Below are 70,559 nucleotides of genomic sequence, written 5' to 3' on the forward strand. Positions count from 1 at the left end.
TCATAAGAGAGCATTGAAAGGGGCCACATGGGTGGCAATGGCAACTAACTGCATACTTTGTGTGTCTCTCAGTTTAGTTTCAACCAAAGGGGTCAGCTTCACAGATCCTCAGTCTAGCCCATGATTTGAGCCAAACTGGTAAGAAGAGCCAGGGACAGATCTGTTTCAGTAGCCCACTTATGAGCTGGGAGTGAAATGCTGAAGCACCAATCCTTGACTAGCTTTGTAGAGAATTATAGAAGCAGTCAGAGCATCTCCCCTTTGAAATTACTTCCTAAATGGAGGGAGAAACAACAGAAAGCTAGATGGATGAGTGGCAGCCTTCTTTTAGCTTTTTCCCACCAATGTCCATCTCTCAACACAATAAGAAAATATAAGTGATCCTTCATCTTTCCCTTGATCATAGACATGAAAAAAAAGATCAAGACCACAGAATACCTGAGGGGGATGGTGAAAAAATGCAGAAATTATGTCCACCACGTTGCAAGGCAGAAATACTGTTTCTCTACCACATTTTGGGGCAGAATGCAGCAAGAACTCCTCCTCTCCAGCAGCCATGGCTAGGAAGCATGTGCTCCAGCTACATGACCAAACACTGTGAACAATTTTCCTGGTTTTTTATTCCATGTTAAGATAGAAAACACCTGGGATGCTCACCTTGCCAGAGCTAAAGCAGCAGAGAGGGCCTACTCCATTTTTTTAGCAAGTCTTCCCTTTCCTGATAAGCCCTTAGACAACTCATAAAGAGACATCTTATTCTGCTTAAAAATGCAACATGGATCTAAAAGCAGATGGATTCTCTGTATTAGTAGGAGAGAAGATATGGGCAATTATTGCTTATTTCATAAGCATTTTAGGTTTTAAGAAATCAATTAATGCAAAGCTAATGCATGTCTTCCCTGATGTTTTTAAAGGTCACCCACCCTTTTCTTTCAAAGATCAAAAGCATGAACTAATACCATAGTAAATGTTCAAGCCTGCAAAGTGTCCCTCCTCCATGACATGACTTAGGTGTTTGTTCCTTTCTGTGCTTTGATCTTTTCCCAGTAGCATGCAGGCACTGTAACCTTTAAGTCTGAATTGAACTTGCAAACTCCTAATGACTGAGCAGGTTCAAAACTGAACAGAAGTTGTCTTTTCCATTCATTGCTAGTAGGAATAGAGGAGTCTTTCAGACTTTACATTGTCAGCATGAAAGAAGTTGCCTATGAGTATTTACCTTCAAATTAAAGAGAATTTTCTACAGCTTCTGCTAAAGCTAAATTTTACCCAGTTTCATGATGAAGCTGCTCTCACAGAAAGCACAGTTTTAGTCAGTATCTGTCAGGAAAGAGAAATATTAGATGAATCCCTCAATGGCAATAGGAATTTACCCCCTTTTTCTGCCTAGCATGGCAGTAAATATGCTCATGAAGCATCTTTTAAAAAAAGACCAGTGTTCCCCAAAACCATAAGCTAAGAATTTAAGGAAGAAATTAAAAGACATTTCTGGAGGCTAGGAGCTGATGCAATTTGGCCATTACTACCTCTGCTGGATTTTGGAGCATTATAATCTCTAGTGAGGCTCTTGTGTCAAAAAGTCTGCTGCAATAGCAACAATCTCTGAATGCACAGCTGGTCTCCTCCTATAGCAATTGACTCACACTGACCAATTGCTCACTACATTTCCAAATCAAAACTTGTATTAGATGGAAAAAACCAAAACATTAATATTAGATGGTTTTTGTAAACAGCTGTATTTTCCTGCAGGGGTGGACTAAGATGTTTTACTCTTGCTTGGGATGAAAACTTACTGAACGATGACAACTTGAATGTCAGTCTGCTCAAGTCATAGTTTTAGTACGTGCTAAAGCCTGTTACAAACAGACCAGCATTTTCTCCTTGAATTGAGAAGTATGACTTATGGTTCTGTGCAAAGACAGTGACTCAATCCCTAGGGGTTTCTTTTATTATGTAGGTAGAAGACTAGGTACTAAATATCCCCCTTTATTATAACATTACAGATTTAGTTATTTAAGAACAAAATAGTGAGCCACTAAAAAACAGATTTCTCAGAGACTGGAATGAGCAGTAAATCACTGTTAAATTTAGCTTTCTTTTTCACAATTCTACCCATTATTAAAATCTCTTTTAAGTCTGTGAATTGATTTGAAGCAGAACTCTGAGGATATCCGATATACTCTCTCCAGGGGAATTTAGAGATTGCAGCACGTTCTGAAAGAGCAATGAACTTACTGGTCTTTTCCATGATGTCAAAAGAAATTCCTGTCCTAGACAGAAAGCAGCCATATCTCAGTAAGAGAAGAGATTGAGAATTGCTGTTTTGTTCTGGGATGGTTAATTTGGGTTTCTTATTCAATCTCCTTTTTAATGGAGATGAACTGTGCTTCTAGCCAAATTTTACAGACAAAAATTGGAAAAAAAGCTTTTTATTTACTGCATGTATATTTCTGTACTTGAAATCCACTTCCCATTAAATTTGTATATGTAATGTCAGACAAAAAGGACACTTAGACTGCAAGAAATGTTTTTTTCTTGACACATGATCACATGAGTATGCAAGAAGTGCTTCTAGCATACTTCTTGCTTTGTTTCAATCTATTATTTTTTTGCATTTGTACTAGTCATTTACCTCCAATTTTAGAAATAGTAATTTTTTTAAATAGTACTTTGCAGAGGGCACCAACATATGCAGAATTTGACCAGAAACAATCTTACCAAAAGTGGCTGATAACCACAAATTGTTTTTCTGACTCTGAAGTATTATGGAAAAAATAACAGTCCTCTTGTTACTCAGGCAGCCAGCATGCTGCACTAAAGCTAAAATATTACTTGAGGTTTGGTTATCAGAAAGGAGAAAACTTTGATTCTAAAAGTCAGGAGTAGATGAGTGCACATCATAACAATGTTATGACCATTTAATCGTTTTTCCATAAGAAAAGATTAAAATGCCTTAGTTATGCTAGATTAAATGCTCATTCAATAATTGCAATGGACAGTATGGTTTCAGAGTAGGAGAATTAAATTAAAAGAAAGACAACTACAGAAAATGTACTAGTGGTAGAATTAGACAATGTTTCATCAGTCCCTGATGTCTCTACAGTAATGAACCTGTCAAAAGATAATAATATTTTAGTGAAAGGTGTGATTGGATGAGTCACATTATTTATTAACTGTTACCCTAAAATATCACTTTTGTCTTATTATTAAAGAATGGTTAGAGGGCAGCAGGGATGCCTGACATAAAGCATTAAAACATGGATTATGGCTATAACAGGCCATGAAGTGTATATGCTGTGCTGTAAACTCTGTAGCACAAGTGGCTAATACCTGATGCCTCAGAGCATTCCAGGAACCATAAACCAGCAGACTTTGTGCAAGGGCTTTGGATTGGTCTGCTAATTCAGCAGTGTATTTAGCTATCTTTCTGGAGCTACCTTTCTCAAAACATCTTAACTGTCCAGTGGACACGACCTTGGATTCTAGATTTGATTTTCAAGGTATTGCAATGAAACACTTTCTTCTTTTTTGTTTGGTTTGGGTTTTTTTAATTATGGTGGTAATGGTAGGAGGCAGGAGGGTGTTATGGAAAAAGGAACTGCACAGCAGTATCAAACTCAGCAGAAGGTCACTGGGCAGAGATCACAATAAGCTCTCTGGTACTCCCATACCACGTGCATTTTATTACAAATCCAGCCTAGTTCATCTACTTGTATGGTAAAGAGGACATCTCTATAACTCTGCTATACAAGATAATTGAGAGGGAAAAATTCCACAATGGTATTATGGATGAGAGCAAAAGAGCTATTATGAGATGGGAATGATGTGGCTCCCATAATGAGGAGGCCATATCTAAACCACAGATAGTATTTACACTCAAAATTCTCCTTTTTTTGATTTTGTTAAAGCAACAGGAGTGAAAAATCAGGAGTCCAGACTTCTGCAGCAATGCCTGACATTTTTACCAAAAAAAAAAAAAAAAGGTAAAAATAATTTTGCATTTTTTAAATCCATATTTCCTTGGTTCAGCTCAGGATCAGCAATTACAAGTAAGATTCTGCCAAATCATATTGCCCTGTAGCAGTTGCTGGTTGCTCAGAACAATCTTTCCTGTGGCTGTTAGACCACATCACACAGATAAAATGCAAGATGTGGCATTGTATATAAAAGCATCTTTTAAACACCAAATGTACAACCTTTCACTAAGCATATGAGCTTGCCTAAAACTGGGCCTCAACTTCATTCTCAAAGAAAATGTATCTTGCACTTCCAGAAACTGTTCTGAAAGAAGACAAAAAGTTACCAATTATATACCAAGAAAAAGCTAGCCTTGTGGAAAGAGGAAAAGCTATTTAAAATTAACCCATTCATTGATAAAAATGCAATTACTCCTGTTAGATACAACTTGATCCAAAGTTCTAAGTGTGGGGTTAAATCCCTCATGTTCATTGAAATACAAATAATAAACCAGGGGCAATAAACCAGGGGCAGCAACAAGGTTTTGATTTTTCCCATCACTGCCATAAGAACTTCAGTTAAATACATTAATTCAGGGCATAATAATGCAATAATAATGGACAACATCAAACTGGCAAAGTCCTGCAAGTACATCTCAATTTTTATGTTTTGTTAGAAAGGTCACTCATTAACAAACTAATGGCACACTGGGGCAGATACCAGGAGTGTGCACATCACCTGAGCTTCATCAGCATCATTGAACCTCAGCACACCCTCCTGCCAGCCTGCAGATGGGGCCTTCAGGGCTCCTAGAGACACACAACACATGTGTATGCACATACACACCCATGTGGAGAGATAAAATCCCATAGAGTGTGTATTTACACACATAATCATAATGCTTTAATATTGAGCAAATTCCACCAGCTCTTTTGAAATGAATGTCATTAAGACCAAAGCAGATGCTGAGCTGCCGAGAAAACCCAAACACAGGAGCTAAAGCTACATCCTTTTTTGGTTAAATACACAAACCTTGTCCTGGTTTCCTTTCTGTGAAAAACTGAAATCCTGAAAGGCTTCCTGAGTTGGTTCACGCTTTTGAAATTGTAGCTGAATCAGTACCCTGGTACCAGGTTCCTGCCATACTCAGAATGATCATGAAGATCTTTCCCATGACAAACCAAGGCTCATTGCTGCTGGAGAAATGATGTCAAATATTTTTTTACTGTTTGACACTTTCAAGGATGATTACTGCCAACCTAATATGCAAATGGGAGTATCAGAAATATGCAGATTATACATATTTAAACTCTAATACAGGATTATATGAGAGCACTTACTGTTGCAGTGTTTGCCATTGACACAAATTCATTGAGATAACTTGGCTGTAGCAACCAAGGACAACACACAAACCATAATGCCCAGTTTCACAGGAGGGGAGGAGAATGGACACAAGCAAAGCAAATTTGTGATTTAATGCAAAGTTGAATGAACCATTGTCCAGAACACACACCACAAAACACAAAGACAGTCAACATACCCTGAGACCTCCCCACATAAACTGCAAATCACTCATGGCAGGAATTGGAGGTGTCTGAGGTGGTTTGTGCAAGGGCTGTTAAACACCTTATTTGCACCTTTATGGTTACCAATTAGATATTGTAAATATCTATTTAATACTGCCACACATACCTCTACACAATTACAAGAATGCTCTTGTCCCAAGGAAGACATGGACCACACAATATCCTTTGGAAACAGATGCTTCAATGGAACAGAAGATAGCCCGCTGTTCAGGTTTCTAGAAAAGCAGTTAAAAAAATAAGGCAGAGGAAAGATTTGTTTTCAGCTCACAATAGATGGACTATTTGTAAAATGGCAAAGCAAGAGTTAATCTAATTCCCTAAAGCTCCTTATAAAATGACAGCTCTTAAAAGGGTTGTACCTACACTTATAGCTAACCATGCAAGTTGCAAGGAAGTGAAGAATCAGGCCCACTTGACTCTAATCCTACTGAGTAAAATATATATTTGTACATTAATCAGAGTGTGCACAGAAATACCTATATAACAATGCATAAGGAAATGAACGGATTAAAGCACAGAAAACTCCAGATGCTGGAAAAGATTTTGCATCCTTATTTTTAGCAGTCAGCATCAGCAAGATTGTCTTTCAAAGGAAAGAGAGAAACTGACTTCACAAAGACACTTGCATTTCAGGTCAGCGGTACTTAGGCAGTATTTCTGTTCCCAGATGGCTTCCTGAGTATATTTATAAGATGCAGAAAAAAAGGACCTGCAAATATTTCCACACTCACTGCATTTTAATCTGGACAAGGGATTAAAGGGAACTGCTTCCCATTGCTTGCATAACAGTCACTAACACACTTCACATGCCCATGCCTGTCTGAACAATTTCCATTCCAAAAGGACCGAAGATACTTGGCCCTTGAAGCCCTGCTACAGGAACCACAGAAAACCTAAGGATGCACATCAGTACTGAGGATCAGACACAAGTTATTGCCACTCTCTGTTATTTACTCCTGAAATTCTTTGCACAAGCAACAACAATGTACAATGATCTGATAAACAGTACTGCTTTTTTTTTCTTTCAAGGTCAGTTCCAAGAAACCCTTGCTAGAATCAGCTAATTAATTTCTGGCCTCTTTAACTACAGGGTATTTGAAGCCACATGTTATGAATCATTTTCAGTTGAGATATTAAAATCAGATTACAACAGAAAAGCCTTGTAAATATTTGCCTTCAAATGAGGCTAAGAATAAATATATATTCAGTAATTCATCCATATTTAGCAGATATTAAAGAGACAAAGCATAGCTTTAAATTCACTTATCATTTTATACAAAGAGGGGAAATATGAAACTTGGCTTGATTAGCTTGTTTCTTCCTATGCTTTGTAATACCTTATTAAAATTTGAACTTTGAAATTGATATTATCAGTCAAATAATGTCAGCAGAAATATTTAATCTGTGGTTAGAGCTTTATTAATAGAACTTTTATTTGAAGTGTTTTATAGCCAAAGAGGAAAAAAATAATAAAAAGAAAGCCTGAAATGGACTTGGATGGTTGATTTCACTTCACAGATCTCATTTTGAAACCCTACATAACGTCCTGCTAAAGAAAAATCTCTAAATCTAGCTTCCCACATACACACACTTTAGACTTCCAAGACTACAAAGCCCTCACTGAGTGACCTGTTCCTTTTTGACTGGCAGGTATTCAGGTCTTCATGCAACACAGGGTACAACTGGTCTTCCACACCAGGCAAAAAAAAGACAGTTGAGCTCACTGGAAAGGACTCATAAGAGACATTTTCTCTCTTCCTCCCTCCTGATAATATTTTAACCATTAAAGAATGTCCATACAGTATAGAAGGGAAATAGGGAAATGATTGCTTCCTGTCTGGTTTTGACAAATGAGTAGTATTAACTTATAAAATAAATTTTTAGACCTCTGATAGACCAAACCCCAAAATTAAATATAATTATTCTGACAAAAATGAGAATGACATTGCAGAGCCTCCAAGGGTGACATTAGAAATAAAAATCACTTCAGAATTTTGCTTATAGAGGAGCCACATTTATGGAAATCTGAGTGACTGTCATTCATAGTATTTCATTTTGTGCTGTAGCAATGACATTGGAAATATATTTCAGTTTCCCTGTAAAGTATCTTTTTATCTCCACTGACACATGCACCAAATACTGCAGAACGCAACCTATAAAGAAATATATATGAGAAATAGAATCATTGAGTCTTGCTCTGTGTTCTTGTTTTTCCAGCAAATATTCTAGTTGTCAGCCCTGTCAGTTATAAATTTGCAAGGATGGGATTTATCTTGAAAATAGAGGAAAGAGAAAGGGACAGAGAGGAAAGGAAGAGAGAGGGAAGAAGGGAAGAGGAAGGAAAGATGAAGGTGATAGAGAAGGAGAAGAAGGGGAAAGGTAAAAGGGGAAAAGAAAAGAAAGGAAGGAAGGAAGTGGCGGAAGGAAGGAAGTGGCGGAAGGAAGTGGTGGAAGGAAGTGGCGGAAGTGGCGGAAGTGGCGGAAGTGGCGGAAGGAAGGAAGGGGCGGAAGGAAGGAAGGAAGGGGCGGAAGGAAGGGGCGGAAGGAAGGGGCAGAAGGAAGGAAGGGGCGGAAGGGGCGGAAGGGGCGGAAGGAAGGAAGGAAGGAAGGAAGGAAGGAAGGAAGGAAGGAAGGAAGGAAGGAAGGAAGGAAGGAAGGAAGGAAGGAAGGAAGGAAGGAAGGAAGGAAGGAAGTGGCGGAAGGAAGGAAGGAAGGAAGTGGCGGAAGGAAGGAAGGAAGTGGCGGAAGGAAGGAAGGAAGGAAGGAAGGAAGGAAGGAAGGAAGGAAGGAAGGAAGGAAGGAAGGAAGGAAGGAAGGAAGGAAGGAAGGAAGGAAGGAAGGAAGTGGCGGAAGGAAGGAAGGAAGGCAAATGGAAAAAAATAAGAGGACAGAAAAAGAAATCTGTCTAACTAATCAAATTTTAATATGACTCCCAGTATTTTGATGAATATGGCAAGGAATAAATGTTGATTTCACAGGGAATCAGATTTCAAAGGTGTTCAATAATCTTAAATTTATAATTTTAAAAATGTAATGCCTCTCTTCATTACTTTGTTATGACCAAAGTCTTCCTTATTTAAGCACAAAATAGAAGAATTCTGCATGTAGTCAAAAAGATCCCCACTTATGTATCAGACTTCCTTTTTGTCACACATACATAGGTCCAGACATTTGATTCATACAAGAACAACAGGTCATAGCTCTTAGGAACAAAGAGGGAAAAGATAATGCTCACCACTTCATCATGGTTTTATCAAATTGAGTAAAAAGTCTAAAACCTAGAGGTACTTGCAAATAGCTGATCATCCTTTGTCAAAAGTAAAAACAAAACAAAAAGCCTTTCAGGTCTCTACCTCCCTGTTGATTTGTGAATGTCTGCCTTTGATAATGCTCCATTATACCAGCAGAAGTTATGGCATTATCCACTGTGAGCAGTTCATGAAGACAGACACTAAAAAGAGGACTTTGAATTCTCTACTTGATGTTTTCTTTCATAATGAAATTTATGAAATGTGTTAGAAATCACCCTACGGTAGCAGGGTGAAACAGATTGTTTCACTCCTGAAAACTTGACTAAAATCACAGAGCCACAATTGAATTTCTGTACATAGAAAGGGCACTAAATAAATTGCTTTCCCGAGACTATGAAAGTCATGGTGAAAACGGGGAGGAAGGGTGCTTATTACAAGCATGAGATATTAAAATAAGTTATATAAACACCAGAGTTTGTAACAGGGACTCTGCTGCTGGTGCTGTTTTGCAACCTGTTTGCAGAAAATCTCCATGTCCAATGCTCTTCCTGGCACTGCTCCTTTCACCCCCCACCCTCATCCACAGGTCCTGGGTGCCATCCAAGGCAGGAGGATCACATGCCATCTGTGGCAACCCTCAGGAGGCCTCAGAAGAAATTTGTAGAAATTTGTAGAAATTCACTTGGATTTTTATTTCAAGCAGCATTAACCCTTAGTCCCTTTCCTAAATTTCTCACTTAGTGAAAAAAAAGTCTTTTTTTATACTTTATTCAAGTATAGACAAAAAAGAAAAAAATCAGAAACAATAATACAGTTCCTGCCAACCAAACACTGGTCAGAGGCAGAAGTTTTGGATCCTACTGTACCTCAATTTACAGAGAGAACTTTTCATGCCAAACAAGAAAAATAATAGAAAATCCAGGAATGAAGGTTTCTGCTTTGTGCCCCTTCAGCCCCAGTCTGTTTTCTTTTTGGTTTGGAGATTTTTTTTCCTTTTTGTAGCAATATTTTTTGGAGCATAACAGATGCTATAGCTTTTATCCTGAAGAGTTTTTTTTCCTTTGTCAAGACAAAGTTAGCGCTCACACTTTCTTAGTAGACCTTAGCCATGTGACATTACTGGTATACGAATGCAAGCTTTGATATTTTAGTAGTTTTATAACTGAAAAAAATGCCATCAGATTTGAGATTAGTCACAAAAAAAAAGGGCTGATAGCTGTTACATGGGATCAGCTTTCTTTTAAAAGCATACATTACTAATAAATATAGCAGAAATATTTAGATATTATTTGGTTTATATTAATATTATCTTAACATTCACAACTTACATTTTATTGTAGGAGAATTTGAAAACAACAGTGGCATTAAATGTGAGATTTTGAGAGGGATCCATAGAATTTGTGTCACTGGTCTGCAGAAGAAGTTGTTCTCCAAAAAGTAACAGGAATTTTTCAGAGTCCTGCATCAAATTGGCAGTAATATTAAATGGCAAGGGTTGCATGATTATATCAGCACTTCTTGTATTTTCTCTCCAGCACCCCAGTATACTGAATTAATTCAATATTTCCCTTGGGTTGGAGGCAGAAAATAGCATGAAAAAATGCAAAATAACATGCCACCAATTTTGGAAGGGGATTTATTTGCGATGTTTTCTTTCGGACTGCAATCTCCTGAAGAGCCAAAGGGCACGGTTAGTTTAACAGGGTTTGTACGAGACGATGGCTCCAGTCTGCATCCTTTGGGCAAGTCCACAGGACATAGCAACCAGCTGGGATGATCAAGCTGAAATGTGCATAGACATCACCCCTGAAAAGTAGCTGTGGTCAGAAAAGCCCACTTTCTCAGGCACACAGGGCTGGCTGGGAATCATTTACCTCTGGCAGAGAAGCTGTAGCCTCATCATGGACCTGACCTGAGATTTACCTCCCTTCTCCTTTGCTGAGCCCATGGCAGGAGCCGAAGCAGACACACTGAGAGCATGGTGGGAGCTGGAGATTTGGAAATGTGTAAGAAACGGCAGGGAAAAACGAATTCTGAAGGAGACATGAGGCTGCTCAGGAAGGGAGGGAGGGAGGCAACAGCTCACCAGGCTGAGCCTTCCGTGCTGCAGGAGAGGAGCAGAGGAGGCTGCGTGTGTGCTCTTCCAGGAGGTATGCCAAGCATATGATTGCTGCTGATGGGGAAAGAGTTTCAGCAAACAAGCACATTCTTTGTAATGCAAAGGAGATGTTTCATTACGCACCGGCTGAGGAGTGTTACTCCGGCTCTGCGGGTGCGTGAAACGAGAGGCGGCATCCTGACCCAGATGGCGTGACCCAGCTGTCGAGGCACCACGGCTGCATGGGCCAGGAAGCTGGTTTTCTGGGCAAAATATTGCACAGAGACAGTGTCTAAGTTTTTATATTTAAACCCTTGAATTTAAGTGTGTGGCCACTCCCAGAAGGAATATATCATACAGCTGCTCAGCGTGCAAGAACAGCTACGACCTCAGCATTTAAAACAATATCTGAAACACATTTTAGGCAAGAAAGTAGCAAAATCACTCACTTCAATACATGGCTAAGACAAAAACACAGACTAGTGGTGTCTTTTTGTCTTATAATACCACCTACATGACCACATGCAAAACTTGCCCTGTTGAAACCCTGCAATGCAGGGTTGGAAATGTTGCTGAAAAATCTTTAAGTCCCCTGAGGGGACTTTTGGTTTTAACCAGTTTAAAATATTTCTATCCAGCATTTCTATCCAGTTCTGCAGTTTCCCCCTCTAATGATTGAAATCAATGTGCGGGGCCCAACTTTTTTTGCTGCTCTCCTACCATATGAAAATGATGCTGGTGTGTGCTTTGTGCTGGCTTTCCCCATCACCCAGTGGGTGAATTTTGTATCCTGCCTTGTTAGTGGCACAGCAGGCCGCCAAAAGGAAACCGAGTTGTTTGTACGAGATGAGATGTTGGGCTGCCAACTGTTATAAATCTTGTGCTACTTACAGCTTCGGCTTTTCTTCAAGTCTACTCCACCCCCTGCTGTGGTTTCGACTGTTGGAGCAACATTAGGAGGCACAACTGAAAGCAGTAATATTGGCATTTGTGGGGAAAATAAGAGAAAAAGCAAGGCACAAATGTTTCATTGCAAGAACTATATGCATAAGACCTGTAGCCGCAGACATTCAGGCTCTGTGACAGTGGAAAGGGGATTTGCCCCCTGCAATATTTACCTGTAGCTGTATTCATTGGCACCAGCTTGTTTTGTAAGTGTAAATGCTTGTAACCTTGCACGTGCTTCCCCACTGTCATATCATATTAAATGAGCTATAATTGTAGTCTATTAGAGTGCAATAACCTAAAAGTGATAGTGCATGACAGCACCTGTCAACACGTCATGGAGGATTGTACAGAATGCTGAATTATACCCATTTTATACCACATTAATGAGGCAGCTCATTCTTATCCGGTCATAAATAAACAGGTTTCAATTTCTTTATACACCATGAGAAGCTGGTTGATTTTTTTTTTCCCCTTTTGCACAGAGAGCCAAAGAAGTCACGATAGGGTGATCTATTGCCTTAAAAGGAACATTGGAGTGTGGTCATTAATGACAATGAGGACACTATTTTTATCATTATTAATTGTTTTATGAATCCATCTTGGTGTGACTGCTTCTTTCTATTTTTTCTGGGAAAAAATATAGAAACACATAACAAAAAGCAAGGGTTGTTGCTAACAAACTTTTAATATGAAATAAATTTATTCAGCATCACCCAAAGGACAGAGCAATACGGGCAGAAACCCGATCCCCTTAAGATCAATGGCTGTTCTGGGGTCTAGTTCTCCCTCATAAACTCTTTAAGTCAGGTTTGAACTGGGAATGGGAAGAGAAAAAAGGAAAATGACAGTAGGGAGAAGACAGACAGAGAATGAGAGGCTTTCAGACAAATCAAAAGAAAAGCAAATGGATCAAAGCACATGTATAGTGCCCATTATTTTCTGTAACCTAACTAGATCACGGTGTCTTCATTTTGGAGAGCTGCTTAGGCTTCAGAGCCATAAATAACTGCCTGTGCTCTCCTGTGAGCCCATGTGAGGAGAGGTTGGTACAGTCCCTGTGAGCAAAGCTCTCACCCCCTGACCCAGACAGGGGCCCTGGGCACCAAATATATACACACCAGGTCAGTGATTCTGAGAGGTGGATGCGAGAAGGGTGGTCATGTTAGACAGCTTCCTTCCTTTTCTTGCTCAAAGTGACTCAGCTAATGTAAGAATAAGTGATTCATTCAGCAGCTATTAAGTGTATACATAAAGTATATTGTGCAGAAATAAAACACGCTTAAGAGAGACAGCCAGTAAAGAGTAGATGGTACTTATAAGAGGGAAAATATTTTCAATGTAATGAATATTAAAGGACTGAAAGAAATTGGCTACCAAACAAAATGATCACTAAATTCTGATCCTTTGCCAGGCATCTCCCACAGGGTCTGTGTGATGGGTGTCTTTTGGCTCCTGGGAAACAGCTTCTGCTCCTTCTTTGATCTTTGAACTGTTGCAGGAAGAAGAGCAAGCTTGAAAGCACAGCCCACAGGAGGCATGCCAGCTTTTCCTTAGGAAGTGAGAAAGAGAGATCCAGCCTTGGGAGCTGACACCTGGGCAGTCAGCGTGACCAGACAATGATCTCACCCACCCTCAGCTCTACACAGCACCCCCAAACCACCCTCTGCACCTTGGGTAACCCCCAGCTTGCCACAGGAATGATGACTTTGGAACTACAGGGAAAACCTGTGATGCTTATCTGAATACTCTGACACCACAGGCTATTTTATTCTTTTTTTTCCTCAGGACTGGTGATGGGCAATTTTGCCAGTAGTGAGTGTTATGGAATGCTTAAGTAAAAATTTCTTCATTTGTCAAGCCTTATTTAAATTTTTCATTTATTACTTAAAAATAAAAAACTAAATTATTTCTTCACTTGAATATTTTCTTTCTAATCTTAGCTTCATAATAGAGAAACAGATTAAGAATTATGTTGTTCATGTACAGAAAAAGTAAGTTTAAAATCCTCTCTTGAAAATCAAGCAATCATTTCCCTCAGAATTTGTTTACAACCTATCTTCCAACAAATGCACTGTCCTGTGAAAGAAGGGTTGAATGACAGAGGAAGCAATGTTGTTAGGTACTAGGCAAATAAGTCAGGTCAAAATTGTTCCTGAAATTGGCTTGATTTGGATAATAATTTTGATTGAAAAGGACTGTGATTAAAAAAAAAAATTATTTTCATATTTTTGTAATATTTTTCACATATTTTCAAAAAAAAATTTTTTGTCCAAAAGTTATTTCTAAACTTCTCTAAATTTAAGATGCAGTTAATGAGCATTTCAATCCCTCCAAATAAATGAATCGTTAACTTTGACTTCAGCCCCAAATAATTTTTCCTAACCATTTTTTTTTTAATTTTTCCGAGAAAGCCAATAAAATTTTATGCTTCAGGTCAATCCAAAATGAATGGTTTTTTTCTTCAGTTTGACCAGTGAACTGAAAAATCAATTATTCACACAACTCCTCTTTAAAATGGCTTGGAACCGTCTAATTGTGCATGTAGGCAGCTACTTACTGTGTGATCTTATTACTGCTCTCCTAATTCTTGCTCTTTTCCCGCCTGGCTTTGTTGTGTTTTGTTCTGTGTCAGACCATAGACTGTTGCAGTCAGACATTTTGCCTTCCTGACATCTGAGATCTGTGTGCAGGGAAATTATTGCTATGCCAGTAGTACATAAGCAGCACAGGGTATGTCCTTCACTTGTCCATCAGTTCCCACTGGCATCTGGGTGCCTTCCTTGTTGTTGCAAGTGACATCCCCAGCACACAGGATTCATGGTCCTCTATTTCCTCCTGAAAGTAGTAATTCTGTTCTACAAATTAACCATTTAACCTTTCCTATCTTGCCTGTCCACTGCCATTTGAACTGGAAGCCAACTCAAGGAAGGGAACACAACAGAAGCCTTTCAATTGTCCATAGCAGAGGGAGAGCTAAGTGTTTGATTTCCAAACTGGAAAGTAGGTGAGAAGCAGCATATGATGGAGAAGGTTGGAAAAGTTTGGTTTCTACCTGTACAAAATGTCAGTAAAGCAAGAATAGATTAATGAATGAGTGGTTCTTGGTGTAGATATAACTACCAGATCATTCAAGTATCTTCATCTTTCACTGTCTTTCCCTTTTTTTTTTTTTTTTTTTTTTTGTTGTTGTTGTTGTTGTTTGTTTTATTAGTTGATTTTTTTTATTTTCTTAAAGAAACATGTTGTCATGCTTTCTGGTCTCTGCTTAGTCTGAGTGTATTTCAGTGGACTTACACCTTGTTTACAGTGTGGCAGTAAAGGTTTCTTTGTAACCTAAGAACAAAATTTTAAGTGAGATGCACTGTAAAAATCCTTGAGTCCTCCTCAAAACAAAATGGATATTTCACCTTGACCCAGAAAAATGGTAGATATTGTCAAACACTTACTGTAGCAAGCAGAGAGAGAGGAGAAAGCAAAGTTTGCTCATACACTGGCCTCAGATGACTATCAATCATTCATAAATTACTCCTATGTTGTTTTGATTTTGTTTTTTCTTTAAAGATTTTTAGTGTCCTTATAAAGCACCAGTGCATCTCTCATCACCCCAAACTAAAAATGCAGTTCTAAAGAATCTTCCTCTAAATATGATGCACAGTCTGGAAAACATGTTTCTCTCTGAAAGGGGACTCACTGGAAGCTTATAAAACAAGAACCTTTCTATTTTTAAACTGTTTCCCATATATTCTCTGGACATATAAATCATAGCTCTCTGCCTCTGTGAAAGACTGAAGCCAAGCAAGAATCTCTGCATTAGGCTGCTCTGTGTTTCAGTGCACTGAAAAAACACTGGTGAGGATGACAGTGAGTGATCAGCAGGAGGCTTTCACAGAAATCCTGATGCTAGCCTGTTTTCCAGCAGCAGAGAACTACCATTTAGACCTTTGGGATCCTAGCTGAGAAGGCAAAAGATGTCAAAGACGGCCAAAGGAAAATCCAATCAAAGTCCAGCCTCCTCAAGAGTTTAGTTCAAAAGAAGACTTTACATTTTTGGTGTTGCTCATGGTCTCCTGAAGCCTGGGTGCAGGCCACAGTCTGGCACAGAGCAGAGAGAAGGAATGAGCACCTGACACCAGGAGCCCAAGGGACAACTCTGGGAGCAGCAACTTACATCGCTAGCAGAAAACCACACACCATTTCACATGTAGGGAGCATACCATGGAATAAATTGTACCTACTCAATTAACTGTGCTTTGCAGCTCTATATTATTAGCTGCTGAGGGCAACTGGTGCCTTGGCAGTGCAGTCAGTGAGGATTGCACATGCAGCCTGAACCTGCTAATTGAGCACTGTGAGTGAGTGCACGCAGCAGCTCGGCTGGCTGATGGCCCAGGCTGCAGCACACAGCAAGCAGTGTCCTGGGGTCTGCTGCTGGACAACCAGCACAATTAGCTGTGCTAAAGCAGCACCACCTCTGTAACCTACACACCAGCAACAACTTGCCAAGCACTGGCTCGCTACACGAGAGCAAATTTGCCACCTGATTTGCAGGGGCTGGGCTGGGTACAGAAGGAGGCTTCCTTCTCCTCGGCTGCATTTCTAAATGAATCTTTATCTGACAACCAAGTACCACCCACATTTGCCAGCTGACGCCCTGCGTCAGGCTCTGCTCCGGGTTTTGTAAATTCCATGAAGAACAGGGGACAGCCAAAGTGCAAGAGCACACAGATCTGGGGTCCTTGTTTTGGAGTTTGGTGGTGGTGATTTTTGCTACTCTTCAATGCCAGTGGAATTTTAAAAGATTAGTACAAATGATACAGACTTGTGTAATGCTTGACATTAGATTCTTCAACTTCTGAGCTCTCTACGAAAGAAGTTTGCAGTTTAATTAGAATGGCTTACATCCAGCAACTGCATTCAGATTAAACAAAAATTAGAACATAGGGATATTTTCTTTCCTGAAAGTATCTCAAATAGGGAGAGGGGAGAATTTATTTACATTCGTGCACTGTGAGTTTGTTTTAGAAGCATACTGCCAGGGCAGATACTTGTGGCTGGAGGCCAAGGGCAGACCCTGCAGGCTAAGTTAGAATGGGTCCTTGTTGTCCAATGTGCTAGTGCAAAAAGGAGAGAATGATATTAGGCCTCTGCCCAGAAACCTTTTTTTGTTATGTCCCAACAGGAAAAGAAATGTGAAGTCTGATTATCTTCATAGATGATTTCCTATCTTTTGAACTCCTTGTTGAAGCTATCATGGGTAAATCCCATTAGCTTTGATCTGAGCCTTTCCCAACACCCCGTAAAACACAGCTTTGCACACCAGGGCATGAACAACAGCAATAAAAGGGGTTCACTTAAGTGTAGGATTTTACAGATCCATCTGCCAAGCATTTCTTCACCAGAGGAGAAACAAATTATGAGTCGAAGCAGATGCCAGGTCTCACCAAACTGTTCATTGACAGCAAAACATCAAGCCATACCCATAATTGCCTGACCTGGTTGCTACACATTGGAGATGAATCTGAAAAAAGTCACTGATGCACTGACTCTGAGGGAGCACTTCAGGGAATGGAGATGTGAGGAGATGATGCTGAGGACACTCAAGTCCTTTCTCTGTTTATCCTTGACAAAACATGCTCCTCACCAGCAGAAGTATCTCAGTTTCTCTGAGGATGCAGAAGAGGGAAAGATGTACACAATATTTATAATCACTTGAGATGTCACATTCACATTCCTGTTCACATTCCTGATCTCTGAGAATGGCAGAGCAGAAGAATAGGCAGTTCTCCTGCATAAAACTGGTAAATGGTATGCAGGAAAAATAAGGGCACTGTTCAATGATATGGATAAGTAAGTATGACCCCACATTAATAGAATTACAGAGTTATTTTAGCTGGAAGGGACATGTGGAGGTCATCTGCTCTGATTACCTTCTCAAGACTGGTCTTGCTTTGATGTTGGTAAGCCAGACCTACCATAGTGAGGGGGTTCAACTGGTCATAAAGAACAACATGGATTTTAGAGCCCTGGCAGCATTTTCTGACACCCTTAGTACCCCTGAACACCCAGAAGTTGTCTGAGTCCCTAACGAGGAGCCAGGGAGGGACAAAGGGCCCATGCAGTGTTTGAGCTGCTGCATAGCACCTACTGAGCCTTCCCACTGGGATAAAACTCTTAAGAACTGGGTCTACCTCACTTTTCCCAGCAAGTGAGGCAATCCAAGCCATGCCCAATGTTTACATCACGAGTGTGTTCAGAGCTTGCCTGAGAGGAACTTTCTGTGGGATGGTGAATTCCCCTCTGCCTCTTCACATAGTCTGTGTTTGCTGTCACAGAAGACAATACTGTACAAAGGTTCTCTGGTTCTCTGGGGTCAGGACACGTGTGAAATATCTCCAGATGACTGTCCTTCCCACTATCTCCCATTCATTTTTTTCCTCTCCTTCTCTCTTCCCCCATCAGCTTTTGCTGATGTACAGACTCCCAGTATTGCTTAGGAGAGCTGACCATTTGACTTCTACCTTCCCAGGCCTCCAAACACCTTCCCAGCTGCAAACACAAGGGCAGAGCATGGGCAAGCACTTGCCAGAAGGGGCCATGCCCTTAGAGAGAGACATTTTATTTGCACAGACTAAAGCCCCCCCTGCACACCTAGGTGCTAGAAAAACCTGACCACCCAAATGTTTGTGCAAAGGGAATAAAAGGAGCAGGAACGTGATCAGATGGAATCACTAGCTAGCTTTAGCAAACACGGGCTCTAATTAATTTTTTCCTCCCATTGTTTACCCAGCTTTGTATGTAACTGAAAGCTGAACTGGGCTTATCAGTAATTACCAACAGTTCTGAAAACTTTACACATTATTGTGCAGCGTTACTACACAGGCTAGTGATCCATGAAGATGGGTGTCTCTGCATTCATTGCTAAGCAATGCCTTAAAAAAATCAAAATCTCCCCCAACCCACTATTATGGCTGCTGCGACGAAGGGGAAAAAACGGAGGGGAGGCAGAGGGTGGCAGCGCGTCTGCTTCAGAGCTAATTATGAAAGTTTCCGGGACACGGTGGCGTGCTACCTCGGCAGCAGTGTCAGAGGAGGCTCCACCTGTTGCCAGACTCCTTTCCCAGCCCTGGAATTGCATTTTCCCATTCCATAGTGACACCTGCTGGGAGCAACTGAGCGGAGACTCCCCTGCTGCTCTGCTTGGCAAGGGGCTGAGCAGTGAAAATGAGGGGTCTACGGCAATCAGGCAGATTGATTCCCCTCCTTTCCTTACAGATTGAGCCAGGCTCTTATCAGAGGGAAAAGGGATGTCTGCAGCATGATTAATGCTCAGAAACACCCCACTTGAGCAGCCCCTGAGACAAGACACTGGAGCCTCATCTGTAGGCCTGCAGGAGAAAGGAGTGAAGAACACCAGAGTGCTGTTTGCATGCAGAGGGCCAAATTTAGCTCATGTAGCAAGGAGGTGAAAGCAGGGTTGAATTTTTCTTCTTTGCAGGAGCTGAAAGGTCTTATGAAAGGAAAGGTCATGTTCCACTTGCTGTTTGCTGACAGTCTTTCTGTAAATATTGGGCAGTGTAGGAAGAAAAGATCTTGAGCCAGTACCTTTGGTCTGATTTGATATGGTCATTGCAATGGCAGCCCAAACTGTGGCTTCTCTGTGCTTTCTATTCTCCTTTCCTCCTGAGGATTTCACTGTTCCTGCCCAGCATTTAGATTCCATCATGCCTGGCATGTGGCCTGCAATGCATGCATGCAATAACCAGGGAAATGGAAAAATCTTGCCCTAACCCTGCACTTTCCTTTCCCCCTCTTGAAGCTGAAGGGAAAAGACAACTCAGGAGGAAAAGTGCCAAAATGTTTTAGAAATAAACGACAGACACCAGAGTCATCACACATTTTCCTAGGCAGGATAGTAATTTCTGTAATGTATTTTTAACCGTGAGGAGTGATGGGAGGGAAGCCACTTAAATCTAATGCAAATGAAGGATTTGTCAGTTACGCAGTTCGTATAATGTCATACGTAGAAAATGTTATAAAAGTGGAGGGATTATGGTGAGGAGAGACATTTCTAAAATTGGAGGCCTCCTTTTAGGGCTTTAGCCCCCTCACTCTTTCAGATCACTGGGAACGTTTTCCTCCAAGGAAGGGCAGGAGTCTCTCTCAAAAACTGTGACAGCTCTCTAAGCTACATGTTACTTAAGAAACTTCAGTCTCCTCTTCCAGTTTTTGCCAACTGCTGCTTCTCCTTACTTCAGTTCTTCAGTGATCCCCAACCACTTCAAGCACAGCAGGGCAGTTTTTCCAAATTCTTCCAGGCTATTTCCTTCCTCCCTTCAAGGCAATGGCAGCTTCTGTGACCAAAAACCTTATCTAATATGGAGGCTTTCCGCTGTTTTGGTTTTGATTCCAGATTGGATTAAAGGTGCTAGAAACAGGACCATTTGTCCGGCTGATGCCAAGTGACAGGATCAGTTTATGGGCACATCTGGAATTTCTTCGCAGCAGTGGCTCAATAGGGTTAATTGCACTGACCTCATTTATAAAGCACTTTGAGATCTTATGAATGAATATAAGTGTTGTAAAAAAAATAAAGTATTATAGTTGTTAATATGTATTACTCTCAGGGATAATTCTTTAAGCAAAAAATTATTGAATCACCCATTTACCACAAAAAGTAGAGCAGCACCGCAGCCACAGGAGCCTGGCAGGCTGGAAAGAGCATTTAGCCCAGCATTTGGGGCCGTCCTGACCCACTAATGGCCTTGGTTGTTATTAAGGCTCTATCGAAGGGTAAAACGTGCTTAAGCGTATTAGCCGCTACTCGGTGAAGGTTGACAGACGTGAGACCCTCAAAATAAACAGGGAGGCCAAGATACCTTTAAATGGCTAACCCGTGAGCTAGCAGCGAACGCTGAGCCGCGGGAGCAGAGCAGCCGGGCTCTCATTAGCGCTAACAAGCCGCTTTCCCGGGAAGCGGCTCCCGGCAGAGCTCCTTTCGAGGGGAGATGAAGCCCCCCGGTGGCCGCCGGACGCCTTGCAGCCCCCGCTCCGCACCGCTCCCGCACCGCTCCCGCACCGCTCCCGGGACCCCGCACCGCTCCCGGGACCCCGCTCCGCTCCCGCACCGCTGCCGGGACCCCGCTCCGCTCCCGCACCGCTGCCGGGACCCCGCGGCTCCGCTGGCCACCCAGGGCTCGCCCCGGCCCGGCCGGCCCCACGGCGCTCACAGCAGCACGGCCCCGGCCCACACATCCATCGGCTCCGGCCCACACATCCATCCCCCCCGCCAAAAATCCGGCCGCCGAATTTCCCCGGCCCGCAGTTATGAGCTGCCAAGGGAGAGGAAGCACCTCCCAGCCGAGGGGGTTTGTGTCCTGTCTGCAGCAGGTTGCACAGGGGGGACGTGAATGTCACCCATGTTCCCTCTTAGGTAAATAACAAAAAGAAATCTCAACAAACACGATGCAGATTCTCCCTTTCACAGAGGAGGAAATTGGCTGGCGTCCCAGTCTCACGAGGGAGACGCCTCATGAGATGTTGGCAAATGGTTTTGCCAACCATTTGTCTTAATACTGGGGTAGTTCAGACGCTGACACAGTACAAGTGTTCTTCCCAAACTTAAAAGCCACACCTTTGGCATTCTTCACCGGCAGGATCCAAGTGCTCTGAAAAGCTGGTGTGGGCCAAATGCTTTATGTGAAATTGCTCTCTTGAAGCCCTATCTTTTTCTGTTATTGAGAAGTTTTAAGACAGCTCTTGCATCTACTGGTATTCCTGCATGTAGGCATTCAGGCAACAACTGAGCAGGCAGTTTGTTTGTGCTGGAATAAGGATCTGACCAAATAACTCAAGAAAATAGCTGATCAAGGAGTTTCAGATACCAAAATGTAGGGCCTTAGCTTCTAAGTGGGGCTTCTACTTTGGACTGTCTAGTTCATGAATTTTTTCTTACTCTGACTGCAGAAGCTCTCAGTTTAAAGAGCCCATAGCTGATTCATGCAGAGTCTTCAATGGATGTGCTTGTTTCACCGGAGTAGCAGAGATATGGACACAGATTACCAAGTGATCTGAAGAGTATTTCAATGCCATTCAAATATGCATAGAATTTGTTTGGGTTCCTTTCTGCAGAGCAAAACTGTCAGACATGCTTTTTTACAGTAATTCATAATTGGAATAAAATTACTTAATATTCCCATACGTCTGAATTACAAGTAACTCTTCTTATTGCAGAAAGGTTATCGAAATATTCACTGTGTGAATCACAGGTTAGACTTATAAGAGGGTCTTACACAATAGAACCAACTGTCACCATCCTGTCTTTAAGTGGGTATGTCACTGCCTTGTGACAGATTTATTCAGGATCATTTGTACAATAAGGTACCCCTAGGTTTTCATTAGAGCTAGAAAAACTAAGGTGATAGGAGTTTGGTTTTTTAAACCAGGCTGGAACTTTTCTTTTCTGATAGTAGAAGCAAGTGCCTCCCATGGATTGCATTCTCTGTAGATACAGAGAGTAGCCAGAAAAATCCTCTGAGGAAATATGAAACTATGCACAGCTTTTCTATATTAGTGTATCAATCCAGCTAAAGAGCTACAACTTACACATACCCTGTTCTGTTCTGAATCCCACCAGTCTCATTTCCCCAGGCACGACTAACACTGGGGAAACACACAAACTAATGGTGCATTGTGCAACTTCAAAACCACAACAGGCATTTGGAGCTACAGAGACAGGACCACAGCACTGGTACACTGGGCCTTGTTTCTGTGGGGAAGGCAGAGAGCATAATCCAGGTTATTGTTCCTCCTGTCTCTTTGGCCCTCTCTTTGTCTTGTGCACCACAAGCACAGCCACCATCAGAGTACTTAAGCTAACTTTTCTAAGCTAGCTGTCCACATGCACTGCTACACAGACATGTACACGGACATGTAGTCTCAGAGACTGCATTCTTAGCTGTCCCACGTGTGGGCCCTGCAGGAGCTCACAAAGCTCTTCAGGCTCCTCTCAGTGCCAGGCACAAGCAGGACTGTTCTGTGCATGGTGCAGCACACCAGTGCCTCAAAGGCTGAGGTGCTTCAAGGGAAGCTTAACACTTCCCTCCCTAAAGCCTATTTCTCAGGGAAAGCTGAAAGGGTGCTCTTGTTCTGGATTATGTGCTGTACATGACAAAGAACCAAGATACTTAACACAAGTCCCAGAACGTACAGGAATATGCTGTACATATTGCTTTGACTAGCAACTTGCTATTTAAAGTTCAGGGCAAAGATTTAAACCCCAAAAAGATTTTTTTCATAATTGCAGGGTTCAGGAGAGGGGGAGGATGATGATGTACAAATGGGCAGGACGTCAGAAAATAGGAGTAAAAAAAAAGGATTACATAAAAAACTTCAGTTTCCTAATCAAGACTCACTGGAGCTTCTTTGAAAGCACTATCCCATATTTCCTGAGAGAGGTTAAATGCAAGCTGATCACTCCAGCTCCTGAATTTAATACATCTATCAGAGTTCACAATGAGCTGGGCATGAGATCAGTCACTTTGTTTTCCATGGAAAATTCTCCTGTTTTACATTAATAGAATAACTAAATTCCCTACTAAATACTGTGTATTTATCGGTTAATTCTTCTTGGGACTAGCTTTTCTTAACTTTGTTCAATGTTTTGTAAAATTCAAGATTAGTCTTATGATATTAAGAGCAGGTTTCAAATCTAGTTCAGATCTCATAAAGATATCCTCTCTGCTACAAAATCTCACTCTGGACTGAACATAAAAAGACAAAATTAGTCCTTTTCAAGACAGAATCATCAAAGATCAGTGCCCATCAAAGAGCTTTACTTGGAGGAATAAAGAAAGAGGCCAAATTTCAAGATAATGCAGACAGTCAGTGAGACTGGAGTGCTTGAAGCTGCTGGAATTTTTTTAAGTCATTCACAAATACTATATCTACCCTTGACAGGTCATTTCATTCTATTTAGCACTTTTTATTCTCTGTGGTTTATAAGCTCTTAAGCAAATGTAAGAGGGAGGAAAAGCTAACGTGTCTGATAATACACTATATCAGGCTGACAACCTAACTGAATTTCCCCTGTGGTGCTAGCAAAATGCTGTTCCAAAAAGTAATAATGCATACAACCAAAAAAAAAAAAAGAGAGAGAAAAAGGGGTAAAAGGGATCATAGAGATCATGCCGTCACATTTAATTTCAGAGAACAAAACCTGAAGCTGATTTCTCTTTAGATCAGTTGTATACCAGTTGGAACATGGGTGCCTAGCACTGCGACAGAGTAATATGATCTGAGCTTTAAATAGCTGCCAAATAACCATGTGGTGGCTGGCAGCATTAAACGTGTTGCAATGAGAATGATCTGTTTCAAAGTAAAGCCACATAACAGAGGATTAGTCAATCTGATGTGGTATAGAAGAGGAGGGGGGAACGTTTTTCATTATCCTTCTGGGTTTCTTTCTGGTTTAAACGTCTTCCAACTCAAAGATGCATTAATTTAAGCTCTTTCTCTTAATGGTTTAAAACCTGAACCATGTCCAGGTCATTTCAGATAACATCTCCTAAGGTACCCGGGTACAAGGTGGGGAGTAAGTGTGACAAATGTGAAGTAACACCACTGAGACTGTTCCCTTGATTTAACCTAGTACAGAGTGGCTGCCTCTCAGTGTGAAAGGCACCTTCCCTGCACAGAGCTGCTCTCCACCATCCAACCCCCCCACTCCACCACCATCCCCCCACTTCCCTAGTTTGTACCAAATGCATTCTTGCCAGATTTTAGGAACAGATAAGGAACAGATCCACAGCAAGTAACATGGGGTGATTTGTACTCCAAGCCCTTTCCTTATCCTCACAGCAAAATGTTGAGCCTTGCAGCACTCCATGGGGCCCTTCTGGGCTCTTTGGGATGCAGGAGAAAATCAGGTGCAGTTTAGAGATGACTAATCAGGAGTTGCTGCCATCCCTCCATTCCTTCTTACCTTCAAGTCAAATGGCTCTCCTGACCACTATTGTAAATATGTCTCCTGAGTAGATAAGGCATGTAAGGACTGGAAAGACAGACCAGTTTTGGTCTTAAACTGGTAATGTGAGTGAGAGACACAGAGGGAAAAGTGGTGCTGTAAGAACTTGCGATTCTTCATCCCTTCTGTCACTTTTGATTATAGATGACTGACTTCTGTTTTCAATTTCAGTGTCTCCCCCAACTTCAGCTGCATCAGTTCAGACTTATTGTAAGTTAACAGCAGAATTTCATGTGAACATACTTTATCTAGCCTTCACTGCCTGGGAATCACACTGCCAAAAGGACAAATAAGAACAGAAGAGCCAGAGGAGAGCCAGCTGCTGCATCAGAAGGTAAATAGCTCATTTAAGATGTTCAATATGACTTTGTAAAAGATAATAAGCACAACATACTTTGCAACAAGGATTTTGCAGGAATGAAGACAGCTATAGACATTACCTACAACTGTTTTACTAGCAGTTTACTAGCACACTGCAGAGTACAGTCTCAGCAGCAGCAGGTAGGCACCTTGAGGAGAAAAAAAGCAGGCCTTTTTTTGCATTTCCTCAGAGAAGAACACTGTTTTATCTCATTAATGTAAATGCCAATAAACAGCCACAAATTTCATGAAGGTCAGCTCCAGTGAAACCTACAGCAGCTATCGAAATGAGTTAAAAGAATAAATGGGGAAAATCCTTTTCTGACTGGTCTTGTCTGCAGCTGCCTTTGCCACATTGTGTTGATGCATCCCCCAGGGATCAACAACAGCTGTACAGAGGTCTGGCAGATGGCACCGACAGAGGGACACTCACCTGTCTTTTTCTCCCTCCTTTCTCACCTCCTTCTCCTTATTTTCACACTGCCTCCTTTGCGGGCAGTCATAGTCCTTCCCATGCTTGCACTGGGCAAATGGATGATTTACAGATTGAAAGTAATCAGAAAATGCTTCTTATTTACTCTTCTTCCTCACTCTTCCAAACACATTTCTTAAAAAATAAATCTCTTTTCTTCCAATATGATCACAGGCTATTAAGCCAGCTAGGAAATTATTAAGGAAAAAAAAAAACAACCAAACTCCCAAACTCCTATGGATTTGCGAGGAGCACAGTTCTTTGACCAATTTCACAGAATATTTTGATTAGCGTATTTAATCCTCTTTACAATATTTTATTCTGTTCTCATGAAAATCCCTGCATCCCTGCCAAGGATTTTCTAGACAAAAGCATATCTGGAAGAATGCCACAAAGCAAGTCTCCTTAGCTGGCCTGTCTTCCCCAAGTTCTTACAAACCCATTCCCCTGCACATAGCTCTTTAATGAAATCAGAAGAACAGGAGTTAAACTGTGCTTTTAGGCAATAATCATCCAGAAATGCCTCCCCTCCACCCTTAACACCGTTCCTTGGTCTGCAGCAACTACTTCTTACATGTCATGTGCTTACCTACATACGTTTTTTGGAGGGAGCAGACAAACCCCACCATTTCAGAAGGAGCCTGACTTTCATTTCTGCCACTAAGAGGGAATCCAATTAAAGCAAATTGATAGAGCTACAGACTGCTGCCAACGTAAGAGTTTGAGTGAAAAATTTATGAGGACTCAAGAAATTTCTGCTGGTGTTGGAAAGGCTTTCCAGACATTTCCAAGGGAATCCTCAGAAACACATTAGATCTTGACAGCCATTACATCCACAGTCTGACCCAAAGGGTTGCCTCCAAGAGAGGATGTCTTACACACAAAAGTGTAACTAATTTAGCAGCATAATGGAGAGAGTTCTGAAGATGCACATGGGCTGAATTAAGGGCACCACGGGAGCCTTTGGCTCAATCCTTGCAGAGTTTATTAGTTGCTGCTGCACACATGGTTGGGTTTGCTGGAAGAGGTCCAGCTCTGAGGCACCTCTCAATTCCTCCAGCTTCCAAAAGCTGCAAGAAAGTGGCTCAAGCATATTGCCCCCTTAAGCTCTTGTGGAGAAGGACTCTCCCCTGCAGAGAAGCAGACAGGGCTTGGGATGGGGTACCTAGTCAATAATTCTTGAGTTTACCTTCACAATTACCAGTGAGTGTCCTAGACTATAAAGAGGGCAAAAACCAACAGAATGTATTATTTGAGAAACAGTATGTGATTGTGTAATTAAGGGCAGGAATATAATACCATATGCACAACGAGCAGGGTTAATTTCAGCATTTCCTGACTAACCAACTGCATTATGGTGTAACCCTAATGTTCTCCGCATGGCTATCATTTATGTGGGGTTCATGTATATATATATATATATATATATGAATACTTGGTTAAAATTCACCCATCATACTCTCTGGCACAATAATTAAAAACACCATGTTATTTGCCAATAAAAATATTTTTATGAATTGGTAATTATTCTAAACCTCACAGTCCCAGCTTCCCTACCTCCTACTCTTGTTGTCTTCCTGTTCTATAATGTATAACACTAATCTTGATGAGGGAAAAATAAATAAGTAGCAGGAAAACCTGGAAAGCTTCCAATCACAAAACCTCCCAAAATGGAATAACATCCAATCTGGCTCACCACATCTTCTCTGTGGGCATTCCTTTCCTGCCTTTTAGCAATGCTTTCAGTATTCATAACAGCTGTGGAATTAAGCATTATGAACAAGAACAAACCGACATGAAGCCTTTACTTTTCCCCATCAGTCCCAAACTATTCTGCATCGAGTTACAAAGTGAAAACCAGCATACTCTCAGATGGATTTAATTTCTATTTGGGCCCAATGCCAGACAAAGTTTCCCCATTGTTAAAACTCAACCCCATCTTTTCCATACCATGCATGCAGTCTCATCCTTACCCCATCTTCCACACAGATGTGCGTGCACACACACACACAGAACCAGCCACTCCTACAATGCAGTACCAAATCCATCTCCCTGGCTGTCTTAGCCAGGCTCATTGCTTTCCCTAGCAAGCCTAGTAGGCAAGTTGGATTTGGTCTATAATGCAGATTTTTAACATGTGGGACAATGAAGGCTGCACAAGACACACATTTTCATGTCCTAAATATTGTCTTGATAATAAACCTTTTTAATAAAAAATTAATTTTACACAACCATGAAAATATTTTTTAGAGGAGCCAGTTGTTCCACTGAAAAATAAAAGGGTTAAAGCTTAATTAAAATATTAATGCTATAATTCAAAATACAATTTTGGCATAACTTCAGATAGTGAAGGCATTCTGGCTTACAGGATCATGCAACACATGGATTTCAGAATACAGAAGTATACAGCTTTCAAATGCATACAGAAAAGAGAAATGGGTAATAGAACAGTTAATCTTTTACACATTCATGGCAATTGTCTTCTCTCTTGTCCTCTTCCTATGGATGCTGCATGAACAACTGCACTCTATTTTTATAAAGTGCAGACATGTTTGCTGCTATTAAAGCTAAGGCAAGTAGTGGAAAACAGGAGAGGAGGTAGATTGAATTACTGTGTTTGAATGTTTGCCTTCTCCTCTACCTTATGCCATTCTCTATAAACAGAAGAACAGTATAAATGCTAAAAGATAAATGTATAAAATGTTGATTTGAGGCAATTCATGTTCATGTTTTACTTGCAGAAAAATTTTGTCTTCTTCTGTTTATTAACCTACAAAAATTCTGCTAATAGTACAATGTGAAGAACCACATGTGTACTTTCTAAATAATTAAAAACAACTAGTTGGAACTAAAGGTTGTTTCTTCCTGTACTGAGTTTTGTGTCCCTTACCCTTAAACAAGTAATAGAAGAACTTCCAGAAGTCTGCCTGCACGTTTAAGATCGCCATAATGGTAATAATGTACAAAATTTTGTTCCAGTTTTCACTTGTCACAAAGTTTCACAAGTATTGCTGTATTCCCTTCAGCAGTGTCTGACTAGTCTGAGTGTAAATAAATGTAACGCCCTACCAACAAGAACAGCATTCCTGCTAATAAAGCAAAAAATACTCCTATAGGAGCCAGCATAAACGACCAGCCATAACGTACATAAACAGCAAAGTCTGGGCAATCCATCTTTTTCGTGTTTGTGTAGTTTTCCAGATCAGCCATGGCCTGGACCCAGATGACATACATCACGACTACCAGCGAAAACAAGACACCTGGAAAAGAAACACCAGGTTTTAACAACAGAGTGTGAGACAGATGCTGGATGCATTTACTGCGTTACCTAAAAAGCCACCAATGCCTGAGGTCCTGTCTGCATGGCACTGTCAGCCACCACTGGATAATTTTTGCCTTTGGCTTCCTCTAACTAGCACTACCCCCATCTTGCTCCTGATCTGCACTGAAAGGCATGCTCCCATGACATGGTGATATCTGGTTCTGGTAGGCAGACCTTGGTGACAAAATTCATGCAGGTATTTACTGTTTTGAATTCAGGGGTCAAGGTGGGGGAAGGAGGGGGAAGGGAGTGGGACAATCTGGGAAAAAAATGTACTTTTGATTCCCAAACTCTGGCATTGTTTTTATTGGTTTTATGGATGAGATATAGAAAGGAGTGGGAAATCTTTCTATTATCTTCACCTCTCTGCATTTGCTTCTTTATTCTTCTGAAAAGGGCTGTGTTTGGAACACAAAATTTCAGAGTATTCTACTCAAATATTTTGCATAAAAATTCAAATGCATTTAATTCAAAATCATCCACCTTTATAAAAGAAGCTCTTGGTAGAAGAAAAAAACCCAACAATAATTAAATAATAACTATGAAGCAGGCTATTAGGAATAACCTCAAATTGGATACAACAGTTTCCTGAAATTAATCCACCACATAATTCACAGCCTTTTCCAAACCACTCCTCTGAAAGGCCTTTGAATTGTTTATACATTATAGTAATAGGAGCACATGTCCTTACAAACTTCGATAATCTCCTTGTTACTATACACCAGAAGGAGATATAAGAAGAAAGTGCTTTCCAGAGTATCAGTTGCATTCCTAATATTTCATTTCACTTTAGAGGAATGTGGACACTTGAGAAATGCAAGCCTGCAGAACAGATGCTCCAGAAGAAGATCTGCTGGAGGACTGAGGGCACGAGCCTAAATTTTTTGCATGCTTCAGCCTGTACCCATTTGCTCCCTGAGCTCCAGCTGTCACAGCAAAGTTGCAGCAGCAGGACCATCCATTCCAGCAATCAAATACTTGAGGGGCACCACCCCATCACATTTTTATCCCAGAATGTTTAGGTGCCTCATTAAAACACAACTCAGTGCACAGTCCTGGGAACACTTACTGCCAAACTTGAGGTTACCAGCTGTAAGTCACAGGTATTTGTGGTCTCTTCTCCATCCTGCTAAATACTTGCAATGCAACCTTGAACAAATGTGATATTTGCGGCAAAACCCACAAGTGCACTTTGGAAACACCCATGGCCAGGGATTTTCTTCCATATCCACATGTCCTGGTAACCTTTGATGGTTACCTTTCCCCATCCCCAACCTGAGATGCTGCCTCAGAACCTCCTTTCCCACCCTTTCTGCCCATTTACCAGGGAGCAGCTCTTGTCTCACTCCCTCATTTGATGCAGACAAAACCAGATAGGTTAGGTGGAGCAGCTTAACCTGGTAATCTGGTGATATTCCTGCTATTGCTTTATGGAAAAAATATAATATCTTTACATGCATCCTGAATTTCTGACAGGTGAGAGCTCATGGCTCAATCCTTAAAAACATTATCTTTTGAAGACCAACAAAAAAGGGCTGAGGCATAATCAAAACATTCCCAAAGGATCTGCAGTTTCTAAGAGGCTGAAATAGTAGTAGAAAAACTAAATAAAGAAGGAGGCAGACACATTTCATGTCTATGAAATACACTTCCAGGATTACATTTTTTTTGCTAAGGTTCAAATTCCTAACAAAGTTTGGAAAAACCCAACACTCAACTCTAAGAGGCATAAATTCAATTTCTAAAGTATTTTACCTAAGTAAAACTCAATTTTGATGGAATTTAGTACTGTGCTTGTATTAAACATAAAACCACTGAAACAATCAGAGAGAAGGATCGCCTTAGGGCCAGACAAGAAGAATAAGAAATTAAATTGAAAACTCTTCAAATATAATTCAAATTGAGCAGAAGATTCCTATAACAGAACATCTAATGATAACAGGTAATGTGGGCAACACAGGAAAATTAGAACAAAACAGAGCTAGTAACTTTTGATTAAAAAAGTAGAAAGATTCTGGGAAAAATTCATAAATGGAGTTATTAGATATCTGGATTTTGTTCAAGGTTTCAAAATTTGAACAAAAAATTATAGCACTAAGATTTGGAAAGATACATTAATAATCTGGCAAAATCCACAAGGACATTTGAATTTACCTCTTCAATTGACTGTGCCTATGCATTTTCAAACTAGTTCTCTATTTAATCTCTGCATAGGGGAAAACTTAGTCGAAATCAATAATAATTCCAAAAGTAGTGATGCATATTCTGTTACTATAGCAGCAGGTAAGTATAACCAGGCCTTGCACATCTGGAAAGCCCTCTGGCATCCTGGGTAGAGCAGAGTTATGTAGAACAGTTAGTCAAAAACATCCATCATTAAAACAAAACTGCATCAAAGGTGCTTTAATCTAGAAATGGGCACCCCTTGCTCTTCAGACACTCTGAAGCAACAGCTAGGTGGTTAAACTAGAATCAACACCATGTAGGTGCAAAATAGCAAGCCAGGGCTGCCAGTGGTAAAACAACTTCAGGGAATCTATCATCCATCGGGTGTGATTTCACAGCAAGCTGTTACACCTGTGAGTGGCAAATTGTTGGGTATGGAAATTTTCAGAAGAAATGTATGTCAAGCAGAGATAAATGTCCTTTCTTAAAAGGGAAGAAAAAGAAAGGAAGAGTATGCAAACCCTCTTAGTTAATTAAGGCACTAAAGGAGTATTTAAGCGGTCTCATCACCTGCTAATGGAGACTAATTAATAGGTGTATTACTTAGCATGTTCAATAAATATCTTGAACAATAGTATTAGGCTAAGTAAGAACTGACCATGTCCTGTTGCCACCATCAGTATTTCATTCATTAGCACTCCTTTTGTCTAATTTTCACAGAGTTATGACTTCACGGGAGTTAAGCTCTTAGAAGTTCACTGAATGTATATTTATCCTGAGAAATCTGCTCCTGCACTCTTGCACTGACAAATCTATTGTGAATGTTGTGAACTCTCAAAGGCAAGCTCCAAGACAAAATTACTGAGATTGAAAAAAAACCAAAATCCACAATTTCTTGAAGCAAATATTTTTCAGAACAATGTGTGCTGTGATATATCTCTACATTTTTGGCATTTAGACCTTTTTCATAGAGTGCAGGCATCCTTTTGCCTTTGCCTTTTAGTGAATAAAAAATAGCAGTTGCATGAATCAGTAATGATGAGGGAAATTATTCCTAAAACATGAAATATGTCTGAGAGAGATTAAGACAAATAAATACTTCCCTCCTACTCCTTTTTCTTTCTTTTTTTCCATTTTCCTTTTTTTTTTATAAACACACGTTTGAAACACAGCACTGTGCAGTGTGATAAGACATGGACTTCTCTGAGGTCACTCTTTTCCGTCTTTCACATTCATTCTTTTGAATTTCTTTCAAACAAATACTTGTGCATATTGTAGAGGAGAAAGAATACAGAACCTTTAGAAATGTCTGTGAATTCAAGAAGCAGTTTGCTGGCCTTTAGTACTGATTCTTCCCACGTAGAAATGCCTTTCACTTGTCAATGGTGAATGGCTGTTTATGGCATGAATCTTTTACTATGCAGACATGAAGACAACAGGTGCTGAAAAGAATGATGTGAGCTTTTTACTTATGCCTGGAAGTTTAGAACTCTTTATCTCACTTGAGGAAAACTTCTGTGTGTGTGTGTAATTTTTTTTATTAAATGCATTTTTCTGTTCTTGTCCTTATTTCAGATTCTACCACCTACCTTGGCCTACTGTGACCTTTATTTAAAAATAGTGGTTGGCATTCTCTGCTGAAGTACTTGCAGAGGATCCCATGCAAAAGTTATGGAAGTAGGTACATGTCTCTGAAAACAGATTTTTGTCGTCATCTAGGATCTCAAACTAAAGTACCATCTTGATTCGCTCTTTTGGCAGGAAGCAGCAGTCATACTTCTAATCTTGTTTCTTCACCAGGGTGTGATTCTGTAATGCTCTGTGCACATCCTGGTATATTGCTTATTGGCATCAGTACAAGAGGACAGTTTTCACTACCAGCAGGCAGAAAGAGGCACAAGGTAATTATGGACTTTACTGAAGTCTGCTCTAAGAGATCATTTTATGTCAGATTTCCCTTCTTTTCCTATGACCTTTGAAGCAACTATAAGGCTTCTCACAGTTTTCAGTACCATAGCTGCTCCTGGACCATCCTCTGATGTTACAGACACGGAGATGAGGCTGCAAAGGCAGAACTCAAATCGCTGACTGTGGTATCATTGAACTGATACTCACTTTTCCCCACAGGTCTTGCAGGTGTAGTTTTACCTGTGGACTCAGGTGGTTAATACAGTTACAAAGTTTTGCTACTCCCAATTAAGGAAAAATGGGTCAGGAAAATGATAGATGGTGTTAATTGTAGTTATGATGGCCACAGAATGGCAAAAGTTAATATCCTAGGACGAATATGAAAGGTAAGACCCAGAACCTAGGAGAACACACTGCAATCTCTGCAGAGAACTGGTAGGCAAGATCCCAAGAGAGGCTGCCTTGAAGGGCAAAGGCTACCTTAAAGGTCAGAGGTCCCAGAAGAATCTGGTGTTGCTCATAGACAATTTCCTTAAAGTACAAGAATGGTCCCTTTATGTGCACAGCAATTCAAGCAGGTCTTGCAAAAATGAAAATTAACCTCATACAGAGCTGCATTAGCAAGAACACCATCATTAGATTTGAAAATATTATCACCCTTTATTCAACACTTGTGATATCATATGTGGTAAGCTATGTCCAGTTTGGGGTCCCCATGTGAAACAGAGGTACTGAAAAACTGAGGTGATGACCACCAAAATGGTTGGAGAACAAGTAGAGGCTGAATGAGCTGGGGAATTTTAGTCTAGAGAAGAATCCAGTCTTCATTTTTCTAAATGGAGTTATAGAAAAGATGGGGATAGATTTTCAGAGACCTACAGACTTGAGAGGATGAGATGTAATAGTCACAAACTGCATCAAGGGCAATACCAGGTGAAAACAAGGAAAGAAGAAAACATTTCTCACAATGAAGTTGGTCAAACTGGGACAAGCACCCAAAGATGCTGTGGAACATTATTGGAGATTTTAAAAACTTGATTGGATAAGGCTCTGAGCTGTCTGATCTAACTTTGAAGACAACCCTGCTCTAAATGGGATGTCAGACTTGATTGCCACAAGAGGTCCTTTTCAACGTAAATTTGTGTCACTCAGGATCTCTGTTTAGGCTTCTTGAATGGGTCCCTCCAAAAGGCAAATCTATCTGCCTTAGCACAGAGAAGGTGAGGTGTCCATCTGAGTGTTTCTTACTGTTGACAACAGAAATTTAAGCAGTTGGTTCATATAAAACAGCTTTCAGATGGCTGAACAGTTGGCAAGAATCTCATTCCCAATAATATCTTCAGCTACTTCCTGAACCCTTAGAGGTCACAACAGATCATGCTACAAGCTACACTCTTCAGTTGAGGGAGAGCTTTTATCTGCTCCTAATTTATAAGTTAAGGTTGCAGAAGGATAAAGATACATCCAATAACATATTTCATCTAACTTATTTTTAAGACAAGTAGGAAAATTACATTTTCCTCTTCTTAAAAAGAAGAACTTCTTCCTAACTTCCAAAGAACAATCATCTAGTCTAACTTCCTTCTCGGAAGACTATTCTTTACAGTATAACACATACTTGAATTTTGTGGTAAGACATCATCCAGGCTCTTTCAAAACAATGTGCATAATTCCTTTTTTTTTTTCTTCAAAACAACTTGCTGGTTTCTGTCTTAGAAGAACTCTTAACTTCACCAAATCTAAGTCACATTAATCTAAGTCACATTACATCTTTTCATTTTCCCATTAGGCCTGTGTTTAAGTAGATGCAGACCCTGGCTGCATCCTGATCACATGTTTGAGAAGTGATAAATATGCCCCACTTCTCATCACTCTCCCCTTCCATGCCCTGCTTTGATTTGGCAGGCAGTTAAATGAACTCTCTAATCCTGAAGGAGATAGGCACAGGAAGGGATCAGGGCAGCAGGGAGACAGTAGAGCACATCATCCTCTTCTGCATCAGATTCTGTCTTATCTTGCTCTGTCTTGAGCAAACTGAATGGGTCCTATTTTCTCCTGCCACCACCACTTTTTTGACAAATTATAGCAGGATTTTGCTACAGACCTTTGCTTTTCAACAACAGTAATGGTAATAGTAAAAATAACATAGCTTTTTTCTAAAGCCCTGATTGAGAACAGTCCTGAAGTTGAAACATGCTGCATACAGAGAGAGTAAAAAAATCAGGATTTCCCTTGAAGAACATTTGCTCTATAGGGACAAAGGGTAAAAGGGGCACAGACACAGACCCAAGGTCACACACTGGGATAATAAAGCTCACTTAACTTCACATACCTAAAGAAACAGTCTCTCTAGATTCTCTTAGTAAAGGGAAGAGAGGTGTAGGGTTCCTCAATAGCACATTCATCTGATCCAATTAGGCCCCTCTTTCAGTGTGAAATGAATCCCCAGCTGGGGGAACTTCTTACATGCCTACCATTTTTACTGCCATTGAATGTTATTGCCTCTTGCAGGCCTCGTAGGGAAGCCAAGGGAGGCTAGCACAGGCTTGGGGATCTAACTTTCCCCTACCTAAATGAGGGCAATGAACTGACCCAGAGTGGAGAACACAAGCGTCGCTTTGCACCTCTGCCAGTCAGTTCCACATCTTTCAAGTGCCTTTTTCCTCTCAAACAGCTTCTGCTACTTTCTAGTGACAGCTGAGGTTTTTCATGCATTACAAATGCAGAAAAAGAGCAAGACTCACATGGGCTCTTGCCCTGCAAATTAGTGACAAAAAGCATTGAAATATCTTAGAATCTCCGTCAGCCTATGAATATTTTTTGTATGTCTTTTAAAAGTGTGAAGGAGCAATTCTCAAGAGATGAAATGTAAGTATGCAGGATTTTCTTCAACTAAAATATTATAAAATACTTCCCACACTTCACTGAGAGTCCTTTGGAAGGGAATAATGATCACTAGCTGCATATGAAGAGCTTAGAGGTGCAGTGGGTAAGCAAGGTCAGGGGGTCAGTAGGAGAAGCAAAAAGAGAGCCCAGGCCCTGTGGTCCTGACACAGGTGGCTCTGCCCTGTAACACAATATGTTCTCACAGGGCTGCCTCTCATCAGGCTTTAAACCAAGGAGAACAGAGATGGAGCCCATACTATCATTTACATCCTATATAACTATATCTTACACACCAGTGTGACACATTCACAGACTTTTCAAGGTTAAGCAAACAGCATGCCAATGAGCTGTCCACATCAGCTGAGTCCTGGGAGGGTGCATCCTCCACTGTATGTGCGGGTTATGAGGAAGGAGGGAATTCAGTTATTTGTTATCTTTCATTCGCAGAGGTTTAGAGCTCCTACTTACTCATACATGACAACTACTTTGTTTAGCCCCATCACATTCAAAGCATTTTCCTGTATTGGTCATGTATATGTGTTCTGTCTCCCAACTTCTTCAGAATCCACTGTAATCATCTTTTGCATCACTGATAAAGGACTAAACCCTCTCCTTAGCTAAAGCCCTTGAGAATCCTATAAGGCAACATCCTTAAACATGCATTCTTTTTCCTGTTAAAAAAAGTAGATTGAAATTGCAGTGTAATTTCATTATTTGTCCTGGATGTGGGGTTTTTTTAACCTTAACCCAAAGCTTAATATAAGGTTTTTTAACCTTAACCCAAAAATAGCTTTTATAATAGCTTCATGACTAAATAACTGTGCAAAGAACCTGTGTCCAAGGCAAGCATCCACAAGCCAAAGGATTAGAAGCATATGCTTTCTCTTTCTTTTAACCAGGATTGATACAATTTTTGGTTAAGGAAAATGGAAGAAACAACTCATCCTTTCTACTCTATAATTGACTGAGCAAACAGTATACCCACCAGCAATGATGAAAAAGCCTCCTCCTGCTTTGTATAAAATGTGACTGGCAAAAGGAGCTGCACAGATGATGAGGAAACTAGCCACCACAACAGTGAGTACTCCCAGGAGCATGAGAACTGTCCAGAAACCTCGATAAACTAGAGAACAGGAAGACAGAAGAAAAAGAATACAATGCTTTTTAGAACTTATCCAAGTGGCTAAAAAATATTTTTCTTTCCCCTTCTCTTATCACTTGCCTTATTAACAAATGAAACACTAATTTTATTTTGCATATACATTATATATCATGTGGATCAAAATAGGTTTGATTACCAGCCCTTACCTGATGATCATGGAAAACAGCATGGAAGTTATTGTGAATGAAATCCATCTGCTGAATATTTAGCAATACCTTGTAAGATAGCAACCTGACCAAACTGACACTCTTTAGAAAATGGTACAGCAAAGCTATAGCAGTGATTCCTTGGGATAAATGATTAGATTGACAGGATTCAATTATTTTACCAAAATTGTGTGGAAGAAGCAGAGAGCTGCAACATCTTGACACTCCTAGTGCTGAGACTGTATCACCAATAACAATCTGTAAGTTCATTACAATTTACGGCTGGATAATGCTCCTTATGTATAGCCATATTCAGCAGGAGAAGCTTAAGCTAAGAACAGGGAGAAACTAAAAAAAAATGTAAACTGTATTTCTGAAAAACAGCTAAGTGTCTTAAACCAGCCTATTTCTGCTCTAAAGCTCTTTGTGTTTTATTAAATTTAAAATGTGATGTTTCAGAAGCCCGTTAGGCAGTGCCAAGCAGTGCTGAATTAATGGATGCAGCTGGTGATAAATGAGCTGAGAGTTTTGTGACATACTCTGGCCAAAAGAGTCTTTCTAACAATTAGTTTTTAGCTGGTTAATTGCACATCCATTTAACAAAGTCATCATTTTACAAATGCTACAAGAGTGACATAAATTTCTCCCATGAATTTAAAAATTGGTACATTAACACAACCCATTAGTAAAATTATGAGTTGTAAAGATCTCCATCGTCAGATCTGAAAATCTTGAAGCACTGACAATTCAGTCAGTGAAAAACATTTCCACCCAACTGAGGGAAAGCATATAAGCCAGCTGGCAAGTCAGGAAAAGTGTATCACAAAAGAAACTGCCACTTATCATCTGACAGCACCTACTTACTGTTATGGAAAAACACAACCAAGCAACTATTATACTGGTTCATACCCTGGAAGACTCAAATTCATACAGCTTGTTAGAGACAGCTATTCAGTAATAATTCAGGTTTGCTCTCATCTGAAATCTGAAGGCTCACTAGGCATTAGCAGCTCGTGTTTCCCACTAATGTATTCCAAAAGTCTATGGTTTTTAACTTGACCAGCTTAACACAAGTTAAAGAATACATCATCAGCCTTGTAAATGTATTAGCTAGACCACGCTCTCCACATTACATTAGCCACACTTTTTAAATAACACTCTTTTTAATCCAGGCAAACATTCAGAGACATAATTTTCCGCCACACTGATCAGCAGATTTGGGCATAAAAAGGATGAATGTGTCTGAAAATACCTGGCAGAAGGGTTAAGATTGTGGTTTGGTTCATATCCAAGTCTCCACTTCACATAAACAAAAAATTATTGGAGTAGTAGGTAAGAAATAAGGCTATGGCTCAGCAAAGCTGTTAAATGTGTGTGTTGCTTTAAGTACTATACCTCTTATGGGATTTAGGCACCTGTTTAAAGTTAAACACATAGTTAAATGATTCACTTAATGCAAATGGACAGCGAATGGAGACCTAGAAAGGTAAATCTCTCAAGTCCTTCAGTCTTGGGTTTCTGAAGCAATTTCATATTATTTTACTCATGGGGCTACTTTGATAAGCTTCATTGCAATCTCCAAGTCCATGGGACATTACTTCCTCGTTTAAAGCCTAATACCACTAAATCAATCTATAACCACCCAACTCTTTTACATGGGTGGCCCAAGGTACTTCAAAGTCATACTACATAATAGGACACATTGGCCAAAATGAAGCTTGAAAAGCTTTCTTGTATATTATTATGGTCAGTCACCTAAGTCATGGAGCAGTGTTTCTATTTTCTCAATGGAGGAGGACACGAGATTCTCCAGCATTACAAAACCAACATCCATTTTCATTATTCACTCATCATACAGGAAGCTTCCAAGTCTGTTTTTAGTGAGATTTCATGAGAAAAGCTTGATTTGATGCTCAAATATTCTTTGAAACAGAGCACAAAAGAAGTACAAATGTAACTGATGAAAATTCGTTTCAACCTTTCTGTAACTATACAAGAGAAAAGCTATTTCTCTGCTCCAACACTGTAACTATTTAATGCATTGTGGGGGAAATACTGATTTCACCTCGCTATCCCCTGACAGAAGCTTCCATTCTATTTCTCCAAAACAGTTATTTACTCTAAAGAATCACAGATAAAGTATGATTATCCTAATACTTGCTTATTAAGCTAATTCAGTCATTAAACATCAATTAAAAAATGGAGTGTAGTTGACAGGTACAAAGTCTGCTCACAAATCTGTGACTTTTCAAGTAAAATATTACCCCCTCTAATCTGCAAGGCAGAAAGTCATTTGGTTCATTTGTGGCACAGGTCTGAGGAAACACCCTACGAGCACTTAGACTTTCACTTTTGCAAGGGAATTAAAAAGCCCTCATTTTCCTGCAAAGATGGCTCACTTATTTTATGATCTGATCATTTTTGCTTAGATCACATTTCCCATAATCTCTGCCTAGATGGGCAAGATCAATTTCTAAAGGGCTAGTCATTCAAAATAACAGCTCAGGCCTACTGCTGTAATTTAACTTAGCTGTCATCTATAGATAAACACAAAAGAGCAGGTTGAAATTAAATCTTCCTAAGAATGAAATTACTCTTCAAGTCAAAGACTTTGCTGCTCTGAGGTTGAGACACACAATAATAGATAAAATGCAACAGAGGATGCTGCTTTGAATTACTCCTCTTTACATCCCGTGAAAAGGGCTGACACTGTGATCCAAACAGTCTGTTTCAAGAAATAATTGTTTGGTGAACCCATACAAAGTGTATCCATACAGAAGTGTTAACAGAAGTTTGCACAATTTCAAGTCTCACTGAGGTATTTCATAGGATAGCCCACGTTCTGGTCGAGATGACAAGGAGTACCCTTGCCTCTTCCAGATACTTCACAGATGTGTTAGAGTTACCCACCTCAAATACATGCATTATTCTGTGTTTCCTACAACAGAAGAAATAAAGTACAAGCACTACTGCAGAGCGCAAAGTAAACATATCTGCAGTGCTTAAAATCTTAGATAGCATTTCTCTGTGTTGCAAGAGTACTAAACAGAAGGTTTTGTAACTCATCTTGGTAAGGCAGCCCTTTGTTGAGTACAACATTTGCCTAGGAAATGACAGGCAGGCCTAAAAATAAAAAAGACTTAGTGGAAAACAGGAGTACACACAACTGCATCATTGGGCCTGCATAGGAACATTATATTCCTCCAAAATTGCATGACCTGTAGTTTTCCCTTACTACTTGTTTTTCTCACTAAAGATCCTAATTTAGGTCCCTCCAGAGATTTTCACATTATTTGAAAACTAGAAGTATCTGGGTTTGTGCAGTCCCAAATTTTGGAGAAAGGGAGGAAATTACCACAAGCCTTCTTTTCTAGTGTAGTAGATCCCAGCATTGATCACAAACTGAAGTTCCAGATTCATATTTTAAGACGTTACTGATGCATGATTTGAAAGAGAAGCAATAATTAATTTGAAAAGTTACAGAGCTGTATTAGCTACACTCACACTTGCGAAGCAGTCATGGCCACCTCTGGAGCTCCATAATAGTTACACAGGAACAGCCTAGCTAATGTCACAAAGCAACACCCTTCTACTGTTGGAGATGTTAACATCAGCATCATGAAAGCATATCAAGGATTTCACTGCCCTTGCTGACTCAAAGTGTTTTCAAAACACAGCCATCAGACCATACAAGTACTGTGGTCTACCATAAAAACCCAGGCTACTTAATCTTAAATTTAGTATCAACATGAATTGCTAAGCATTATAAAGATGAAAAGCCTTTTGAAACATGTGTTAGTACAATGCCACATAAAAATTTCCAGGGGTAGGTAAAAGGTCTTAGAAAAGTTTCCTTGAACTATCATGGACAAGCTCACATCCAAAAGGGACCATTTCCTGTGATCTGACAGTGGATTGTATTTTAGAATGTGCAGTTTTTTACCTCTCTATTTAATGTAAGAGATATTGAAATGCTTTTGACAAGAGTTTTGTTTGCCACACACAGTGCCAATACAGTGAAAGGCAAAGTGCCTGAACTGCTCTCAACCAGGAGTATCTTCTCCGCAGATAAACAGCTGTAAATGAAATCACCTATCTCAGCAGCAGTACTGTGTTGCCAGGTGTGTCTCCACACACCTGGCAACACAGTAAACCTTGCAAGACTTTTCTCAGCTTCATTCAGCACCCTTTACTATCCCTTAGTAATATTTTTTTTTCAAAAATAGCATTAACACTAATACAAATACAATATTCACAAATACAAATATTCACAAAACGGATACACTGCTTTTTTAAAATCCTTCTTACTTTATAGCTGCTTGGGGGGCTACAGAGATCACACTTATAAATGTACTGTACTACAATCTCTCATGGGCAATTATATGACTATTACATAAGAGCATTTTTTCCCCTAGAAATAGACTACTGCTAACATTTCACTGGTACAACTTCTATTTTCAGATTTCATGGCTGATATTTTCCAGATTACTTTAGGTTAATTTCAACCCATTAACAAACCTGCAAATAAATTTGATTTCACCATTTTAGATTAAACGGTTGCTAAATCAGATTTTTGCTTCAGTTCTATAAACATTGTGTATTATCCATTAGGCATTACTTAAAATGCTGGCAATGTGCCCAGTACTGGACAAAATAAGATACCAATAGTCAGGAAAAAAAATACTGGCAGCTACAAATCAGAGTATTAAAATAATATGCCAGTGCTGCCCCACTAAAATGCTTCCACTTCAGCTTCAAAAGGTGTTGGGGTGATTTACAACAGTTAGGGCACTATTGTATATTTCCAAATTAAGATGAAAAAAATCCCCTTAAAAATAAAAATAATGAATTAGTGACTAAGTGTTAGATTTTTCACTTCTTTTTCTCACAAATAATCTCACTATGGCCAATGGGACTATTTCCATGAGTAAGAACTTTGCACATTTTCCAAAAACAGGCCTAGTATTGTCCTATAGTAAAAGAACTTTAGGAAAGTGTGATTGCCCTTAAACATCAGTGTTAAGTAACCTAATGACATGATATTATGCATGAATCTAGCTAGCATTGAATTAATATTAAAAATACCATACTATTATGTTTTCAGAATAGCCTGATGGGGCAGCTAATCTGTTTATGATTATGCAATAATATGTCTATTTTAAAATATATAGGTTACTGCTGTTGTATTTCTCTTGCCTGGTCTAATTTAATTTTTTTATTCCTAGGTTGTAGTTTACTGCACTTATATACATGAATCATCATAGAATGAATCATCATAAAATGAATCTGCTAGCAACACAATGAGGTGCTAAGTCAACTTAAGAGCTGCACACTATAAAAGTTGTCACTCTAAACCTCTGTGCCATCACAGAAAGTCACTAGAATCAGGCTTCCCCTGAGTTCATTTAGAACCTGTTTCAGGTTAAGAAAAATGACATGGCCTACGAATTTCTTAACATACATTAACCATAAATGATGGATCACACAGCTTTTGATGATACCTTACACTACAGCTAGGGGAAGTCCTCCCCACTCTGTTAAGACTATTTAACAAAACCAATGAATGCACAGAACCATTATAACCATGATTAAAAGATATAGCCAACTGCAATTTCAAAGCAGTGCTATCTAGCCCTGTTCACAGGGCTAGTCATGCATCTAACAGTAATGATTAAATGATCTGATACATTAAAGTATGCATTCAAACCTTCAATATAAGCACCCCATAAGCTTTTCTGCCTTTACATTTACATCTAAGTCTGCAGTCCTTGACACCAAGAGTTCATAGTCTAGGTTTGTATATCAGAATGAACCCAGCCTTTGGTCTAAATCTTTGTAAGGCAGACTGAAACACTAGAGTTCCCCATCCTCAGTGCTTTAAGATTTTTGGGAACTATAACACAAAAGCAAACCCAACATACAAAAAGATGTAAATAAACTAAGAGAGGATAGGTGAATTTGTTTTGAATTCTGGCCCAGAAAAATTCTGAGTCACATTCCTACTAAAGCCAAAGGAGTTATGTCAACAGAGAACTTGGTCCAGACACTGAACTCAAAAAGCATCAGAGATTTCATGTTCCTCAGGCAACTTATCTTTGTCTGAGCTCTTTTAGCTGGATGGTGACACGGCACTCCAACAAACCACACTTGTGTCTCCACACAAGTGACTGCACAAGGAGCTAAAGTTAAATTCAAATTCCTCTAAGATCCAAAAGTCTCTTAAACCAAATCATCTGTAAAAAAGTCACATGCCTCTACTTGTTCAACAACTAATAGTGCTCTGAACAGAAAGTTAGAGATTTTTAGAAAATGTGTTGTATACATGTTTGATTTTTTTAATGAAGTTTAAAGCTCTTTATTCAGCTGTTTCTCTTTCTATGAAAGAGCAAATGAAGATGACAGAAAAATTATTGTTATCTTGCTATATTTTGTTAAAATAGAACTTGATTGACTCACTAAAAATACTATGATAAACCTGGGTAGAAGATTTGGGCTTTTTATCATCCTAAAAAGAGAACATGTCAAGAAAGGTATGAGCCATGAAAATGGTTATATTTTATCAAGAAAGAATAGCAGAACCAAAAAAGGGGACAATAATCTCAAATTTTTGGTAGTTCCCTTTTATTCTAATTTTTGCTGATGCAAAGTATTAGATGCAGACAACTGGATATACAAATCATAAATGAAATCTTGTTCTTCAGGGAACCAAACTGGAGACTTTTGCCACTGGCTTTATAGAGAACCACTTCCTGCACTGGGAGTCAGGAAGAAGAGGATAACCTTCTAGCATTTCTTAATTTAGCAACTCCAGATGAAGCAAGGTTTTTAAAACCTGTTTGCCAAATATCACGGGCATGATTGTCAAACTAGACTAAAGGAGAAACAAGTTTTGAACTAACAGAAGAGATGATGACACAACCTTCTTCATAAAAAGTTGTGAAAGACTCTTGAGCAATCATAACTGTTCTAATAAATAACTCAGCTTGGATGCTGAAAATGAAATGTTGGCATAAAAAACCCCAAACCGTCTTCAGTTTTAATGAGCTCGAAAGCAATCCAACTGTATCTATTTATATAGCAGGAATGGCTCTGAATATACTCTACCTGGGCCAGCATCTATAGTACAGTTCTGCCTACTTTTAATCTCCTAATATGAAATATAGATAGGAAAATTATATTTGAGCAGTGGTTCTTTTGGCAAACATTAACTAAAATTAATTAAACTTTTGATGATATTCCTTCTCCTTTTCTTTTTCTTTGTTTGTCCACTTCTGTGTAATCATGCAATATAATTTGAGGAACCTTTGTGAATGTATGAGTGAATGGTGGAATACAAACTCTGTCTAGGCTATTAGGAGCTGATGACTCTGTCACTTTCAAATGGAAAGATAAACTGTTCTAGATGTGCTGTGAAGTTACAGATTAGATCTCTGAATGGTGAGGTCTGAATTCTTCCTGGACAAACAGTTCATAATTTCTAAAGATTAACAGAACCATTATAATTTTAGTTTATTTTCTTTTTCATGTCTGCAGCATAAAAATTGGATTCTAAAGACAATTCAAGGTTAGCAAAAGCATAATTACAGCCTCAGGACAGGAAGGGATCACTAAGTTCCTTAGTCAGCAAGCTCAGATACATGTAGCATGCACACATCACAGGTTGTTTAAAAAGTCATGTGAAATAGATATCAGAAGTTATTTACTTCAAATGTGTTTGTGTAAAGCTCTTAATATGAATAAACATTCCTGGTATTTTTATCTCTGTCCTAAGTGTTGTAAAGACAGATCTTTCTAGGCACTATTCAAACATAAAATTTTCTATTAATGTTTATCTTTCACATGTATATAAATATATACTCACATGTATCTCTGTTGCAGTACAAGAATTTCTCGGTGAAGTATATCTGAGTCACTTAAACTCAGATAGCATCAAGGCTCTGCTCCTACTTCCACATAAAGTAAAAATGCAGTAGATTTCCATACGTGTTTATTTATTTAACAAAAACAAAACCCCCGAAAAAAAAAAAAAATTCCAACCAAAACCAGTTTTATTGAAATACATGACAATAAGTACTTGTTTAATGTGTTCAGCCCAGGGAAGATAATTACTACGTTGGAGAAAAACAACACTAAACAGGAAACGTCTCTGTTTTTTTTGGTTTTGGGTTTTTTTTTTCAGTTAAGTATTATTTATGTGCTTTGTTAAACAGGGGCTTAAATATTCATGTTGTAAAACTATGAGAAGTATGAAATACCAAAATTCTGTTAATTAAACTGTGTGGAGCGATAAGGCTGTTTTATTTTGAAGCATCCAAATTGTTTTCTTGAAACTATGGGCATTGTATTCATTTGCACCAAACAATACTTACTGATTGCAGAGTCATAGGAGGTGGAGTTGTGTTCATCTCGGAGAAGAGGAAATGGGGACAGGTAAGCATGTGTACAATTCTTAGAAGGTGACTGGTTGGCTAAAAATGAAAGAAAGCTAAAGATTAATATTTTACTGCCTTAACAATATTGTGTGCCTATTCTTCAAATGGGCAAACTGAGCTTCATAGGTCAAGATTTCAGGTCCGTTCCTAGGCAACATCTTACAGTGAATTTGGTTTGGTAAGAGACTCAAGCCTTGTTATCCAAACAAGAATATTCCTTAAAGAGCAGTACAGATTTGTACCCTGGGACAGTAAATGAGCCCTGCTGAAAGCACACTGCAATTTATATGTGATGCATATGTATGCCTTTGCATGCATATGTACCTTTCTCATTTGAGGGTTAGTTATATTCTCATTATTACATGTGCAGAAAAAAAAAAACACAACCAAATAAACAAAATCCAGGCAATTACTTTTTCTTTTGTGAAAGAACAATGAAAATATCAAGCATCTTCAGAGAGTTTACTATGGCCACAAGTAAGAGTCCAGTCTATGGAATGAATATCCTCCAGAAACGAATAATTTCACCCTTTATACTAAATATTTCTAAAAATATCAAAAAATTCTTCCTGGCAAAAGACAAAAGTTGACTATAACTTAAACCCCATCTAAGTTTCAGATTCCTGACCACATAATTTTCAAATAAATAACAAGAGGAAATTAACTACAGTAAATATTACATTTTCCACCCAAGATAAAGCAATATATTTGGCAAAATATGGGCTATTGAAGTCAAATCTGCATGATGGCACCTGCTTTTCACAAAGATTATGGAAATCTTGCAATAAGGTGAGCGAGCTCCCTACCTCAGAGGGAGTGCCAAAGACTGGAGAAGAAATTTTGCTTGATTTCTAAATGGGAGGTTTTGGTTGTAAAATACTCTCTGATCTTGTAATTCTATCTATCTTAGAATCCTGGATGTAGTGGAAGAAAGCAACGGGTCATCTGTGAATGTAATAAAGAAACTCTTCTGGAGACGGTGTGTCCTACACCATTTTCACTGTGGAGTTGCCCATTCCCTTCTTAACCTACTTGTAGTCAGTTAAGAACAGATAGAGGAACCCCCCAAGCAAAAATTCCTGGACCAGGCTAACCACTAAGCTCTTTTTTCCCTACTTAACAGAAATAAACCAACTGTTTAACAGTAAGTGGTAAAGGACTTTGTAGCTAAGAATGGACTCAGGTTAGCAGGGCATCCATAACAATCACAGTGTAATCTGATAGCTAAACTTGTACCATTTTGTCCTGGGGTTTCCTATAGATTACAAGAGTGTGTGTCAAGAATTTATTTTAGGGTAGCTGAAGAACCTGATCCCCAAAGAAGCCATGAAATCTAATGATTCAGAAGACAGAAGGAAAAACAAAAAAAGAACAACAAACCCCAACAATTATGAGAACAAACTACTGTAGATAAAGTAAAAGGAAAAAATTACTTACTATACCAAAACTTCCACATGCTGCCATTATTATCTCCTACATTTCCACTAAACCAGCACCTCCAGAAGAAGCCTTCATGATGGAAAGTGGCCTTCTCTCCCTACAGAAAAAGGAAAAAAAGAAAAAGAACGCCATTATCATACAATTTTTGAATGGCAGAAAGAATTAAATGCAATAGAGAAAGCCATTATCATACAATTTTTGAATGGCTGAAAGAATTAAATGCAATTAGATGTTGATGCAAAAAACACTACCATCATAATGACACACAACCTGTCTGAATTTAGGTCAGCTAGAACATTTATAAACAGTCCTTCTTTTGAAAGAATATCATATTGCAAAAGCAGTATCACAAAATAAAAATTCACTTTAGAGTGATTATAAGAGGTTTTGAGGCAGGCTTGTAAGCCTCCAGAAGGACAAAATGAGTATATTCAAAAGTATACACAGAAGTAAATTCTTAGAAAATAAACAAAATTAGTATATTCAAAAGTTTATAAAATAAACACATCCAAGAATTCTACATATATAATTCTAATTATAAATAAAAAGTTCATACTAACCCCAGCACCTTCAGGCACTTCTGAACAAGTTCCTATTTCTGTAGCAAGAAGCCAATAATCTGTTCCAAATGCCACCAAAAAAAGCAAAACCCCCAGAGCTGCAAAGAAGCCTCCAAAAAATATCCCCACACTCAGTTTCATTATTGAAGTTATTAGGAAAAAACAAGACAAAACAAAACACCTTAACTACTGAAAAGGTTAGCAGTAAAATAAATTTAAAACAAATTATTGGGAAAGTAACTAAAAAACTGTATGGAGAAAATAGCTCATATCTGAAGAAGTTTCTCTTCACTTGACTTTCTGCCTGTGCCCTTCTTCCCAATGCCCTGTGAGTCGATTTGTGTCTCCGAATTTGTGTTCCATGTGGCTGACTCAAGTCTGACAGATGAAAAGGCCCTTCTATTTTAGGACACTGATGGCAGAGCTTTGCTCTGTTTCGCTGTCCGGGCGAGGCCAGTCAGAAATAGCTGACCTTCCCCTAACTAATCAGGGATTGACTTGAAATATTATTGCAGCTGGTGCATCATCACCAGTGGAGATGGAGTTGCAATGGCTCTGTCCATCTATGTGAGCAGCGTCACAGAGCACGCAGTAGTAGCAAGGACTTCCAAAGTTCAGGCCTGGTGGTGAATGTTTCCTTAGCTGCTAGCAGGAAAGGAAACATCTTTCAAAGCAAAGAAGTTACTATAAGTCATGTTATAAAAAGAAGGCTGAGGATTTTTTATAGAATTTTAAAATATGGTAGCCAAAATGAAGAGATGCCTCTGAAAAATCCTATATAATAAAAATACAGTTATCTTTAAAAATTTACATCCTTTTCAACAACTTCATTTCATGCCAAGCAGGCCTTCCCAGTCATCTCTCATGGATTACAGAAATGTGTAGAGTTTATAACATGCACCAGATCCTACAGTCCTTATCCAACAAAGGAATTATTTATGACCAGAGTAGAATTTTCCATTGATTCTGCATACTGGGAAGTGCAGGGCTCAAAAGAAGAATTAAGACCGTTTACTCCAGAAAACATTTGTCACAACAATTTATGGCAATAGACTTAGGACTCCAGAGGGACTCCTATGTTCAATATGCCAGTATTGGTTTGGACAGTGCATCAGCATGCTTGAGGACAGCAAGGAAAATGCTGTTTCTACCATCTCCCTTCATTTCTACACAGATGAACTAGTGTTGTGTCCTCAGTGGTTTTATACCACTACACAGTCTGCCAACATCATATTCACATTTGTTATTAATCATATTTTATTCAAACCTGATACTACGCTAATTTCATACACAAGCACATTTAATATTCTGTGGCCTTTTTGCACTTCAGAGTTTCAGTGTATGCAGAGCAGCAAATGAATATTCAAACAGACTCTTTTTGTCATATTTGCTTTTCCTGACAGCCACTGATGCAGTTCATTTTGATACAGCAGAAGAGAGGTGTTTGGAAACCTAATTTTGGAAAGTGATGTTTTATTGTTCATTATTAAAGAAAACAAAAAAAAAATCAAGAAGGAAGAACAGAACACATAGAATGCGTTATAAAATAAAATAAAAATGATTACTTGCAATTTGGAATAATACTTCAACTTTTAGTCATCCCTGAAGTGGTCAGGCAGGTGGATTAGATAATTGTTGTAGGTTCCATCCAGCAAATATTCTATTCTGTTCTGTTCTGTTCAATTCCATTCTAATGTGTCTAAAAAAAAAAAGTAGGATTCAGTTCAGCACTAACATGCCCAAATTTAGACAATTTCATATAAGCTAAATGTCTTTCCATCATAATCAATAGTGATCACACTCAGTGGAGCCAGAGAGCAGCTCATCACAACCTAAATTAGGCTCACAGGGCTCTGCTCAGTCACTTGGGCAGACATCTAGCTCTAGCCAGTACCCTGCTGGCTCCCAGCTGCCCTGACAGAAGGGTGTATTTCCCTCTCTGTTTTAAAATACCTGCTAGCCCCACATGGGATCTTACATGCCCCCTCTCCCCTTGGATGGCACTGGGACCCTACATGGAGGTGACTGAATCATGTCTGGAAGGAGTGACATGGTGGCCTTGCTGTCATCTCCCACAGCCAGGTGCTCCAAGATGTCTAAGGCACCTACACTGGGCAGGCAGGTACCACAAGGGACTTGGAGGAGGCCAACACCTTTTCTGAGTGATAGCTACAGGCCAGGTTCACACCACCTGTGCCATCCAGGCCACCTCTGAAGCCAGGCTCCATTATCTTGTCAGACCATCCTGGAGGCACCGCTGAGTGTTTTAGCCAGACCTCGATCAGCTCTGACTGCAGCAAAGACCTGTATTTCACATGGAGATGTCTGAATGCAAAGGCCTTAATCTGCAACTGAATCCTACTCAGTGAACTGGAGCTCCCAACTCTTTTGCTGGTGTATGGGTGGCCTTAGAAAGCATTGGCCCAAAGTTCAAGAATTTCATACAGTGAAATTCAAAGATATAGATAGTCACAGCATAAACAAAATCTATTTTATTAAGTTCCTCATGATATCTATTAAAAATTAATTCTAATGCACTGTTTATGCCACTTAGCTCATCATAAATAATGGGATGTCTTATAACGTCACAACAGTGAACTTTTCCAGCATTAAATTAGAAGAAAAAAGAGAACTCCAGACTCCAGTCTCAGCCACTGAACTACAATTAATAAACTAAACAACCAAAAAATATCAAATGGCTAATTCCAGTCATGTTGCACCTACCTGTCCTCAGGACAGAAATATGTCAGTGACTCTGTGAGCCTGTTTCTGCACAAAAGTAACTTATTCTTGTGAGTAGCTTCACTGAAATCAGTTTGCATGGAAAGTTTCACTGAATTCAAATGACAGCTGAATTACTGCCTGTGCAGTGCAAGTATTTATTTTTAATATACTGTACATGCACTCTGGTCTCAGTTTAGCATGTTCATCCTGAGAGGATCTAATTTAATTATTCTCTTTTATATTTATGGCACATTCTCTGGCAGTGTTATCTTCCAAATACTCTAACATCACCAGTATTATGCCCGTCTATGTCAAGAATGAAGCAGAAGCCATGTTAAGACTTGTTATGTCAGCTTAAAAATTCATGTTATCCACCACTTGAATACTCAAAGAAAGTCTCAGGGCCTTTTTCTTTAATTAAATTAAATTAAATTCTGAAGGTTCCTCAATAGAAGAGAGAAAGTTTTAAGGGAGAGAAAACAGGGCCAAGCTTATCAAGGCAAAACAAGCGTTATTTTGAATCTTAAACAAAGTCATTCCCCAACTCCTTTCGAAACTCCTAAATTTCTGCAGAAATACTGTCATTTTAAACCAAAATGACTTAGTTAAATTCATCCCTACTATAATGACAATGAAATAATTAAATCAGCTTTAATATTCAATTATTTTGGCAAATTAAGCCAAACATTCATGGATTTTGTTGACTCATAGTGTGAAGATTGAAGGACCCACATAATAGATGGATTCCAGTCTCATTTAACAAAGCTGCAAAAGTTTTTTGATTTCATTTCTGTTTATTCACCAGATAGATAGGGCTAAACTAAGTCCTGAATCCGCATATTTATTTATGCATATAATAGTGCCAGCTTCAACATACTATCTGAGCCCCTCCTCGTATTTAAAAATAGAAAAGAAAAAAAAATTAAAAAACAATAATAGCAGGCTGTTTCTTTTTTTCCTTTTCTATCTGAAGGGGGAAAAAAAGATATTTATGGGAAGGGGATGTTGTTTATTTGCTTGTTTATGTTTGTGTGTGATTGAGTAAGTGTCGGGTGCGTATGTTTGGAATTGGCAGGCAGCTCCTTATCTGTGCTGGCAGATATGCCCAAGATCTAAAAACAGCCTTTTAGAACTGGCTGCATGTCTCACTATGTACCAAGAAACAATTTCAGCAACTGCCTCAGAGCTGAGTCCTTCTGAGACCTCAATGCTCACTTACTGTTCTAAACATTAATGGGAGTATCTCACCCACTGATTCCAACCCTCCTCCTGTCCATGTGCCCCAGCTGGGCAGATGTTACCTACTGCATCGACACGATTACTTGTCAGGAGAGTACTAAACAGACAAACAGCCAGACACCTACACAGCATACCCTGCACACACCTTGTCCCTTAAATGTGCGGCTGAAGTTCATCTTTAAGCTGGTCACTTCAGGTTTCCTCTACAGTCATATATCACTTTTACAGCACAGTCCATCTGACCTTTTTTAGGATGACCACCTAAATGTGCAACCAACCGTGCCCTAGAAGTACAACTACTTTGGCTGGTTGTTTATTTGTTTGGTTTGGTTTGTTCACTGACCAAGAGCAGGTCTGGAATAACTAGTTTGAGATATGACCACTTTTTTCTTAACACTACAGTAAATCAGACCACAAGTCACACAATGACAGAGTGACTGAGGTTGGAAGGGACCCCTAGAGGTCATCCAGTCTAACCTCCCTGTTCAAGCAGGACCACCTAGAAATGATCGCCCAGGACCATGTCCAGGTGGCTTTTGAATATCTCCGAGGCTGGATACTCCAGAACCTCCTTGTGTGAGCAAACACCTGCCAGTGTTTGGTCACCTTCACAATAAAAAGTTTTTTTCTGAGGTTCCAAGTGACCCTCTGGTGTTTCAGCTTGTCCCCACTGTCTCTGGTCCTGTCAATGGACATCACTGTAAAGAGCCTGGCTCTTTATATAAAACTCCCTCTGAGCCTTCTCTTTTCTAGGCAGAACAGTCCCAGTTTTCTCAGCTTTTCCTCATAGGAGAGATGCTCCGATCCCTTCATCACCTCAGTTGTCCCTCATTTGACTCCCTCCAGAGTGTTCATGTGTCTCTTGCACTGCAAAGCCCAGAACTGGACACAGCACTCCAAGTGTGGCTTTACCAGTCCTGAGTAGAGAGGAAAGAAGACCTCCCTCAACTTGCTGGCAATTCTTTGCCTGATGAGGACCAGGATACCATCTACCTTCTTTGCAGCAAGGGTACATGGCTGGGTCATGTAAAACCTGAGTGGAGATTGTAGAAATGTGCTGAAGTCCCCCACAAAAGGAGGAAATCAAGCCATTCTGAACACAGGTATCACTGAGTCATTCATTCTGCAGGAGCTATAAGTTTACATAGATGATAGTAAGAACAAAAGGGACATAAGCAGCTCATATGTGTTCAACAGGAATTCTAATAAACCAACAAGAAAAATCTTCTTTATGACGCTTTACTTTTACCCATCTCTGTGTATCCAGGACCCACTGTTAGCCACCTGCAGGAACACTTGACAGACTTGCAATCACCCTGATGAACAAAGCTCCAGGGTGTACATCCCATTTGGACCCTGCCTTATACCCTCTCTGTGTTCAGGACTTTAACACTACAAAGCATCACAGATTTATTCAGTCACAGAAAGGAAGACAAAACTTTAGTAGGACTGAATGGATCACTCTGTTTCATATACCCCATTCTATATCCCATTCCCATCCCATTCTATCCTTAATCTTGCATTAAATCTACATTAGATAAAACAGGTAAGAAAGACAGCAAAGCATAATTTCTTTTTTAATTGTGTCATAACACTGAATCAAGATGTCCATGTCCCTGAAAATTGGGCAAGATAACTAGAATTATCAGAAGTACAAGAATGTGCTTTCCTTTATCACATCACCATCATAAGTGCTCTGAATTTCATACAATTATAGGAAAGCCAGGCCAATGCCATTAACATTTCCCACAATACTTTCAAGTCATGACACATCACATGTGCAATTTTCAGAGAAATGAATGAGTTGCCTAATTCTAGGAGGTATTCCAGGAAGTATCCTATGAAAGTAGTTATTCATAAATAGTCAGAAATTAAAAGCTGGAGTCTTCTTCACCATTCTTGTTGCTGCCTTACACAAGTCCTTCCACAGCAGGATGCTATTATGAATCTCACTCTGAGGCTGTAACACCTTCCATTTACTCCACAGACACCTTCTGATATATATATTTTTGGATTTATTCAGGAAGTCTGAGGAACTAGCCTTTAGGTCTTTCTGTGCCCTTCCAGCTTCTACAGAGCCACTGGCCTTAAAATAAATAATTAAATAAATAAAACCATAGACTCAGTGAGGGATTGGGGGGTCTGGCATGGAGAGTGGGGAATGATGTGTGTGATGTAAGAGTACTTTAATATACCAGAAAAGAGACTGAGGTCAACAGGAGTCATCCTGGCCACCTTCTGCTCCAGAGAAGGATTGATAGTATCTAAACCATTCCCAATGTATTTATTTTATCTGTTAAACATTAATTGAAGGAAACACAAAAAGCCATGTGGCCTTAGTTATGCTGCCATGAAAAACTCCAGAAGGGAAGAAGTAGACTCAATTCCTGAAATAATTCCTTCCTTTAAAAAGCTGTTTTATAAATGCTTTCTAAGTCTCTCTGACATACCAATGTGATACATTTACAGCTTTGAGGGTGGCATCAATTAAAAGGTTTCTTTCCACATTCCTTAAATTTGCAGATCTTTTCAGACAGATTACACTTTAAATGTCTTTAAGATTAACAGCAGATTCCAAACTCAAGTTCATTTACAAGTACCTCTTAAAATGTTCTAGACCACTGGATTGTAACTTTTTCTACTTCACTCAATTTGTATATGAAAAGTTGAAATTATGTTGAAGTTACCATAACGATGTGAAGCGGTAAACCAGAATGAAATAAGTCATTGTTGGATTCACTAAATTTGATGACAAATTGCACATTTGGGGGTCTTGACCTTACCTATTTGTAATGCAAGAATTCAAGAATATATTCCATTACTGGAATAAATCAGTGTAGTTGTCTTAGACCTGTCTCACAGAAGTATTTTTCAAACTTTTTTAAGAATTTATAAGGTTTAAAATTTTCTCCACTATTAAAGTAACGTGAGGATCTTTTTGAAAAGAATTTTATTGGATTCCAGATGACTTCCATCAATGCTTTCACTGTGTCAGGGCTTGGAGCACACATAGCCACAGAGCTGGCTGAGGAAGGGCAGCTGCAGACTGCCTCAACTCCTTGCTCGGCAGCTGACACCAAATATTTACAGTAGAGGTTTTCGCTAAAAGGCTGAAGATTCCTCACCCCTTCTCCTCATGAGCAAATTGAATCTCAGACATTCTCCCACAGACTAGTTCTCCTCTCATTCAAAATTTGAGGCAAGAATATCCCAACAAGGCTGTGGATAATCTGATCTCTGGCAGCCCAATGCTAGAAGAAATGTTCCTTCTGCCATTGAAATCTCTCTCACCCTCTCTCCTCCTTTTTTTTAAAACCCTCTCTGTTTATGCAAAATTGATCATCCATTAGGACAGCAGACCTAGACACAATGTTGCATTAGTATACAAACTGAAACACTGATACAAATGTAATAAAGCTTTCCTGCTTTTTTAATTCTGGTTCCTCTATTTCCTGTCAAAAGATGACCACTTTTTTGGGGGGCAACAAAATAACAATTAAAAACTTACAGTTGCTGGCTGAGTACTATGACTACCAAGTGCATCTCATAATCACTGTCACAACAGAGAGGTGCAGCTCCTCATGCTTTGTTTCTTGCATGATGCACCTCACACTTACTTTACTTACATATAATGAAAACAGAGTACTTTGATTGTGTAGTGACAGTAGTCTGCATCTTCTTCCTGGTCCTAGCATTATCCATAAAATCATTAATTTTCATTCAATTGCTACTACCAGGTCACAGGAAAAAAAAAACAGAAATAAGAGGATCATCTAGGCATTTCTGAACACACATGCTGCTGGCCACTTCTGAGTATCTATTGTGTACTTGTTTTTAAGAATCATCCAGTAACAAGTCAAACACCTTAAAGTAATGTAAGTGTACTATATTGATAATAGCATTTTAATCAACCAGCTATGTAATTCTGCTCCCAAATATAGTAGAGTAGGTCTATTTTCCTTAGGGCCCTGATAAGTGGTCTTCATTGTATTTCATTCCTTTAATTGCTAGTCAATTCCCTTATCAGTCATAAAACCACTTTATTTGAGAACATTTACCTTAAGATTTATTTATTTGGGAGACTTTATCTTAAATTTTGTAATTGCAATTAAAGAACATGAATGGGAACCTTGAGGCAGCTGAAATAATCTGCCTTCAGTTTAAAAGTAACAGAGATATTTGTCGATTACCACATATTAATGCCTCTTTCTTATATATTATGTAAATTATGTAAACATGTAAGATGCACAATTCTTTAGCAATATGATCAAGTTCACCAGGAAAAAAAGCAATAAGAGATCTGTTAACAGAAGAGACACCAATGTGTTCTCTAAATGCTTGGGTTTTTTTCCATGAACAGTTTGCATTGATGTCATAAAGTTTGGTTATTCTCTGCTTTACAAGTCATTGTGCATGGTGATAGCTTGAAACAGTACACAAAACCTAAGCATTTTCATTGCCAGGAAATTCAATATTCCTGCCTGCAATACTTTGTCCCCATCATATTTGATCATTGTGATCTTCAGAACCTGAGAAAAATACAGAATAGCTAACTGGTTTCAGAGACTTATGGCAGAGACTAACACAAAACATTAAAAATTTCAGTTGGACTCAGTGTTTGCATAGAAGTCAATGTCCTTTAGACCCCAGCAAAAGTACCTAAAGCCTTGCATCATCTTTTAATCATCCAACTCTTTAATACTTTCTTCTAATAAATTTTCAGGCACTTTCCATTTCCTCTATCAGTTAAAATGACCTAGGATAGAATTAGCGCAAAATTGAGCAGACAATGTAGCAGCAATTCCCAAGATGCTCCAATATTTCAGCATCTTGTCACCTTTTTGTCGATTTCAGAGAAATTGTGAGCAACTGGTCTCCGTTAGTGTTGTATCCAGAATTTTAAAAACCTCACTGAGAGAATTTGTTATTCAAAGTGGCCTCAAAGAGAGAAATTAATAGGATATATTGGCTAACCCAACACAAAAACATCACAGTCACTGGGATATTAAACAACTGAGTTATTATTTTCTGGACTCTGATAACATCTTTGTCCCTATGCAGAAACTATGTTTTGTCTTGGTATCTTATAAATAAGCTCCATATATATAAATATGTCCTTTTTTACCATTTTAGTATTTTGGGGTTTTTTTAGCTTAATTTTTAATAATCATGGGAAAATCACATTCCCCTCCCCATTTCTTTTTTGTTAACTAAATCTGTAAAAGATCCTCAACCCTGTGATATTTATTTCTTCTGGAAATATGAAGATAAAATTGAAGTTATGCTATTGTCAGTTATTGAATGATCTTCCTCAAACTTTATAACTCAGGCTGACTTTTAAAGTGTAAGAGTCATCCACATTTTACAAAAGTTTCTTCTTACTGATAATTTTTAAAAAGTTAAAGCATCTCCTGTTCCCTTGTGCATTTTTAAAATAATTAAAAACTGCAGCAGTTTTACTGATCCCTGGCCAAGCAACTATATAAAAGAGCAAACCTCTGACTCCAAGATAAAGATGGGTGGTCATATTTTGCATGTGACAATCATTTCCACCAGTGCTTCTGAGATTTATGAAGTTTCACTGGTTTGAATGCCGATGCATTATAACATACTAGTCGGCAACAATTCCAGCTATCCCTGACTTTTTAACAAAAACACAGCACAGCAGGGAACGTGCTAAGCAGAAAGAGGGATGCCCTTCCTCCTTGGCTCAGTACCACCATGATAAGCCACGAACAAGGCAGGAAAACACTTTGCTGCCAGAAACACTTGATACAGGCACCGGGCTGAGCCCGAGAGATGGCCGAGGAACAGCAGCAGCGCTGGGGCACGGGCGCTTTCCATGTGGGTCCGCAGGATCGGAGGTGCAAGGGCCAAAAAGACATTTTTCTACAGCCACCACTGTGCACAGAACTGTGCAGGGGATCCACCACCGTGCTCCTATGGCATATTTGTTTTCAAAGCCCCTCGGCTCCACCTGGCTCCTCCTGCCCTCCCCAGAGCCTCAGGTCCCGAGGGCCCGGGTTGCAAAATGTTCCCTGTACAAACACGCAGGAGGCAGGAAGTGCAAAGTCCTACAGAGGTGTGTGTGGGAGGGTGGCGGCAGGGATCCCGACGGCTCCCGAGGCCGGCAGGGAGCCTTATTCTTCCTCATCTTCGCCCGAAAAAGAGGACACACTTAGGATACCGCGCCAAACGAAACAACAGCGAGACTCTCCCCCGCCGCCGGCGCCGCCGCCTCTCGTTTCCGCCGAGCCGCGGGCACTGCGCAGGCCCTCCGCCGCCGCCCGCATGGAGGAGGAGGAGGAGGATGAGGCTGGCGGTGGCCGGGCGACCACAGCGAGCCCGGCCGCGTCCGCCCGCTTCGTGCGGTGCCTCTACGCGGTGGGATTCCTGGTAAGCGGCGGCCCTGGGGCCTGCGGCGGGCGGCCGCGCCCGGGAACGGGAACCGGCTCCTCTGCAGGCCAAGGCTGCCGGGGCGCATCGCTGCAGCGGCCCCTCGGGAACGCCAGGGCTTGTAGCGCTGGTGGTGTGCAGCGGCTGGGCTCTTTTACCCCTGCAAACAGCCACGCAGTTCGACACACAGGTCGGATTTTTATCCTTTGAATGCCATGGAATAGCGTAGCACCCGAAAAGCTGAGTCTTGCCTTGGTGCTTATAAGAGAGCTGCTTCCTGTTCTTGAAATACCCGTGGTTCCTGTAAATTTACCCCCCGCAAAAAAACCCTAAAAATATGTTTCTCTTAAAAAAAAAAGTCCTCCATTGGAAGAACAGACTTTTTAGAAGGTTCATACTCTGTAGTGATTCCTGAGCCTCAGGAAAGTGCCGTTTAATTAATTTGAAATTAAAAGCGACGATTTGGAAAATGAATACAAAATGAGTATGAGTTTGCACTGTGAAATGTCAAGATAACTGTCTTACCTACTTTTAATAGGGCGATAGAAACGACCCAGCTGGTTTATGTCCTGGAGCAAATATTACGGCGAATTCTGCTCCTTTTAACTGACTTTTAAAGGCTGTGGTTCTCCAGCCCTGAAATAGTTTATTGACACTGAGCTGGAGCACACAAAAAAATCAACCAAGTGAGTGTCCTTTTAGAGGATGTGGTGATGCAAACTTCCTGTAGGCAGACAAATAAATACAGCATATCTGTCACTCTACAGAAGGAATTACACAGTGGAATAAGATGTAACTTATCAAAGGATTGTGGTTGATGGGTCTTGCTCTACCTGCATGCTTGTGACAGTCCAGTATTGCCAGGGTATAGTCTGAGACTTGTACTTCTTCATGTCTCCATTGATGACCTGGAGAAGCTCACTGAACCTTTCTTTCAGGTTCACAGATGACAGCTAAGATTGTATTACGGAGGATGTTTGTAAGTGGTGTGCTCTGTTTGTTCATGCTCATGTGTTTAATGATTCTAACCTTGTAAGCCTCAATTTCAACCATCAAAAAATAATTAATGACAGACTGTGAGAATTTGCTTAGTGACACACATTGTTACACTTAATCAGTCTTTGAGGTAGTCTAGTTCAGTTCAAGCAGTCAGTGATGAAAGGTGATTGTGCTCCAATAGATCTCCTAGGGACACTGGATGCTGTGCCAGATTGTAGTAGTACTGAAAGAACTACTGGGTCAAAGTGGTGAGTTTAACAGAAAGTAATAAAGCAAAAGGAACAAGTAGGAGATCCTTGTACTTCTCAGGATGGGCAGTGTCCTTTACCCTCCTCTTACAAAATGTTTTACAATTATGCTTTGCCTTTTTTTTTTTTTTCTAGTTTCTGTCTTGTCACATTTCTTAAGCTATACACAAAGGCAGTGTGTTAGTAGGTTTAGATCTATTGTAGCTTCTTCCCCATTGTAGTTGGGTGAAAGTACCATTTTTCAATATATACGTTCTTTGCACAAATAAAAAGCATGTTTAGGTGATTGAAAGTAGACTACTTTGAATTTAAAGGGCTAATACAAAGTACTTTTCTTGTTAAACAGGTAAAGTTTAATATATTTAAAGGAATATTTAATGTTTAAATATATATCTCCAGAAAGATTGCATCTAGAGTCGGGGAAGAAAATTGATGTTTTCATAGGTTTAGCTCCTCTGTGAGGCAATCCTTTATCTTTCAGTTTATGTGTTTTGTAATATGAAAAATTTTCTTTTAACCTTGTGTTGATATGGAGATAATTTACTTTTTTTAAATTTATTTTTCTAATGATGACTGTTATTAAGCCAGGTTGCTATTGTCTTTATGAAAGTTACTAAAACTTTTCCTGCCTTCTTTTCAGGATTTATTTGGGGTGAGCATGGTGGTTCCTTTAATGAATCTTCATATCAAATCTCTAGGAGCAAGTCATACAGTTGCTGGAATCATAGGTGAGTTGCAGTACTTGATTTATGAAAGAGTAAGATAAGGCCTGGATTTTGCCTTGCTGCAAATTGGACATTGGAACACAGTTCTTCCTAGCTAATAGCATAATAAAAAATAAAGACAATTTCCACATGAAGCTATAAGGGCAGCCATACTGTGTTAGACCCAGAGACCTGTCCAAACTCATGCACTGACTGTAGCCAGAAGCACATGCTTGGGAAAGAGCACAACAGGAAAGAACAAGGAAGTCTTGCAGTAGCATTTGTACAGCTACTTTCCAGCATGCAAGAATTGCTAAGCTTCTCCAGCTTAGCAATTTAGAGAGCCAGAGGTGTTGCTTGTAGTTTTATTGTTATTTACACTTAGCAAAATGGTGCTTCTGCAGCTGGTTCTCCAAAGCTTTCCAATGTCCATGACTGTTCCCAGTTTGATTAAAATCCTTACAGCAGTCTTGGCAAAATATTTATTCACTTTTACAAGTATTTACAAATAAATTCTGAAGATTTGGAATTTTATCTTAAAGTGTTTAGTGTTTAGGTAAGTTTTGTGTCTTTAAAGTACCTTTTATGGTATTGTTTATGGTTTGGAGTGATACAGTATTTTCTTTATTCCCAGACATGGGAGCTGTTACTCAGTTTTATTATTTTGCATTCTTATTTAACACTTTGTATGAAGTAAGTCTGCTTCTATACTGAGTTGAAAGTATTATTTGAAGCAGAAACTAGTCAGACATATGTTTTCATTTCAACAGTCTGCTTTGATTTTTAACATTAGGAAAAAAATAGCTTTGAGGTGTATTCATATAAATGAAAGAGTCTAGCAGATGTTTCTCTCTGCTTCTCTCTGCTCCTTCTCTTCTGTCACTAAATGCTGCTAAACTCCTAACCTCCAAAATGAGAAAGTAGGGTCTGTGTTTTCTTCAGGGCTTCTGTGGTGCCTTGTAGTAGACTGAAGCACCAAGTGGAAAGTCCTTTCCAGTAGAGAAATTCTCTCCTGATTCTGAGAAAGCAGTTATAAATGCCAAGATTGGTTTTGTTTAATACACCATACAAAGCAACATCATTTTGCCTTACATAGTTTTACAACTTTTCAGCACTTTTTTCTTTTTTATTTTGTCATTCCCTGAAACTATTTCCTATATTAAGTGCTAAACTCCACCCTTGGTTTGTCCTGCTCCCTCTTCCCATTCTTCTAGTAAACTATTCCCATGCTTTCCCATTTTTCATAATTTAAAATTTTGTGCAGTTTTCATTAAAAAATAAAAGCTGAATTTTTAACACTGGTATTTTGTTTGTTTTAGGATCTCTCTATGGTATCATGCAGCTATTTACCAGCACATTTGTGGTGAGTTCTAACACTGCTTTCCAGAGCATATTGGTATTTCTATGGATTGTAGGGGGGAAAAGGGTGGGGTTAAAAATACCATTTCTTGACATTTTGAAAATGCATAAAGTGTTCATACAAGCATTTTGGTTGGAGGAACCAATTTTCAATTTGCATGAGAAATGGCAGTTTTCTTTATGGGGAATTGCCAGGTTTTTCAGGCCCAAAGAGAATACAGTTTTTAGACAAACACTAGAATACAGATTTGGGCTCAGATACCTTACTGAGCAGGTCACAGTTACACAGGGTTAGCTCCTCTAGTGTTGGTGCTAGTGGAGCAGTTTCCTGCAGTGCAGTAGCCTGTCCAGAAAGCATTCTCATGAGTCAGGTTTTCATAGCCTGTGATCTAGTTTGCTTTCCCTGCTTAAGGAGCAATGTCTTGTAATTCACTGTATGGTATAAATTAACCGTTGCATCTTTGCAATTTGTTTCATTTTGTTTTCTATTAGCTACTGATTTTTATATCCTAATATTACCCTGGTATTAGTTTTCTAGTTTTGAAGAGAACATACTGTGAGAGTGTCTCATAAAAGAGCTGTTTCAGGGTTTGTTATGCAGGACACCTGGGATAATTTCCTGCTGTAATTTTGTGGCATGTTCTTGGAAGTGCAAGACCATTGTCTACTTTCTTAAAAAACTATTTCCTCTTGGAAATCAAGCTGATTTAAAAGCATGATAAATGCAAGTTTTCTGTTTGCCCTCTGCAAACTACTTCTTACCTGTCTTGTGCTCAGATAACAAACTCTTCATAGCCAAGATCATTGCTTTTAGGATGTTCAACAAGTGTCTTAATACATAGCAGCCTGAGTAATGCAAGCAAATATTTGTGACTGATTATGGTAAGATTTTCAGAAGGCTTCTACTGGTCATATTTTGTGGTATTTATCGCAGGACTGTCTTTTTAAAAGGGTCATTTTTTTAATTAAAAAAATTCTGTATACACAACATTAAATGAAATCATAATTTTGGCAGGTAGCCTGCCAGGAGGGCAGAGCTCTCCTTGTGACTTCCAAATTTTGAGCACTTAGGAATGTTGTGTAATAAGCTTATTAGGCTTTCATTGACAATCCTTTGATGTCTTTTCTCAATTTAATGTAGAATTACTGATTGATCACTGCACATAGTTTAGTGTTACAAAAAGGTAATCTTTCTTTCCTGCTTTGTGAAAGGGCTGCTGGAGTGATATAGTAGGAAGACAGTATTCCCTGCTTGCTTGTATTCTTCTCAGTGCACTGGGTTACTTCCTTCTTGGAAATTCCACCACAGTGTTCCTGTTTGCTATTTCTAGAGTCCTTGTAGGTGAGTAAACACTTGGCATTTTGCATTTTGCAGTTTAAATTCCCTGTAGTCTCAGGTTGAGAATTACTACAGGAGAAATCATGGTGTATGGATGACTGCATAGCATCATCATCCAGTAGCACCAACTGAACCTTAGTATTGAAAAGTCTCTACAAATCAAGAATTCTCTTCTTTTTTTTTTTTCTGAAAATAATTTGAAATGTTGAGGCCTAACCCACCAGGCATCTAAACCCCACAAAGCTGCTTACTCCGGCACTGAAGAATTTGTGATTAATGGGATTTTAAAAATATAAATCATACAAATTTGCACCATTCTGACTTGAGATAGATTCTGTCTTTTTTTTGGACCGAGAGATACATGTTTATTGATTTGTTTGTATTTTGTTGCAGGTATTTTCAAACACACACTGTCCATCTCTAAAGCCCTGCTGTCTGACCTGGTCTCGGAGAGGGATCGCCCTTTAGTAATGGGGCGCTTCAATGCAGCCTCCAGTGTGGGCTTCATTCTGGGACCTGTTGTTGGTGGCTATCTTGCAGAGCTCAAAGGTGGCTTTTACCAAACGGCCTTCATCTGTGCCTCCATCTTCCTTCTGAATGGTGGTAAGTTGTATGTCACATTCTGCATCTTGGGTCCCTTCATTCCTCATTTTGTCCTTTTAAGCCATCTGTTATACCTTGAATGCACAGTGTGTTTATCATCTATGGCATAATCATTTTGTATGCCAATGCTACTGTTTGAATTTGAACTTATGTGGAAGGCTGGGAATTTTGAAACAGTTATCCTCCAGGTGCTTCTCCTTTGTTCTGCCTATGTCCTCTTTACATTCAGACACAAATGGGAGTTTTTGATGTGCCCAAAGATGAAGACTAGAAATCAGAATTTTAGCTTTAGCCATTAGATTGATTAGTTTCTATCGTGTGAGTTTGGCATTTCAGTGTTTTCCTTTCTTGCTTTCACTGCATTTAAAATTGAACCAATACTACAAATAACACTAGACTTAATATTTGCAATTTTTTTAAGGACAGGTATTGTTGAAGTATTTTATAAATTGTTACAATCAAACTAATATCTTCCTTGTAAAGTTGATGCATTTGAATGAAATCAACTAATTTCTTCATCTGTATAGGTCTTGTCTGGATGTTACCCTGGAGTGAAGAAAACACTAGCAATAGGAACCATTACCAAGACAAAGAAACAAACAGTTTCTCAGCAAAATCAAATCATAAACATCACTTGAAATCAGCAACTAGTAGAGCTGTGACAAACAGTAGTTTTTTCCAGTCTCCATGGATCCAAGCTGCAACAGTGCTGAAGAAAATTAAAGGAATAGCATGCTCTAATTTGTGGGATGTATTTTTAGTACGGTTCCTGATGTCTGTTGCTATACTGCTGTACTATAGTAATTTTACTCTGGCCTTGGAGGAGAGATTTGGGGTGAAACCCTTGTTTTCTGGATACCTCATGAGCTATAGCAGTGCGCTTGGAGTCCTGGCTGGTTGTTTGCTCGGGCCAATAACAAGACTCTATGGACACAACACTTACAGACTTCTGTTGCACTCCAGCACTTTTACCTGCACGCTGATTCTCCTGTATGCCTCAGCACCGAGCATATGGATGGTCATTCTGTCCTCCACCTTCTTGGCCTTCTCCACCACTATTGGCCGTACCTGTATCATTGATCTGGAGCTGACTGTCGGTGGGAACGAGGCCAGCGGGACGCTCCTGGGTGTGGGACAGTCAGTGACATCAGTGGGACGTATAATTGCCCCACTCCTTTCTGGAATTGCTCAGGAGTTCAGTCCTTGTGGCCCTCCAAGTCTAGCTGTGGGACTAGCATTAGTTGCTATTGTGATAATGAATGCAAACAAACAAAAATACCATAGTCATGGAAGTGGGAAGTTAAAGGATCAGTAGTCACAATTTTGGATTGCACAGATGTATCTTCACCTGCCAGGCTTGTACAGTAATTACATGATTTTTAAAGAGAGCACATTATGTTCCTGTGGAAACAAGTATACATGTGTATTTCTGCTGCAGGGATGTTTAGACAGATGTTATTCCAACAGGTTCCCATTGTACTGGCTGTGATTTTTTTAAATGTATTTTTAACCTTTAACATTCTTTTTGGAGGGGAAAAAAGAATGTCGGCAAACGCACAAATCCTGCTTGTAGCTCATTTTTGAAACAGTGTTTAGATTGAAAGATTGTTTAAAAAGGGTGAATCAGAGGTGAATTTTTGTTATTTAATCAGGAGAATTTGCAATATGTTTGGCCTTAATTTCTTATTTTGTGGTCTGTTTCCTTTTGTCTGTTATGACAGTAGCTTATATAACAGGATGTTTGCTTATGTGACTTTTGTGTAGCATGTTTTGTCCAGAGAACTTTTTGCGGACAATGGTTGGGCACTTTGGAGTAATCATGCAACCCCGGCTGACTCCTGGTCTTTCCCAAGTAACAGAATTGGGTATATGCTAACTTCATGTACTAGAAGACCTAATCTTAGAATAATACAAGGCCATTCAGACTGAAACTGAGGCTGAATTTAAGTTTTATTGAAATTTGAACTGGTGGCTTCTGTTTAGTAATAATTTCTACTGAGGAACTTTGTCATAATTTCTTTATTTATATTTCCTGTGCAATTTTTCTACCTTCACTTTAAGAATAAATGTCCTTCTTAATTCTCTCAAATGACTAAAGGTGTGAACATCTAGCAGTAGTTCATAGATCTGGATTAATGCATCCTGTCTCATCTCAGCCATAAGTGACATTTTGGTGACAAGAGAAGTACAGTTTTGTTACTATTTTAGTCCTCATTTGTGTGCATGGCTTAACTGAAGAGAGGTTACTCTCAGATCTGTACAGAGTTGTAGCACTCCTGTGCTATTTACTGTTCAAGCTCATTACTTGAAAGTTACCATTGTTTGTATTTCATATGAAACATGGAAAAAATGTATTTTGCTCCGATAATGTTCTCTATGATCTTCATTACATTACCTGATGAAAGTACAAAGTCAACTATGTAAGTGTTTGGTTGGGGGGGGGTTATGCAATTTAGTTATCCCTTGAACACATTAGTGCACAGTCTTCCTGCTTCAGGTCAGTCATGGATAGTGCTTGTATTTATTTTCATTTTCTTCTTTACCTTTTCCACTGCCTACTAGCATTCAAATATTTTCTGAAAACTCTGTGATTCCAGTGGCAGCACCATAGGAATTCATATATGGAACTCTGAATTGTTTTAATTTTATTTCAGTACATATCCTCAGAGTTCTTTATTACAGTAATATGTGTTTCATTTCTCCCTAGGAACTTGAGGCATTTTCAAGTCTCTTATCTTCTCTTGCCTTTCTTGGTAGATGCCCAAAACATTGTTGCTTTAAATTTCCTATTTTGTTTCTTTCCATCTTTTAATTTTCTTATTTTTTCCTTTACTTAAAACCTCCATTCTGTAAGTAAGGGCATTCTGTTTTGCATCTCTAGCAAGGGGTTAAGGAAAAGAGTCAAAAGAAAAAAACCTTCAAAAATTAATGTATATGAATGATTTCGTAATTTTTCCAATACTTGTGGATTATATGACATAATATTTACCCTTCTAAATTGCTGCACTGATTTAATCTGACTTCTGTGTACATCTATCCTAATATATATCCTACTGAATGGAGGTTATAGAAGCCTCACATTTGAGAAATCTGTGGAAGCCTGTGGTCTTGGGAACTCATTGTAACACATTTTACAGAAGTTTTTTACTTGTAGGCCAAAATTATTCCTGAAGTGCCACAGAAATATTTCTTTTCTGTATTGGTACAGAAGAATTGCACTATATTTTTTTTTCTTTAAGGACTTTAAGAAATAAAATGAAGTGACATTATGTATGTATCATTATGTCACTGTGGTTTTCTTCCCATCTTCCTCTGCTGAAGCTACAGCACAAAATAGAAGTGTTCAAGTCAATGTGAAGTGTGGATGCTTTATTTTTTTTCCTCAAGCTGTGGTTAAAATCATTTGAATCTGTCTACATTTCTCATAAAGGGCACAGGAATCAAGGATTCAACCAATAAGTGGCTTGGCAGTGAATGAAAAAGACGAAATAAAATAAAATGGAGAACTCTGCAGTTTTGAGATGAAGTCCTTAAAGCTACTGTTCCTTGTGCCTGGAGGCCACATTTGCCTGGAGGCCATCCCTTGTGTTGCCATCCCTTGTGTTGCCTCTTCGTTGCTATAACCATGCAAGGTCAGGGAGTGAAGATTCAATGACATTCCTGCAGATACAGAGATATGATTCCTCATTTTAAGTTGAGGAAGCAGCAGTTGCAGCTAATTTTGGCTCCAGTCTAGTGGGCAAACTACTGAATTACTCAGCTGTTTCTTGAATCCAGTTGTAGGATCTTCTGTAGAAGACTGTAACAAACCAGATCTGAATATGGCCTAAAGGAAAACAGTTTCTGCCAGCAAACCACTGCAAATTAAGATTTTTCTCTTGCTTGCTGTTACTTTATTTTGGGTCAGTTTATCTTGGGCCTGTAGGAAGGGTTGGGTTTTGGTTTGGTTCCTTGGGTTTTTTTGATCTTTGCCCTTCCCTTTGGTAAGTCAAGTGACTTTTTTTGACAATTTTGATCAGCTCATGTTGAAGAGGCTGTGTATAAGTACTGATTTAATTGCTTTTAAATGATGAAGCAAAGGTAAGATTTTTTTTTTCCTGTTGGGGTAGGCTGTGTACTTTTGAAGAGACCCTTTATAAACATATCAGTTGGGGGGGTTTGACCCTTGCTGGACACCAGGTACCCACCAAAGCCACTCCCCTCTGGAACCAGAGAGAGGAGAGGAGAGAAAATAAAAGACTCGTGAGTTAAGGACAGGGAGAGATCACTCACTGATTACTTTAATGAGAAAAATACACTCAACCTGGAGAGATAATTGAATTTATTACCAATGAAAATCAGAGCAGGATAATGAGAAGTAAAATAAATCTTAAAAACACCTTCCTGCCACCCCTCCCGCCTTCCTGGGCTCTACCTCCTCCCCTGCTGCAGCACAGGGAGATGAGTAGTGAGATGGTCAGTTCCTCTCACGTTGTTTCTGATGCTGCTTAGAGAGAAGAGTCCTTCCCCTGCTCCAGCGTGGTGTCCCTCCCACAGGAGATAGTCCTCCACAGACTTCTACAACGTGACCCCTTCCCACAGGCTACAGTTCCTCACTAACCACTCCAGTGTGGGTCCCTTTACCACAGGGTGCACGAACGGACTGCTCCAGTGTGAGTTCCCCATGGAGTCACAAGTCCTGCCAGCAAACCTGCTCTACTGTGGGCTCCTCTCTCCATGGATCCACAGGTCCTGCCAGCAAACCTGCTCTACTGTGGGCTCCTCTCTCCATGCATCCACAGGTCCTGCCAGCAAACCTGCTCTACTGTGGGCTCCTCTCTCCATGCATCCACAGGTCCTGCCAGCAAACCTGCTCTACTGTGGGCTCCTCTCTCCATGGATCCACAGGTCCTGCCAGAAGCCTGCTCCTGTGTGGGCTTCCCACGGGGTCACAGCCTCTTTTGCACATCCATCTGCTGTGACATGCAATCCTCCAGAGGCTGCAGGTGAATATCTGCTCCCTGTGGTCCTCCATGAGCTGCAGGAGCACAGCTGCGTCGCCATGTAATCACCATGGTCTTCAACACAGGCTGCAGGTGAATCTGCTCCAGGGCCTTCTTCCCTCCTGCACTGACCTTGGTGTCTGCAGGGTTGTTTCTCTCACTCCTCTCTTCTCTGGCCACAACTGCTTCTACAAAATAACTCCTTTTTTCCTTTTTTAATATGTTATCAAACACTGATTGTCTTGGCCTTGGCCAGCAGTGGGTCCACCTTGGAGCCAGTTGGCATTGGCTCAGTCAGACAAAAGGAAAGCTTCTGGCAGCTTCTCAGAGAAGGCACCACCCTGCTACCAAAGCCTTGCCATTCAAACCCAATACACCACTTCTTGAGACTTGCATTTCTTGTCATTCTTCTGAATTTACTCACTGCAGCACTATCACAGAGGTCAGTACCATTCTCATCTTCTGAGAACAAGTGGATTATTGAGCAGATAATGCAGCAACAAAATAGGAGTAGCATTGTTCATGACCTGGCTTGCTCATTACTTCAGGTTCTCTGTAGTGCCATTACATTCCTGCTGCTGGGAACCTCTATGGGTGCTGCCAGTGCCAATCTGGTTGTGGGTGTTGCAGGATACCCTTGGGTAAATGATCCTTTACAGCCTGGCACTTTGGCATTTGAAAACCCAAGATTTGCCTGTACTGTTATTGCTATAATATTGAAGACTAATTCAAAGAGCTGATCATGAATCTTGTAAGAGTGCCTGAACTTTGAGAATCAAATGATTGTGAATGGAGGTCAGACTGCTTTTAGAAATGAAAGAATATACAGCTTATTTTAAAGGGAAGTCTTGAAAAACTTACATTTTAATTTACAAAGAGAAATTAATTCAAAGTTTTAATTATTTTAAATCTCAGTACCAAGGAACTATTTTTTGAGATGTGCTCTACAGTAAGAACCAGTCTTCCATTCTGTCAAATATCTGATAAATAGGAGGTCTCAGAGAGGAAAATTGAAGTAAGCTGAAGTATTTAAAATTTCTTTTCCTTTTTGTGGCAAAAAATTACTGTTTGAAACAAAACCTGTGGCAATTAGGGTGCCATATTGATGCACATTAACAAGGATATTTTTATTGGACCAGAGCTCTTGTGGTACAAAAAAGCATTCCAGCATCCAATTTCATCTTTTCTTCAGGGTGTGGGGGATGTTTGCAGAACTTCAACAATTTTGGAAATGGTGACCTAAAGCATTTCTTGGAGGGTCAGCTGATGTCTGGAATTGGTGGACTTGGCAGTTCTTTAAAAAGTTGGTGCAGGGTGCAGTGTGTTTGCTTCCAGAGAGCCCAAGATACCCTTCATAACAGCAGGCATGTTATTTTGGCAAAAATTTTAACTTTGTTTTTCCATGTCATTTCTATGTGGCTTTAGTACAGAAGGATATTCTCTAATTTTTAAATTGTTATGCAGCAAGGTTTTCTTTTGTTGAACTGGTTTCAGTGGAATTTGCATTATATTTTAGTACAAAGTAGGACAGCCCTTAAAATTTTAGCTCTTTCAGCAAATTATTCTTGGGTTTTTTTTCAAATATCTGCCTAAAAAAGGTAACAGGGTGTCTATCTCCTCTAGGCCTTGTTATACCTACTTTCTTATCCTAATTTAATTTATAGGCCTTTGAGGAGCTGAAGGGAAAATCCTTAAAACCCTAATTCAGAGTGGAACTGTATTTTCCCACTGTCCCTAAAACTGAACTTTCTTCATCAAAAATGCATTAAAATATCTGTGCTGCAGAGTGTACTGGGGAGTCCATCTGGAAACAAAATATTTGTATGTGGCTTTGGCAAGTTTCCCAGTCACTTCTGAAGATCCGGTTTCCTTGAAAAAGCAAGAAACGTCGTCCTCCGTCAATGCATGACTTTCCCCATCAGATGGTGCTCGAGGACAGATTTATTGGGCATTTCATTCTCCAGCAGACAAACTCTGATACAACATGAAGGATGTCTCCTCTGCAGGCTCAAAAAAAGTGCTCACGTGTTTTTCCTTTGCAGGAAAGGAGGAAAAAAAAAAAAAAAAAGAGGCAAGGGTAAACCTCTGACCCAAACCAGAGTGAGAGTTGAATGATAAGGGCTAACTGGAACAATGCCTGTGCCACCTGCTGCTGTCATTGCTGCTGAAAAGGAGAGTACCCAGAAATCAGTTCCCAGACATGGCAAGGGAGCATTCAGCAGTAGTGGATAAGAGCCTAAAAAGGGTGGGA

At 39.6% G+C, this 70,559-nt stretch overlaps 2 protein-coding genes across 2 annotated transcripts; one reads left to right on the forward strand and one right to left on the reverse strand.

Annotated features, from left to right (window-relative positions):
* Positions 1 to 27,876: 27,876 nt before the first annotated feature.
* TMEM182 (transmembrane protein 182) lies at positions 27,877 to 48,244 on the reverse strand. Its single transcript, XM_071430772.1, has 5 exons — positions 47,716 to 48,244; positions 47,153 to 47,252; positions 45,653 to 45,751; positions 36,961 to 37,098; positions 27,877 to 28,953 (listed from the first exon to the last, which is right to left on the reverse strand). The coding sequence occupies exons 1-5, from the start codon at positions 47,854 to 47,856 to the stop codon at positions 28,730 to 28,732; spliced, it is 702 nt and encodes a 233-aa protein (XP_071286873.1). The 5' UTR covers positions 47,857 to 48,244; the 3' UTR covers positions 27,877 to 28,729.
* Positions 48,245 to 57,620: 9,376 nt separating this feature from the next.
* MFSD9 (major facilitator superfamily domain containing 9) lies at positions 57,621 to 66,839 on the forward strand. The gene is given in 8 exon segments (XM_071430771.1): positions 57,621 to 57,800; positions 57,803 to 57,917; positions 57,920 to 58,074; positions 59,962 to 60,049; positions 61,345 to 61,388; positions 62,597 to 62,726; positions 63,117 to 63,326; positions 63,854 to 66,839. Coding segments are annotated over 8 exon segments (1,710 nt in total). The 3' UTR covers positions 64,642 to 66,839.
* Positions 66,840 to 70,559: the final 3,720 nt, after the last annotated feature.

This window comes from Agelaius tricolor, unplaced genomic scaffold (assembly GCF_023055355.1).
Source record: "Agelaius tricolor isolate 1412-34295 unplaced genomic scaffold, bAgeTri1.0.p SCAF_7, whole genome shotgun sequence".
Lineage (NCBI taxonomy): Eukaryota > Metazoa > Chordata > Aves > Passeriformes > Icteridae > Agelaius > Agelaius tricolor.

Coding starts and splice junctions, on each gene's coding strand:
- TMEM182 (XM_071430772.1), bottom strand. CDS start 47,856: ATGAAACTGAGTGTGGGGATATTTTTTGGAGGCTTCTTTGCAGCTCTG. Junction 47,253..47,715: donor AAGTGCCTGAAGGTGCTGGG/GTTAGTATGAAC, acceptor CTTTTTCTGTAG/GGAGAGAAGGCCACTTTCCA. Junction 45,752..47,152: donor CATGTGGAAGTTTTGGTATA/GTAAGTAATTTT, acceptor TTTCATTTTTAG/CCAACCAGTCACCTTCTAAG.